At 40.5% G+C, this 72,089-nt stretch overlaps 4 protein-coding genes across 5 annotated transcripts; 2 read left to right on the top strand and 2 right to left on the bottom strand.

The window, feature by feature from the left end:
- Positions 1-25,228: 25,228 nt before the first annotated feature.
- LOC121198716 (dexamethasone-induced Ras-related protein 1-like) lies at positions 25,229-26,629 on the top strand. Its single transcript, XM_041063013.1, has 2 exons — positions 25,229-25,582; positions 25,708-26,629. Exons 1-2 carry the CDS (start codon positions 25,312-25,314, stop codon positions 26,229-26,231), a joined length of 795 nt encoding a protein of 264 aa, XP_040918947.1. The 5' UTR covers positions 25,229-25,311; the 3' UTR covers positions 26,232-26,629.
- A 517-nt stretch (positions 26,630-27,146) lies between these two features.
- Positions 27,147-28,014, bottom strand: med9 (mediator complex subunit 9). Its single transcript, XM_041063029.1, has 2 exons — positions 27,919-28,014; positions 27,147-27,687 (listed from the first exon to the last, which is right to left on the bottom strand). Exons 1-2 carry the CDS (start codon positions 27,996-27,998, stop codon positions 27,468-27,470), a joined length of 300 nt encoding a protein of 99 aa, XP_040918963.1. The 5' UTR covers positions 27,999-28,014; the 3' UTR covers positions 27,147-27,467.
- Positions 28,015-34,856: 6,842 nt separating this feature from the next.
- Positions 34,857-58,788, top strand: LOC121198915 (ubiquitin carboxyl-terminal hydrolase 22-like). 2 transcript variants are annotated; one of them, XM_041063291.1, is made up of 14 exons: positions 34,857-35,312; positions 36,209-36,241; positions 46,970-47,102; positions 48,810-48,923; positions 49,015-49,116; positions 50,148-50,314; positions 51,942-52,101; positions 52,717-52,822; positions 53,967-54,125; positions 55,226-55,352; positions 56,186-56,277; positions 56,771-56,833; positions 57,255-57,404; positions 57,486-58,788. In XM_041063291.1, exons 1-14 carry the CDS (start codon positions 35,193-35,195, stop codon positions 57,526-57,528), a joined length of 1,569 nt encoding a protein of 522 aa, XP_040919225.1. In that variant the 5' UTR covers positions 34,857-35,192; the 3' UTR covers positions 57,529-58,788. The 2 variants fall into 2 exon arrangements, with proteins under 2 accessions (XP_040919225.1, XP_040919226.1); XM_041063292.1 differs by lacking the exon at positions 36,209-36,241.
- A 4,113-nt stretch (positions 58,789-62,901) lies between these two features.
- On the bottom strand, positions 62,902-66,064 carry LOC121198561 (somatostatin receptor type 2-like). The gene is made up of 2 exons (XM_041062802.1): positions 65,993-66,064; positions 62,902-64,062 (listed from the first exon to the last, which is right to left on the bottom strand). Exon 2 carries the CDS (start codon positions 64,012-64,014, stop codon positions 62,902-62,904), a length of 1,113 nt encoding a protein of 370 aa, XP_040918736.1. The 5' UTR covers positions 64,015-64,062; positions 65,993-66,064.
- Between the last annotated feature and the right edge of the window lie 6,025 nt (positions 66,065-72,089).

The raw sequence follows: 72,089 nt of genomic DNA, 5'->3' as shown, positions 1-72,089 counted from the left end.
TTTAACACCTTCCTTGCACGTGCAAATCCCATTAGGACTTGCATTATTTACTCCCATCTCATCATTGATCTTTATTTCTTCTGCTGTCTGGACTGCTGTCAGTCAGGTAACACTGGTACAGGCAGCTTTTCCCAACGTTCTGAAATGCAACAACATTTTCAAATCCCACTGATCTGCAAGTGCCAGCTAAAAGCTTTCCATTGTAAACACCATGTTTACTCATTACATGATTCATTATTTGTTTAATGAGTTTAACCTAATGGCAGAGTTTGTCCCACAGATTTTTTTGATCACATCATTAGCGGTCAGTGTAACAGACAAAGGCACAGGGTACAGAAACATGCAGGTACACTTATGAGTACAACAACCCACTTAACTGTTTCACACTGGACTTGGCAGGTGGTTAGTGTGGCAGGGTTACACACACACTCACAGACTAATTAGATGATATGAGTGTGACAGGGTTGTACACACACATTTAAATATAGTACTGTACACCTCCTAAGGTTCCTCAGTCCTGTGATGAACACCAGCTCTGCACGTGTCCTATCCATTTCTTCATGTGACACAGATGTACTTGTTCTTTAGTGACTGCCTGAGTGACTTGACCCACCTGGATCCACCTACTTGTACTCCTGTGTTTTGTGTGTATGTGTGTGTCAGTGTGTACAGACATTTGTGCATGCATGCATGTGTTAATGTGTTCTGGGTTGGTGTCTTTGGTTTTTGTGTTTAGTTGTATTAGTATGTCACTGAGATCAGCAGACTCACGTGCCTGTGATGAATAGGATGGATCCTACTGCAGCTGTATGGTAACTGAGCACTTAGCCAACAGATATTCAACCAAGGTGATAAAAGGAACCATTTGTGCCAGACTTTTAAGGGCCATTACAACTTACATTTGCCGTGGTAAAGAAAGTAATCAGGTTTTAATGAAACTCAGTGCATCTACAATTGGCTACCATTTATTGTTTTTAACATAATAATACAATACAGTCAGGACTGGTGATGTTAGACACATGTTTTCCAGATTGATAAGTTAAGAGGCCATAAAGTCATATAAACACAGTCTCTAGATGCCTTTAAAAATGACAGAGCATCTTTTCTTTCTCTTTATTAAATCAAATCAGTTCAACCATACATTGCCACACATGGCGGAATGAAAAGATGTTTCTCTAGGGCCAAAGTGTGGGACAGTAAAGTTAAAATCAGGACCATTAACAATAAATACAACACATTAGGTTTCTGAGGACAGAGTTTACTGTAAATAAAGTGCCTTGTTTCAGATGCTACACATGGTAACAGACGTTATGTCAGTGCCATCCTCAGTACAACTGGTCATGTATCTGGTCACAGCCTCAGTAAATTCTTCACTGTGTGGTGGTCATAGGAAACTGTTGCCATGAATATGTTCCAGTCTGTGCGAGTGAAGCAGTCCAACAGTACTGAAGTTGCTCCTTCTGTCCGTTACTTAATCTTTTTGGTTCACTCCAACCGCTCTCATCAGTGTTGTTTCCAGCGGCGACAGACAACTGTTTTCAGCAAGAAAGCTAAAAATACCCACAATCCTCTATCTTCTCAGCACCAAACAGCAGACAAAGTTAGCAGCTAGTCTGAGAACATAGTGGAGCATTTAGCTGCAAAACAAACACTTCCCTCCAGGGTTTATGGAAACCAGACCAGAGCTAAAAGAGGATGGAATATTGGACTTTCATCTCCATTTGGTGGTCAGAAACTCAGCCCCAGATGACTCGTAATGCGCTCCATATCTGCTGCATTGGTGAAGAGGGAACTGTTTGTTAACTCATTCAATATATTAACTTACACAATGGTAATACTTTGTCAGTGTTGTGATCACAATTTGTTTCCACTGTCACAAGTGGTCAAACACTTTTTGCAGGTTTAAACACATCAATAAAATAATAACCAAGGCAATCATTAGTGCTGCAAATAACTGAGCCATGCTTTGTGCTGCATCTCTGTGCAAAGATGAAGCAAAAATGTTGAAAAGCACATGGACAGTTAAGAAAAGTAGTAAAATCTGATGACTCACTGCGTTCCTCATCATGATTCCCAGTGTCCAAGTTTGAGGCCTCATCTGCTTTGAAGTTTCTGATTTAGGGGTCAGTTGTTTCACATCATAAAGATTAAAATGGATGACTATGTAGGGAGCCAGAGAGGAAAACACAGAAGAAACAATATAACTAGGTCTTTGAGTCAGTGCCACGAATTTTCTATGGGACCTCAATCTGCACTTGTTATTGTTATATTCGTATCCTGTTTCTCTCCAGCTAAAAAACTGCCTTAAAGGCATATCTAAATCTATGATTTGCAGTTAAATGGGTGTTAATTGTGCTCAAGGTCTTGCCATCAACTTCTGACATCAGCAACGCCTCAGTGCTCCCTGGTCTCAGCTGGTGATTCAGAGCTGTCGCAGACTGTTACATCACAGGTGGGAAAGTTTCCTCCTCGGCTGTTACCTTTGACATGTGATTGAAAAGTTAATTACCTCGAGAGAGAGAGAGAGAGAGAGAGAGAGAGAGAGAGAGAGAGAGAGAGAGACTTGAGAGAATGGCAACTTCCCATCACAGCTGTAGTGTTGGACATGAAAGGAGGAGAATATTTTTGTTCCACTGGCTGCGTGATTTAAGCCTGCTTGTTTCCCATAGAAGAGATTAAAATGGCTGATCACTGAGGGAGCCAGGGAATTATGATGACAGTAAACTACACTACTTAATTAGGTGTTCAGGTCAACACAAATGCCTGATGGAACTATATATGTTTTTGTTGGGGATTTAGATTAGATGAGGTGAACTGAAATGAGAAGTGGACACTGGTGCTTTGCTCATCAAAAGGAAGAAGTTTTACAAAGAAGGATCTGGGATCCTCTTTCATCAAATGAGCCGAGACAAGATAGCAAGAGAGTAACTGAGATGAAAAAGGATGAGACAAGAAGAGATAAAACAAAATGAGATGAGGTGAGATGAAATGACGAGGTGAGATGAAAAGACGAGATGAGACAAGGGGCGATAAGATGCATTAAGATGAGACAAGTCAAGATAAGGTGAGATGAGACTAAATGAGATGGGATGACATTATGTAAAACAAGATGAGATGAAACAAAACCAAGATAGAAGGGAAGGGAGAGGTTAAGTTCAGATAGGGATGATGTGATGCTGCTGTATAAATAGCCTCAATGTTATCTAATGAACTAAGGTGTGGGTGCGCTGCATGTGTAAGTGTGGCTGAGGTAATTTGTTCATGACAGCAGGTTGGATTTCTTATGTCTTTTTTCCAGGTCCTCATGGTTTCCTCCTAGAGATGTGTAAAAAGATTTAAAAAAGAAAAGAGAATCATCAGGTATCATTTTTGAGAAAAGTTGTTGAGAGAAACCTTGAGAGAAAAAAGTCATCAAGTTAGAGATAACAGTGGAACGCTTTTTTGGAAACCTTCGACAAAATTGAAGGTTCAGTTTTCTGGGCACACTAAATGCCTAAGTCTGTGTCCAAAACAATGTGCATTTTAAAATTGACTGGTTTGCCATGATTCAAAGTTTTCATACATTTCCTTTTTTAGTTTAAGTGCACTAACACTAAATGAGAAGTAGTTAGTTGAGTGTGTGTGTGTGTGTGTGTGTGCGTTTGTCTGCCAGGTCTATTTTCTGTTCTTTATAAATACTGTTGGCACTGATTTTTTTTTTTCAACAATTGAGCTTTTATTCTGCCTTGAAAGCACCAGTCAAATGAATGAGTATGCTCTTTATAAACACCACTGCCTTCAGTGCTGAATGAACAGTCTGTGCTATTACAGATGTGTTTTATGAAGCAGCATGATTTATTTTATCACAGTTGTATAGTCAGACCTGGATGAACATCAAAATGTTTGCAAATCCTTGTTAATGCAGCATTCTGAATATCTTTAGTGTTTTCATTTTCCTTTTTTTGTTTTGTGCAGCTTCAACAATACTTTGTTAACAAAGTTGCTCAGTTGGAACGGAATCAAAGTCATGAACCCTTGAGATGATAATTGCCAGTGACCAGACATCCCCTGATAATGCTGATGTTGTTGGGGGAAGTATTAAGTCTAATTATCATGTCTTATAATGCTGCACACAGAACCCCTGAGGTATAATAAGTAGACAGCAGACCAGGATGACAGTCACCACACCTGTGCTTATTGACTTTGAATCAGATGGCCGGCCAATATTAGAAAATTAAAACCAACATGGTATTTGGTGGGGAGCATAGCTCCTTTTATGTTAGGGGTCTTTGTTTCGGCAGTAACACAATTTATAGTACTGAGAGACTCCAAACAGGTGAATTGAGCATATGGCAAGACTGTGACCAAAAAAAAAAAAAAAAAGCTTCAGTGTACGTATGCCTCCAGGTCCAAATGCCACGTGAGTAGTTGTGGTTTTGCCACGTGGTCTTGGGGTGCATGTTTCTGATCCGTTATCCATTTATGTTATTTCCACCTTGGGTAGATGGACCAGTTAAGACAGCAAGATAAATCAGTTCCAGTTCCCAGTTGTGGAATAATTCAGTCCTCTGAGTCAGGCCCCTGAATTAACAAGGTTCTGTTGTTGCTGTTCTTTTCTTTGTGTTTCTGCAGTTTTAATTTCATCCTACACCACTGCACAAATTTTAGGACAATGCATATGCTGACTGCAGTTTGGTGTACATGCCAACCTAAACTCACTTTATGTAGATGACTGAAAAAACAAGCCTAAATCCAAATACTTACGTTTGTTTATTATAAATAATATCCTGTAGCCATTTTTATCCCTAGCATCAGTCAAAGCATTTTCAGATTTAGATGGTAACTGGCCTCCCATGGGCTCACCACCTGTGGGAGGTGCCGTAGGACTTCAGTGCGTTGTGGGCGGAAGTTGCCCCTGCGACCTGAGACTGGACCCAGATAAGCGGCAGATGATGACATGACATGACATGACATGACATGACATGATTGTAACTTGGAACAGTCCTGATCCACTGTTTCCTTATTCCGTCTCTCTACAAGAAAGAAACCATAGCTGTGAACTGCATATTCATGCATCATAAGAAGAAGCCACACAGTTGTGGTTTGGTACATTTTACTGACTTCATTAGAGACATCTTGTAATAACTGGGTGGATGATTTTACATTTATTCCAGAATTATAATATTAAAAAGCAGGCACTAATGAAGAGACTATGGCTGAATGTGATTTCTTTATTTGATAAAAGGAGCTATTTCTGGATCGCTAAATTATGTTTTCAAATACTTAACGTGGAGAAAATTATAAATCTTAGTAAGCTGCTGTGTTTTCATGTTACTACTGTATGTCAGTGATTGTGTTCATGAATACATGCTTGTGTATGTATCCAAGAAGTGTGTGTCTGTGTGTCAGTGTGTCCAAGTGTATCTCCAAGTGGATGTCTCAGTGTGTACCAGGCACGTGTCCCTGTGTGTGAGCTTGAGAACAGAATCCACGTCAGCAGCTTAGTAGACCAGTCACAACATTGCTTTCATGTGCTTGACAGTATGTTTTACTCTGTGTATGTAATGTGAAGAACCCAAACTGCTACAGGGTTGGTCTGATGATTTCATATTACTCTGCCTTGGGAGGATGATGATTCACAGGCGCTACTACTTTATCCATCTGTTACAAATGCTATAGGGATTGTGCATGAACCTTGGTGTATGTGTAGAGGTCATATTCTATCTAGTCGGTAAATGCTTTTGTCCAGCTTGAATTGTTGAGCCACCCTTTGTGAGAAAGAGCACGCTGGTCTAATTCTAAGTCAATATAGTGATGACATGTACATGCGAACACACAGTACAACAGCATGAACAAAAGTACACACCAAAAAACACCAATAATATGTGACTGTGTTCCATGGGCCCGACACACCGGATGCACCATAAAGTTAGAAAAAGCAGTGAGCGGTATAGTAGTTACTTTTCATGGAGTGTTACATGCATCAAGACACTGCTGGCGTTGGATTTTACAGAAAACAACAGATGCCAATAATTTGATGCGCATTTTTGTTTGTGCATATTTGCTGCACTGATCATAAATAAAAACATCCTGTTCTTGTAGACAGACAGCCTATCCTGAGGAACACCAGCACAAGATGTTTCAAGGCACGCGATAGTAATCATGAAACCTGAGCAATGAATGAGCATGGTGGCTACACTTGTTTGTCAAATCAGCTGACAATATTCAGCTAGCCCATGTTTATGATTAGGACATGAGAAAATTATGTTCCTACCATTGTTTGAACAATCTTGCATTTCACCCCAGTTCTAGGAACCGCTTTATAAAGCATCAGAAGGTTGTTCAGACACTCATGAACACAGCGTGGAAGTAAATCTATATTTCTATAGAGTATGTCAAATCATTTACGACACAGTGAAAATCCATAATCCATAATGGACAAACTTTCCTTGGAACACAGGTTTCTCAGAAATGGTCAGAACTTTGATGAATGTGCACTTACAGGAATGTAAGAATGTTTATAGACTGTCACATCACTTCAAAATACAAAGATGGAGAAATGAGGCTTGCAGGTCAGGGTGAGCCACTGTTGGGGTAACAGATGGGGTAACAGATAACATACTGCAGGTCGCAGCCAAATTAGCTGGAAAACCGACTGAAATAAATCGGAAGGCCAAGCAAGCTGTGTCTTTACATTTCCTGATGAATGCTTAATTGCTGATGATAGTGCAGTGTAACTGCGCAGTCTGGTGTGGGAATGTGTTGCGATATAAATTTTGTAAAAGTTTATTTCATTAGTCAACATTGGCACAGCCAAATCAGCATGCTTGGTCTCTTTAGGAACATAATATTTATCACTGTTTGTTGTCATGTTTGCTAGTTTATAGCAAACAGCACTTGGCGCCTATTAAGGATAATTAGTTACAAATTGAAGGAATATTGAAGCCAAATATTGGTGGTGTTCTCTTCAACTAATCATTTCTCTGTTTTCTTTGTCAGGGGATTTTAGCCAGCAAACATCCACCAGACTTCCACTTAGATTGGGGGCAGTATTGTGCCTCAGCCTCTTGTGGCTGATAAGAGTATTACAACAACAAACACTTCCCCTGCCAAAACTTTTTTTCTTCATCTGTTTTCAGGGGAGAAGACGATTTAAACTTTGGGATTTAATGGCACATTAAAAGCAGATTTTAAAATCAGGGAATTTACCTTTAATTTGACATTTAACGTGAGAGAATGTGGTAAATATGAGTTAAAACTGCCAACTGTTTTATGAAGTAATGAGCTTCTGGGATATTAAAATAATGTTTACATCTTAAAGCACCAATCATCAATCAAGTTGTGTCATGTAACACAACCAGTAAAACCATAGTTCCTGTTATTAAGAGGAAAATTAATTAGATGATGCCTGAAGCCCAGGAGAGACGTTTATTCTGTGTGTAGGAAAATCCGACAATCACTGTAAGATTTAATGAATGAGCCCAAAAAATGATAAATAAATAGATACATACATACATAGCATATATAGCAAATGAAGCCCAGCTGGGAGAGGAACAAAGACTGTGTATTTGCTGAAATGAGCTGTTTCTTTATCCCATGCCACCCACGACTAACTCATCTACACTTCAACAGGATTAGCCAGTGTATCCAGGACTAAAGCAGAGGAATAGCATGTTCTCATACATAGACATAAGGTTTTATCGTCTGCTAAATCAAACTCTCTTGTCCTGCCTAATGGAAATGACAGAAACTACACTGTCCACGATGTTACCTGTCCTTGCATATTGCTGATGTGGATTAAAAGATGCCTGACTGTGCAGTCTGTGGAGGTGGGTGTCCTGAGCACTGAGTGGGAGAGAGATCACAGTATTCCTTTTTGTCTAAATAATGGAAAAAGGGATTTTGCCTGTGCTGAATGCAAACAAGAACAGTATGTGTATGTTGTCTGTGTATGTGTGTGAGTGTATGTGTGTTTGTGGGTGGCTCAGCTGTTCTGATAGGGAGACAAGACGAAAAAAAAAACTGGAAACAGGAATCAGCAAGGTGTAAAGATGTGCACAACACAAGAGTACGCGCACCTACACAGGCTGTGTTTGGCCTGCTGAGTCAGGAGAGAGAACAGCTTGTCCAGTGTGCGTGTGTGTTTGTGTGTGTGTGTGTGTGTGTGTGTGTGCGTGCGTGTGTGTGTGTGCGTGTGTGTTAGTTAGTTATCCAGATCTAGGCGTCCTCTCCTCTTAACCTTTTCCACTACAGGTTCTACTTTTGGTCCAGGCCGTGCTAAGCGCCTGGGATAATGTTCTGCTCTTTTAATTATGCTTGGACTGTGATGGCCTTAGCATGAAGGTCTTGTGATACAGCCACTGAGCTTATGAAAATCAGCACTTATCTCATTTGTCCATGTCTTTCTATGATTTCTTCCACATCCTCTTGAAAGAACAGAGTGTTATGGTCAAGGTGACTGCCATTTGCATTGGATTTTTCTCTCTCTTGCACTCACTTTGAAAAGGGATTCATCATGAGTGTCTGCTTCAAACTGTTTCATTCTTTGAGAGATTTATATACAGTGAATAACCTGTGAAATAATGAGACAAAGAGTGAGAACAATCTGTTCCACCCTGATCTGGATTAACAGATTTTCAGATATGAGTACAAAATGTTATGTTTCATTTTCAGTTTAACCTTGTTACTCACTGTCACAATAAGGTGTATGTTTATTTGATTCTTTTTTTTTTTTTTCTTTAGCTGTTTTCACCATGGTGAAACTAGTAAGTGTTTAATGTGCAACATAGCTGTTCATGCGTAAAGGGAGTTAAAGTTTATCCCCTCACTTCTCCTCAAGTTTGGCAGATGTGTGCAAGCAGTCACACCTCTACACAGTACACTATAATAAACTGCTGCTTCTGCTCTGTTTTTATCAGAATAGAGGGTTCATGTTGTATAATATTGGTAAATCCAGCCTGCTGTTAACAGCTGCGGTAAACATTCTGTATGCATTCTTTTAGCACTTACTAAGCTTTTCTAACAGGGAGGTGACGCATGATGCACATAACATTTCTGGCTTCAATCAAGGATATGCATACAACTACTACTAATCCTCTTACACTTTACTGAACCTTTCTGTTTGGCGTTGTAATGGGTCACTGGGTCCAACAACAACAAACACACCACTGGAGGTCTGCATGAGGGCAGGTGTGTCCTTGCCTCTTGCTGTACTGAGGGAGTACATGTCTTGGATAACGTCCCTCCCTCCCAGCTGCTGCTACCGTTGTGGCAGAAACTCTGTGTTCAGGGCTGTCTGCTTCCTGCGAATGTTCCAGCGACTGCATTGTCCTATTTAGTCCTTGTTAATGTTAATGACAGCACCAAAATATTGTGTTCTTGTTCATATAAATAGTTGGGACAGTGATCACTGTTTCACAATGTAAAGGGGACAAAATGAGAACCTGCGACAGAAATAAATAAATCAGAAAAGAGATGCCAGGAGTACCAAGGCTGATACTGATTGCTTTTCTTTTCTAATATGGACTGATGATACATGAATGATCTGAGTTGTTATCACACATCAAGCTTTTCTTTGTTTCTTCATTGAATTTTTTCACAAATATATTATGAAGCTAAACCTCTATATTTCAAGAAAACTAGCTAATATTTAAAAGTTCATAGAAATGATAAAACATAGTGTACTGACATATCCATCTTTTCTTTGCCTCTGAAAGTTTGTCCAACATGGTCCAGTTTACACTGTTATTGTCATTATACCGCGCAATTAAAACACATTTGAGAAGGATACATTTTGGTATGTATTCTGGTGGCAGGTTAATCAATGCCTCTTAAGATTTAAATGCTCACATGATCAGCAGATGTGCTAAAAACACAGTTTGGGGTTGGAGAGTGATAATGCATGTCATTACAATGATTAACTCAAGAGCTCGTTGCATGTATGGTGCATAATCATAGCTCATTATAAACCCAGGCTGCTAATTGTCATGGTACATCTTGTACGTACAGAAAAGAGCACATTTTAGGTTTGTCACATGCATCTCATACAGAGGGAGGTAGATGGATGACTGTTACAAGTGTATGTGTGTCATAAGTGTCTGTGCTAATGCTTGTTTCGCTTTTTAAATGAATACTCTTAATGTTATACCATGAATGCTGAGGGAAGAAAGTTAATCTTTTTTTTCAACCGGAGCATTTTATTCAGCCGAACACTGGGGAAGGCCCAGAGTTCACATTGTTATTAAGAGTCTTTACAGCCATAAGCTAAATTGTATTGGTGTCTTGCAACATCATCTGCAGGTCAAAACTGCAACTACCATTAATTTTTCTAATAGGCACCATGCGTTGTCATGTACAGAACTGGTACAACAATGTACAGCCTGCCAGCGGAGAAACAGTAATAAGTGAGCGAGTTTGAGAATTAAAAGCCAGTTCCAGATGATTTTCATATTGGAAAATCTGTTCCATTTTCATTTCCAGTCCCTGTCGCTGTCCCTGCCTAGCAGTGTACAGACAATCCCTGGACTGCAACAAACTGTTATCACTTTGGGAGCTAAGCTACCAAGGACACGTACAGTAATATGCAGTCCTGTATGTGTTGATACATTGTGCTTACAACACTGTGAATGTATGGGTACAGTACGTACACGAGTGTGCATACGCTCATCACACTCCCAAGAGATACATTGGTCTCTCACACACTAATAGAGAGTACTGACTCGTGCAGCAAACACTCAAAAATGTTTTTATTATATTCTTGCTGGGAGCGCTGTTTATTTTTGCTGTATAATATAGCATTAGGGACTGATCTTCAATCGAGCAGTTATATAATCTTCTTTTCACCGTGTCATAATCTAATAAGCAGACAAACAAAATGTCAGACTCTGCTCATCTTTGATCTTCAAAGGCTTCAAGAAAATACATGAAAAATGAAAGCGGGTGAAGGTGTGACACCTGTAGTTTTAATTACCCATTACATGATACACACACTAGTTACATTTAAGTGTATCATCAAACACACTGTCTCTGCCACCTTCTCTATATCGCTTCATCCCTTCATCCACAAATGTGTTTTTATCGCCGTTACCTAGCAACACAAACCAACTGTTGCCACTGTGACTCAAAAACACTGAATGTAGCCCCTGCCACCACTTCTCCAGTAAGATTACATAACATCCATTACAAATGGAGTAACAAATGTCATTAAGCCATTAAATTTGTGTCTGCGGCAGGCTCATTCTTTGTTTCCAGGTAATTTCTGCTGTACATACTCAGTGCTCTTGGTCATAAATGTACAGTGAAAGATAGTTTTGCTCACAACAAGGTCACCTTAGTGCTAATTACCAACATACACCAAGCATTTTGATTCTGTCTGTTATATAACTTCTATCACACAAGTGAAATGTCAAATGAAAATTGTGAAAGTAGCAAGAATACTTGTATGTTGAGAGAAACACAAGACTACTATGAGATGTAAAATTATTAGAGCTACCACTGCCGACTCTACGGTTCTTTACAGTGCTGCTGAAAATGTGATTCAATATTCAAGGAAATTTTCATATATTCTCTTTGTAGTTCAGCATTCAAGACACTGTGTCTGTTGACCTGAGCACTCAAAGTGATATTGACTTTGGGAAATCTGCTCAGTGAAATAAGTGGCCACTTTAAAGTTAGTTAAAATATATGTATAAAAGGGAAGACAACACCAGAGGGATTATCAAGAGTGCAAGAAGTGGCCCTTACTGCCACAGTGGTTTTCAGCTCCTTCTCTTCTTCTTTTTTGAGGCTGCAGCACATATGAAATGAATACTCCATGAGACCATAAGAATCATGACTAGACTGTACTCTTTGCCTGTTTGTCCCTGTCTGCTTCTCAGAGAACAGACAGAGAATGATGAGGATCAAAATAAGATCTACTCACCGCACAAACTCAGGGTCAGAGCAAACAGCTTGTTGTACTCCTATAAGTTTACTTTTTGCTATGTTCTTACTACATTTCTTTAAGTTGTTGTAATGTATTCTTTTTATCCCTACAGGATCTTTGGAAACTACAGCTGTTGAGGCACTCGGGTTTAGTCGATCCCTGCAACTCTTCACAGCCAAGAATTTAATTTTTATCATTCTAAACAACGCAAATAAATCCTCCATTTGGCAGCAACGATGAGGTACTCCCAGGCAATGCACAGTGTAGTCAGATACACACCAGTACACTTTGTACTTGGTAAGGCTTAAGTAGCCAGGTTCCCTGAGGTCAGAGATACACTTGATGCACAGCTTTGCTCATCAGGGATGTTGATCACTATCATTCTCCATAAACATCGGTGGTCAAATTAAGATATGAAGGATAGTCTGAACACAAAAGCTGCCATGACGCAGAGCAAACTGAGATGGCTCATGGGTTCAGGTGAGCACTCAGGTAAGAGAGTGCACTGAAGTTCAGCATTTGCATGTGTATATGAGTTCATACAGATCCGTACGTGCATGTGTATGTGTGTTATGTACATCGGCCGTGTATGTTTGCACCTGTTCACCCCAGTGTCCAGTCTCACATTACCGAACATCAGTTCCTCCGTGAGATTCATCCCTGTAGTTATGGTGGACCCTGAGCCACTAATGCACTCAGAGCAGCTAGGACCAATTATACATAATTAGCTTGGTGCAGTGGCTAGGCTAACGGGCAGTCAGTATTGACCCAATCTGTCATTTAGTCAGCACACTGTGTGCTCCCGCTGTTGGTAATGGCTGTTTGGGACCCAAGAGTTCCAGTTAGGCAGTGACACAGATTGTAGAACGTGGCCTTGTGTCCCTTCTCTTTGTCACATGGTCCAAGAATCTACAGACATTACCACCTGCCACTTTTAGCAGCAGGAACATGAGAGGAAATTCTATTTTGGTCATTTCCATGTGGAATGTAGGATAGTTCTGTTTCTCCACACCTCCTAACCTATCTGAGCATCCTTGCCCTCACTGCAGTCCTTCCCTCTTCCTCCCTAAATATGCCCTGGTGTGTGCATTTGTGCACTCGTTTCTGTTTACATTGAGTTGTCCTTGCATTTATCAGCAGATTGAGGTGCTGGGAGCAGAGTAGAGAGGCTGACAGGCAGAGATGACCTTGTCTTATCTCTTAGCTAACTCTCACCATTACTTTCACCCACTGGTATTTTAGGAAAAATATGAGTAGGAGAAAAAAAAACAGCAGCTTTTATTTTAATAGTCTAGAAGCTCATTGTGCCAAACTGGATGAAATCCTCAAATGCAGTGCAACCTCTAACTTATCAGTAGAAACAGTTAGAAGCACCTGTGTCTCCAGGAAACATTGTTCAAAGTTTTCATTCATAATTGCAGTGTATTTATGTACAATCACAACCATTAAGATTTTTATCTGAATTCACCCAGATAGACTATTTCGTGGAACAGTAACCTGTGTCATGTTTGTACTCTATGAACTACTCTATGAACTATGAACATCATGTCATCATGTCCATGAACAGCTTGTCTTTCTTTTTTCTACATGATACTCAGGGCACTTGAAGAACACTCCAATCAACCTTCTTCTGATGGATATTTTCTGTTCCTGGCTTCTTTGCACACAAGCTTCAATTCAGTCACTGAACATTGTGGAATCAGGGTTGCAGACATGGTACGACTTTACATAGAACCCTTTTTTCGGGATAATTGTTTTTGGTTGGAAAATTAATCATCTGGATAAACAGTGGAAGAATCGTTTTGATAAGAAGAAAAATCAGGGATAATTAATTTTGGGTAACAAAAGAGAAGATAAATTTCAAACATTTCAAAAAAATCCATTTCCAAACTTTTTTTTTCTAATTATTTTTACTTTAGTGTTTGCGTAACCATGTTCTGGTCTGAATCCTCTACCTTTGTCTGCCTGTTTCAAACAGTTTCAAGCCTCCATGTGTCAAGACCCTGTGTTCTGTCAGCCCATCTATTCAGAGCAACCTCTTTCCAATGTTGATTTAGTTGCTCTTCATAAAATATCACCTAAATTTCTCTTTTGTTCCTGTAATAATTACCACAGCTGCCAAAAGTACCCAATGATAAAACTTTGAGTGGTTATAAGCTGCTTCCACAGATGACCTACAAGGTTGTTTAGGGGACGACAGTCTCTGAAAAGAGCAAGTTCCATTTAACTGCTTTGGTTTCAGGGACCTTGTATTGTGCATGTTGACTCACTCTGGCACTGTCATGACTCACTGGGATGATCAAATAAAACAGAGTTATCATTAAAGTTTTTAGTAACATTAAAGATGCACTTTTCCAACTAAGAGACTATAAGACCTATTGCACATCATTGGCAAGCAAGTGTGGAGTGCCAACCAAAAAGCAGTTAACTGCTCCAGGATACTTGGTTCTCAGAGTCCTCAAAGGTCAAGTTCATTGTGTGGCCTTGTGTGTGTTGCTGTTGGCTCTTTGTTTGGACATATAGTATCCACACTAAATTACAATATCAACCAAAAGAGAAACAGTGGTGACTAAGTCCTGTCTTCCTAGGGGAACCCGAGTCAAAATCTATTTTTAGACCTCAATTTTTTTTTTGTTTAAACTGTGTGTGCATGGTTAATGTTCCAAAGTAAATTTTATCTTAATCTGATTAGAAAATCTGTTGTGGTTACACCTGCACTGCCTCCTCCCCCCACAGGTATCTGCCATTACTCACCTGACCATTAGCCATCTTTCTGCACAGCTGTTCTATAGTTAGTCATTGGCTCCATACTATAAATAGAAGACTGTTCCCCCTCCCTGTTGTCCAGATTGTTAATGTTGCTGGTGCAGGCTTGCCCTTTATGTTCCAGAACAGTGTGTCATCGCACCGTCCCTTCTTTGTGACATGAAAAAGCTTTCTTATTCCTGTGTGTCTGCATTTGAGTAATAACATTACTCAACAGTGACATTACCACAGTCTAACTGACATCACAAAATTGGGGCCAGGTTGTAATCAAGAATATTAGCACTGGTTGGCGTCTGGGGCTTCAGGCAAACTATAATTACGCTGCCATGTGCAGTCCACTATGTGCACTGTGTTTGACCAGTACTCGAAAGCTAGAGGGTACTTACGCAATGCAGTGTTATTATAAGTGTTAAGTGTAAGTATAAGTATAAGTGTTATTATTACTTATTATTAGTTTTTATATTTCTATCATTTATGTTTTGATTATAATTTTCTTTTATAAAATGACATCAATATCTTGTAGACATGTTGTACATGATAGTTGTAAAAAACAAGAAAGAGATGTAAGAGTAGTGTTCTGTTTTTTGTTTTTTTGTTTTTAAACAGAAGGCCGAGGCAGCACCAAGGATTAACTGTTGCTCTAGCTGAGGAGTTTGAATATTTTTGGGACACTGTGAATGAGGGGGGGCATGGCAGCCCAAATCACACAAAATGAATGAACATGAAATGATTTATTGAATGACATTTGGCAGGAACCCAGTGGTGGATGGGGAAAAGACTGAATCAGATAAAGATGCAATACTGTCTCACCGGAGGCCTGCCACTGCTGGTGGGAGGCAAAGGGAGATACAAAGGTGAAGAGTCTGGCTGTGAACAGCAGGAGACGAGCTTTCCTCACTGTGGACTAATTAGCTGGCTAGCAACTGAGAGCTACTGAAGGCCAAGTCTTCCTGTAAGCATTTACTTTCCCATTCACCTTCTGTCAGAAGCCAGTGAACTGATATTTTTTAAAGGATTCTTTCCTTCTGCTATACGATGTAGGCGACGATACATTTCTTGAGAAAATTAAACTTGATGACTCTGAACTCTCAGCAATTCAAAATACACATTTTGCCCCTGAAACAGCTTTCATTTCTTTTGACCCTGTAAAAGAGACATCAGTCAAAAACTTCTCTTCAATAGAACATTTCTAGCTAGATTCCTTTGATTCCAGCTGCTATTGAATTACATCGAATGTGAAAGATCATATGTTAAACGTTTTTATTACACAATTAGCTTCAAGGTACTGAAATGTTTAATAATAAACACTGAGGGATCATTTCATTCAAATGTGCACTTGCATGCTGACTAAAACTAACATGTGGTCTCAAGCAGTCTTTAGTATGACACCTGCGATCCATTCATGACTAGCTATATACAAAACAAATTTTCACCACATAAGCCTCTTGTAATAAAGCTGAGTAACCTGAATAATGTACAATTTTAAATAATTTTAATTAGGATATTCCATCATTAGAGAGTCTTGTCATCACAGTGACTGGGATTCATTTGTTGTGCTGATCACATAAACACTGGAGCATGCAGTAAGGGGCTGAGGCTGTGTATCCACTTGCCTTACATTTGCCCGCTTGGGTCAAAACCTCCTAAAAGGGCTTAAGAAATCAAGCTAATACATCGTAGCTTTTGTAATCCACTAAAGATTATTTATAGACCAGGAGCAGCTTTTCAAGCAGTTTCCATGACGCAAGCTTTTTACAAATTGGTCATTTAACCAAAATAAGTCAGTCATAATAGAATGAAAACACCGGTCACATGCGCTTTCATAATATTTTGTAAAAGTCAGGATGTTATTTTTTCTTATGACTCCGAGACTGTTGCTTTAGAGTTAAGCCCTCCCCAGGCAATTTCTCTGAATGTTGTCTAATTTATAAATGTATGCTGTGCTTCTACCTCTCATTTATTTAAAGGATTTTTTTAAGGAGCATCTGTGTACTGTGAGCTTTTTCGTCACTGGCACATCTTTGGTGGATATGTAATTTTTCTGTTGTTATTATTATTTTTATTATTGTTATTTGGGAAATGAATCAGGTTTATTTATGTCTTCCGAAGATTGCTACATGTACAGTTGATGTCAGTTAGCAATTCAGGCAGCATAATATGAAGTAACAATCAATAATCAGAGAAGAAATGTCTGCTGAAAATTTCAGTCTACCAACTAACATTTCTGAGAAAATAATGTTCACTGTTTTTTAAATTAGCATGTGCATGGTGTATGTGTGTGTTTCTAACTATGCTTGTGAGTGCTTTATGATTCATGTGATAGCTTCCTGTTTACACATCAGATCAAACTCAAAAAGAGGACAAAAACTGTCACAACGGACCAACACAGAGACACAGACACACACATACAGAGATATCAGAGCTTATTAAGAGGGCTAAATCATGTGTTCAACTCAAAGCCCACTGTACTGGTGTAGTGAGCATGCCTGTGCATGCTCCCTATGTAATTATTTGAAAGGAACGTGCATATATGCCTTATTAGCCAAACAGTAGGAATGTCCGTTCTGGCCACGGAGCAGTAACCCTCTCAGCAGTTGATGAGATTGGCTTCACACTGAGTCAGAGTGGGCGCCGGTTACACAGCGTCAATGTAAACAAAAACAGAGAAAATGGGCAGTACAGGCCATGTGCTCATCTTGTGTTATGAAATCCGGCTTTGTTGCGTTGAGTTGCGGCACTGGAGACATGTTCTCTCTTACAAGGACTGAATGGGAATCTTTATGTTATTTTTCCAAAAATTGGTGATTGTGAATTTTTCTGATGAACTGAAAGACTGTTCTGTTCTTTTATTTTATTTTTCTTCCAAGCTAAAGAAACCCTGAACAAACCCACTGAAAGAGGACAGTCTTTCTTAGCTCTTAGCTGTTTTTCACAGGAAAGCAACTACTTGACGACAATCAGAAAGGGCAGATGTGGTTGATGCCACATGATGTCTGAATCCTCTGAATGTCGGGCATGTTTTAAAGCCATATAAAGAATGATTACTATTATAGGACTTTGAGGGATTCATCAAGCACAACAATAAATGAGAAAACAATGACATACAAAGCTTATTCTTGATATATATTGTGTCGTCTCAACACCGTTGTTATCATGGGCGACTGTGTCTCATGATGATGTTTCTTCTTGCGTGCTTTGGTATATTAATACAAATGAAATGTTGGATGCAGTGAGCAGTGAGTAGGCTTACTGGGATTAATCACTACAAGGTGTGCATTAAACCGTGATGAACTGTGTCATACAGCCCTGACACACAACCTTTGGAGAGCTGCTGTCAGCTGATTCAGCATAAGAGGGAGAGCATTTTGGGTGTCAGTTAGGCGTCATCACAGTTAGTACTTGGGAACTATGCTTAGACTTTTCTGAAATGTAGATTTGTTCAAAGATTTCTTCATGCAGAGCACACAGGAGCTACTTTTTTCCCTGAAAATATCAGAGTGAGAGAATAGTTTAATACAATATTGCACAGTTTTTCTCACTTGTTTCATACACCAGCTCAGGTACCCGATGGGGAGTTTATGTAATATTTGCTGGGGGGAGGGAAGGGGGTTGGTGGGGGAGAGGTAAAATGTTGACATAACAGCCTGGAGGGCGGTTCAGCTGATGTTATTAATATGTGGTGTTAAAGGTGTGAGCGTGTGTGTGTGTGAGAGGTTAAATTTAATATATCAGTCCTTGCCAAAGACTTGCTACCTTTCTCTCTTTCCTTTCTTCTCCCCGTTTCTCTTTTTTGTCTCTGTGTGAAGCTATTAGAGTTACGTAAAACCGCGTTGCAAAGGGCAGCAGCTCACTGACGTCTAAGGTTAAGCATTTATAAGATCACTCAGTGGAAGTCACATTTACCAACTACACTGCTCTGTGAAATAACACAGGTTTCTGCACAATGCCTCATGGAAAAAGTAAAGTACCTAAGGCCAATTTTCCAAAAGTGCTTTTCACTGTGCTCTTTTGTCTGCAGACTCTCAAGGAAACAAATGATCTTATGTTTATGACATACAAGTCTGAATACCAGGTTGGATATCCACCTTAAAACAGAATTTACTTTTTACTACTAAACTTGTCTTATTTGACCCTTTCGTTGGTATTTGCTATCACACCACTCTCACGGATACAGGATGGAAGAAATTTGAGGCCCAATTTAGAGAGAAACTCAAGTTCAAAGGTCACACGGTGATAAACCTCGGTATTTTTTAAACAACATTACTTTCTGTATTTTCACCATATAGCCATGTTTTGAGAACTGTTAACTGTTTTGTTTTTGTTTTTGTTTTTCTAAAAATTGATTTAATGCTTTCATACATTGTCTACTCTTGGGGCTGAAACAGGAGAATTTATAATTATAACTTGTAAATTCACAAGATTTGGTTTCTCCCAGCTCACTGTTGCTGTTCTGAAACTCAACACAAGTCATCGGTAGGTGCCATAGCTACAATGACATTTTATCCCATTATAGAGTTGATACAGCTAACACGTTTGCAAACAGTTGCCTTTTTACACATCCAGCAGATACGGAGATATTATTGTTCATCTGGAGTTGTGTTTGTGTACACCTGACAAATGTAAGTCCAATGTTCATTCCTCTTTTAGCTCTTGTTTTGTCTCCTGAGAAAAATATCTGGCTTTTTAGCTGCTAAATACAACACTATGTTCACCAGCTTGTTACTAATTTTAAACAGTTTATTTTGTGTGTACAGTGGGTTTTTTAGAGCTTTTTTTCTCAGCTGTCTGCTGTGACTGGAAACAAAGTCGAGGTTCAACAAGACTGATCCCAAACATCCTTGACATCCCTCCAGCACTGTTAGGTGAACTCAGGTCAACCAAGTCCACATAAGCAGATGCATTTATCTGCACATTCACTTCTCTTCCGTCCATTAGCGAAATAACCTCATGGCCTGAATTCCAGGTCAGTCAAGGTGAGCCCTGTGAACCACATACATGCTTAGTGTTATGTGAGTTTATCAGCCAATGTCAAATCATTTCTGATAACAGAGAGAAGCTGAAACTCTGAAAATATACCAGTGATAGTTCTTACAACGTGTTCTGTTGTCGTAAGAATTCCACCATCATCATCCTTCAAAAGATGGGTCTGGTGAGATGAAATTGTAGCGCAATATATTCACTAAAGCAGGTCAGGGACATAAAATACTAAAAACATGGTCATTCAAAGTGATGTTTTCTGTCACATATTTACAACCTTGTGTTGTACGTCATGCAGGGTCTCCGACATCAGGTTGCATGTCACAGATAATAACACAGTTGACAGATTGTCGGTTTATCAAAACATACAGGTGGTTGGCAAACTAAACCTGGACAGAAGCCAGGACTCTGATTGGCTCTGAAACCTGAAGTCTTTGTATTGGAAACCGCAGACTCATGCTTCATTCAACAGTTTCCCTGCAAGATGGCCCTGGCTGACACGCAATGGCCCCAAGTCTCACGCCATGTAAACACAGCATGACCCCACCTTCCCTCAGTATACGAGATCAGGTGGCCTCTTTTACACCAGGAGGACCAAATTCACTGAGATTTATCTGTCCACACTGGAAGATCTTATCTCATTGATATTCAACTGCACAACAGTGATTCTGCAAAGGGAAAAATAGTAGTTTAAACAAATTGTCCATCTTTGGAACATAGAGAAACAAATTTTCTTTTCCTGGTTCTTCCAGTAAACAAAGTCAACTAGACTTGCAGGCCAGATACTGCACTATTACACATATAGTCCATTATCATTGGTTTGAACCAGGGTGGTAAAGTTAGTTTTACTGCATCTTAGTATTTAGCTAGTGTAAGCAAAGTGGGACATGTAAACAAGTTACATGGACACAAAGAGTTTTGAAACCTGTCATTCTGTGAGATCAGAGATTTTGAATGCAAAGGCGGGACAAAACAAACCCCTTACTCCTTGTCAGTTTTTATTATCTGGAGTCCATATCAATAAAGTACACATACAGTACAGTGAATGTAACTAAGTCATGAGGAAGTAAAACCTTAAAATTGCATATTTTAAAAATAGCATCATGAAAATGCACCTGCATACTGAATCTAAGTTGCAGAACGAGTCGTTGCATCAATTATCTCAGTACACACACATTTGACGTAGTTCTGGAGTCACTCTGGGACCCACACCTGTGTTGAATCAGGTGAGGTCTGTGTATAGTTGTAAATTGCTGATGTGCATAAATTACTTTGTGGCCATATTTTTTTTAACTAGTGTTGTTGTGCATCTGCATCTGGGTCTCAATCTACATCACAAGTCACGCAGTGATAGACAGGAATGTCACAATGATGTTTTCAAGAAATCCTTTCCGGGAATTTTCAGACTGTGCAAAATTCAAATATATAACAAATAACAAAAAGTTACGGCAATTTCAGTGTCATCAGGTGATGCAGGACTGCTTGTGCATGTGTCACATATGGATATGGAAGTCCTTGTAGGCCATGTCTACAAGGATTGTATTGAAGTACGATTCAAGTATATATTTCAAATGTATTGAGCAAGAGTTGTAGACACTGCAAAGCATAAAAATGGCAGTAAATGTGCATAGTACCTGAGGAAAATTATAGGAGAGTGTCTGGGAAAACTTTTGGGAGCATCTAGAATTTTCACTGTCTCACTGTCACATGGCTTGTTCATGTGTTCTCAAAAATTTTCAGGAAAACAACTAAACCCACCAGATTTTCTTGGCCATGCTGTATGGACACATTTCTGCAGATACACTGACATTCTGGTCCACATTGCCTCTGTGACGTCTGCCAGAAAGAACCCCAGAAGCCTAAAGCCATGCAAGTCAATGTGAGTCGGCTCTACGTTTCCCCACCAACACACTCCACTCACACACACACTCTGATCACTCAGACACAGATGCATAACACAATTATACACATACACACACACATATGTTCTTGCTGACTGTTAATTAGTCTTCTCACTAACTGATTTTGTGTCAAGCATGTTATGCACACGTGGCTGTTCATGTGTGAGCTGCCATCACAAGGGATGGGGGTGTTGACACGAAGCCAGAAATGTTACTGTTCTGTCTGCCATCAGATTTCAAGCATATGCGCTTTAATGCCAAATACGTCACCGCTGTTTGTGAAGTCAGTCAGTCAGTGTGTTTCGTCAGCTGGTTTTCGCACTTTAGCCGCATAATGTTTCATCCATAAAATTGCAAATGAAGCCAAAACACAAAACATTATAAAAATCTCCATTGATCTTCTCTGCTCACAGACTCTCAGAGGGCTTCTCCACAGTCTGACACACCTGCGTCATCAGAGTTTATGATATTTTCAGGGGCAAAAATAAGGATTGTACCTATTTCATTGCTTTTTACAGGTTTGGTTTTGTCAAAACATGGTCTTGGTGCGCCTTTACTGAAACATCTAAAATGTAGCTTTCTTGCCACTGGTTCAGTCACTTCACCAGATCGGAAAAAAAAACCAAAACACAGTTTTGTTTTGATATCAGCTGTGAAGCATTATGTTCTCACTGAGGACCACAGCATCTTTTTTTCTCCAGCCTTTTTTGTCCTCTTTACTAATTGATGAAGGCAAACATGGCTGAGAAGGAAATGAGTCTAATGTGTATGATTGGCCATGGCCTGAGTGGGCTGCAGCTGGTGTGTTTACTCTGCTTGAGGGCCACGTTGCCAGGACAGTGTATGTGTCGAGGTCCAGCTATGTAACAGAACAGGCTGGGACACAAACATGAGCAAGACTAAAGACAGACAAAGACCAATTATACTGTACTGTATGTGTGTGTTTGCTAAGACTGACCCCGAGCTGGTTCTCGGATGAGCAACCAGGGATTGTGGATTTGTCCTCGAGTTTCAAGAGAATTAGTAGTTAAAATGTTGATGTTTCTCTTCCTCTGACCAAACAAATAAAGAAACTCTGCCAGCTAAGTTCTGGCCATGACCTGTCCTACATCAGCTGTTACTAAGAAGTGGAGCAATTTGTCAAAAATCCATTTTAACCTCAAATGAGCAGAATAAAAAAGTACTTTTGAGCAATTATTTAAGCTAAACGCTTGACAAAAATGATCTAAAATGCACAGAGATAAGTGAGGATGTGTTTTCCCTATAGGAGAGAATATTTATGATCTTTTCTCCATCATGTTTTCATGCAAGCAGTGTTATAGCAGAGCCTCGCTGGACGAGCCATTCTGCACGTGTCCTGTTCTACGCATCCTGGGAACACACTGGCTTAATTACTGACCAATAGTCAAGGGTGTAGCACCGGTTCACTCCACCCTGGTTACACAAACCCAACGCTCAAGACTTGAACAACCAGGCTTAAGTACACCTATCTGATTTCATCCTGGATGCCCCACAGAGGGCTTGAAAAGGTCATCCTTGCTGGCAAGTTTTAGGTTTCACATGAAATTAAGTTAAATACCAAGACATATGACATCTAAGTTTTTTTTTTTTTTTTAGATCTTTTGTAGATGTTGTGTAAAATAGGATTTTTTTTTAATTGTTTCAAACATAGAGCATAGAGGGAGGGGGAAAAATAGAGAAAGAGGGAGCAATGAATGATTTAGATGTCAACTGTCTGAACCTTGCTGACAGCTGTCAACCTGGTCCAGCTGAATCCAGTGATGACGCAGATTTGTAAACTTGGGGAATCTTGACAAAAATTATCACTAAATAGCACAGGGCATCTTAAACGGAAAAAAAGTGGACGTTTCCAAAATACTATCCATTGTTATGTGGCTTGGTCTTTTCAAAAGACAGCTTGATCGGTATTACGTTTCTACTGCATTAAATTGTCTTTGTCTTTGCCTTGTTTTAACTATTATTTGCATATACTATAAAAAAAGCAGGCTCGGGGGAGTCAGGTCAAGTGGCTGTGACAAATCTGAAAAAGAAAAACAGAGAACTAATAAATACTAAAATGTTGATATTTTACACAGTAAAGAGACACAACACATGAATGATACACAAAAATGTATCTTTAAGAGTGACTTCTCTATCTACACCGATTCACAGGTGAGAAGAAAAATGAAAGGTGATAAGTAGTTAAGGTGGCAAAGTGGATGAGCAGAGTTTGAGTCACAAGCAGGGAGCTCTATCTTTAGACCGTCTGTGGGGTTCTTCGATTAACACATATGAGAAAGTCAATACAAATTGGATTGGATAGGTTCCAGGCACCATGTTACCCACAACTGCAGTTGTAGTTTCATTATGACGTTTGTACATCGTTGCTTACATTCATGATGACCTGACATTTTGACCAACTTTATATTTTTGGAAGGTAAATGGAGAAAAAGTAAAGTGGATGAATCCATTAAATATCTTCTTAAACCTTAAAGCTTCTAAAGGACACTGCTGATACAACTGCTTCAATTTTTTTCTAAACTCATTGATCTGAACTGCATAATGTTTTCCTTCATGTGACAGTTTTCACAGACTGTTTCTAACAATGATCTTATGTTGCCACTTTAAGCGATCGCTCTTAAAAATAGATTTTAATCCCAATTGAACTTTTACCTTGAATTAAAGAAAATGTCATTTATCTGCTGATAAGGACTGTGACATATAATGGTCAGAGTACCAATATAACGGCATAAGACTTCAAATCGGATCCAACTTTATGTGTGTAGCACCTTTCATACAGGTTTAGTTATTTTAACGTGCTTCACAAATGACCGAGAAGCTGATAGTAAGACATGAGAAACAGCAAAGGTAAAAATAAAAATAACGATATCAAATAGCATATATAGGAGCAACTTAAAAGTTTAAAACATTAGCCTAATGCATGTACACGATGAAACTGCTACAACATAATACATGTAATAACATATCGACCTTAAAATCATGCATAGTGGAAAACATACTGGCAGTGTGAGGATCCCACGAGCAAAAGAAACACGTTTCCCCCCTCTAACATGCCTGATATGCTTGTGTGTAGCGCTGCGCCCCCCTCCGTTCTGCTTACATATTCCAGCTGCTGTCTCCTGAGGGAAAGTCTGTTTACTAATTACTAATGATTGAGGAAACAAATTAAGTTTGTGTTTGCAAGAAATTCTACAGAAACAATTGTTTGGGTTCATGAACGTAAGAGGTTCATGTGAGATGCATGCATGGTTTTGTTTACTGTCTTTAAAACTATTTGGTTTAATATAATGGGCACACTCCAAGAAACTGTGTGCATACTGATTTAATCTATGGCCAGTTTAAATAAGGATTTAAATTTTTCAAATGACATTATCTCCATCTTATAGGCAGGTAAATCTAATTACGCACGAAAATGTGATGCTCAAATAATTAAACAGTTAAGCATTATATTTGAAAACAAGCCCGCATCTTTCCCGTTTTTCTGTTGTTGAGGGGTGGACAGGGCTGACGCACAAAAACAGCCATAGTAACATTATAATTTCGGGTCTTGCTCCAGCTCCCCAAGCTGGAGCTTGACGCATGACGCATTGGGGAGGCGCGGCAAATCCCCCCCATAAATTGCCAGCCTGCTCTCCTCCAGCCTCGGAGAGAGAAAGCGAGGTTACACCCCTCACATCACTGAAAGGATTTAAAAACCATCTCTTGCCACAGCACCACCGACCACCGGGTGCAACTGCTGCAAGTATGATTAAGAAAATGTCACCATCCGAGAATGAGTTCGACATACCGGCCAAGAATTGCCACAGGATGGTAATTCTGGGCTCCACTAAAGTTGGGAAGACAGCCATCATCTCTCGGTTTCTCAGCGAGAGATTTGACGACCAGTACACACCGACTATTGAGGACTTTCACAGGAAATTCTACAGCATCAGGGGCGACGTTTACCAGCTGGACATTTTGGACACATCTGGAAATCATCCTTTCCCTGCAATGAGGAGACTTTCAATTCTTACTGGTAAGTTAAGCTGTAAAAAAAAAACAAAAGCACTTCAAGCCTATATCATGCAGCTCTCTGCAGAGTTCATTTGTTACAATTAAAATGTTATTATTTGGTATTAAATTTGTTTTCTTATTTTACAGGTGATGTGTTCATCTTGGTATTCAGTCTCGATAACAGGGACTCCTTCCAAGAGGTCCAGCGCCTGAAGCGCCAGATTTATGAGACCAAGTCCTGCTTACGAAACAAAACCAAGGAAAACATAGACGTCCCGCTGGTCATCTGCGGCAACAAGTGTGACAGGGATTTCCATCGTGAGGTGCAGGAGGACGAGATCGAGCAGTTAGTTGGTGGAGAGGAGCACTGCGCCTACTTTGAAATCTCAGCAAAGAAGAACACCAACGTAGACCAGATGTTTCAGACTCTTTTTACCATGGCCAAGTTGCCCAACGAAATGAGTCCCGACCGGCACTGCAAAGTTTCTCTGCAGTACTGCGAGGTTCTCCACAGAAAGTCCTTCAGAAACAAGAAGTGCAAAGATGGGAACGCATATGGGATTGTGGCACCGTTTGCACGGAGACCCAGCGTGCACAGTGACTTGATGTACATAAAGGAGAAAGCTGTAGGAGGCAGCCAGGCCAAAGAGAAAGGCTGCATCATATGCTGACAGTTTTTTTTTTTTGTTTTTTTGCCAGTGTGCAAGAGACTTTCTGAGAGACTTTCCAGAGTTGAAACAGAGGCCAGTCGTCCTGCTTACAGGGCTCATAAGCCACTAAACAGTAGATTTCAGCGCCTGAAGAGACAGTGTGATCCAAACTAGTCTGAGACACACAGGGCAAGTGGCTCAGCTCATAGGCCTTTCCCTATGTAGTGATGCAGTAGATTTTCTGAAAATGCTATAAAATCTGCCTCTACAATAGCTTGCCAAGAGCAGCACTTGAGAAAAAAAAATGTTTACATTTTGCTATTTTTTTTTCCAAACTTGGTGGAACTTGAATGTCTGTTGCATTATGAACAAATTTGACTCTGAATGTGTATTTATGATGTCCATGTCAACTTTTGCATAAAAAAGAAAATAAAAACACTTGTTACTTTCATAGTCTATCTTCCTCTTCTATTTCCTGTCAAGCAAAACACTATGATGTTACATTAAACCATGCACAGGTTAAAATGTACTTTTATGCAGTTTTCCTTTATCGGAAAATGGCCTCTTTTTTAAAAATTCTTATGTTGTCTCATCCTGTCACTTCATGCATATGCGGCTGTTATAACTGGAACATACTGAACTGAGAGTCCATTAGGGACCCTGAACACACTACCCACATTATTTCAAGCACTTTCACTCAGATTTAACTGTTACCCGTTCCTACCTCCCCACTACCAGCTGTTTAATGTGGATTCATATTTCAGCATTGAATCACTGGAATCTTAATAACTCTGAATCCCCTCCCCAGAACAACTGATTACTGTGAATACTGATAGCTTAATTGTGTCAAAGACATGCTTAATTAATGATGAAGACCATAGGCTTAAATGAATGTGTATGTCTAACAGCTTAGTCAAAACGCCTTAAACCAATTAGTTAATCAACTCATTTTTACTTACAAAATAGTGTTACAAGATGAAAAAAATGACACACTGTGAAACTATATTTAATACAAATGCCACATAACCAACTCTGCATTCTGGAAATGCAAAAAAATAAGGACAGAAAGAGGACATAATCTGACTTTCAAAACATCATTCACAGCAATGCAACTGAGAAAAGTCTGTCCTTGTTCATTTAAACGTCCATCCCGTCTTCTTGGCCCCAAATTTATCTGCTCCGTGGGTGAGGGCGTAGCTAAACAAATAGTCCTTCCTGCACCTCGACTCTGTCCGAGCAGTAATCCAGACTTCGGTCTCACGATGCTTTTGGTACGTCAAACATGCACAGACTTTTGTATTTCTGCAGCAGCTGGTTTTTGGTGCGAACCTGCTCCCGCAGCGTGGCCAGCTGCTGCTGCTGCTCCACGGGACTGCTGTCTATGCCGGGCATGTTGGAGATCTGTTCCCGAGCCTCATGGATCTTTCCCTTGAGTTTAGCCAGTTCTTGGTGGACATCTGGGCTGTCCTTGTCCATGCTTTATAACATAAAGACAAAGATGATTCACAGAGAACATGTCCTTATACATTGTTATTTTCGGACATTTATATTCTCAAATGATCCTAACAGAAACAGCTAACGTTAGCTTTAGCTAACACCAACAAGCTCAGCAACTCCGTCACTCGTCACGACTGAACGAAGACAGGTAAACAAGATGCCACCGAGCAGTTAATTAACATTTAATATTAACACACGTCAGACACCTTACCATTTGATAATATCATGAACTAAAGGAAGCAAAGAGTAATCCTCGCTTCCTTTCTCTAGCGTCGGCTGAGCCACCGCCATCACGATCCTGTTCCGCGGCGCAGATAGTTTACGTCATACAGCAGATGATGCCGTCACTACACAAGAACATAGAGAACGTCACTCAACAAACAAATCTTTATTCATAAATATTTTGCAAATAAAGCAAAAGTATATAAGAAACCAGCATAAAACATTTTTAATTAGGTGCTGAATTATTAAAAAAATGAGTAGATTGAAGTGCTAGATTCTTTTTGGATTTTATTTTATCACATTGTAAACCAAGTGTAGTAGCTCCAAGCAAGCTAAAATGAGAGGAAGATTTTTTTTTTGTTTTTTAAGGGGTCCATTGTGTCATGAAAATATATTTTAGGATAGCCTAATATGACTTTTTATCTCATAAAGCCCTAGTTTAAGGGGTTTCATATAGCCTACCTTTTATGTAAGACTTTTTTTTGTAAGTCTTCCAAATGTATTCTCTTTTGACTGAAATGATAACCTATATTTCCCCAGAAATAGGCCACAGACCATCTGTTAATACACAGAACAAACAAACGTGACCTGCAATGGGCAGGAATAAATGCTTCACATCCCACTACTTAGCAACCATAAGCATCTATACCTAAGTTATGCCTCCTATGTCTACAAGTGTGACACAATACCTTGACGTGCATGTAGAGTGAAACATGGCAACCTGTGTAAATATTAGTGAGCATAATGGTGCAAATATGGTCAAATGGACCTCAATAAGTCACACTAAATGTCTATTCTATAGATCAGTCAAGAGTTGTATTCAGGTCATGCTTTTTTATCTGGGTATCCCTCTTCTTGGTCTGCACACATGGCTGACCCATGTTGAAATTAGATTAATGGTACATGATAAAAGGCAAAACCTAACAAGCTGTGGACAGAGGAAGGCATCAGTACAGCTTCCACTATGCTGAACTACAGCCTACTGCTGTTGCCTACAGCCTACTCTATTTGGGTATCAACATAATTGAAAATGCAAATGGAGGGACACCAACAATGAACAGCATCACAGATTACACAGTGTGTTTATGATGTAGTTAATTAATCTTTATTAGTATCAGAGGTTAATTGTCTTTTAGAAACACAAAACCACATAGCAGGGTTGCTGGTCACTTTTGGTTGTTAAAGTGTTATGGTCTTTTCCTTTGATGGATTTGATTTTATCTCTTGATCAAAACTTCACTGACCTATATATTTCCACAGCTATATGTTCTAATCAAGGGATAGATTCAATAGTTTATCCCCTATGCCTTCCACACACACATTACTCACATCTGGTAAACACTGTAGGGACAAATTCTCATTAGCCACCACGGCAGAGAGACCACCGTCGTGACACAGCCAGTGATGACCTAATTAAGAGTGGCTTTAGTGAGCCTTAACCACACATTTAGATGTGGAGCTTAGTGAATATCTTCTCTGATTACGCCTCCAATTGAGTGGTATGACTGATGGTCTTACCAGACAAACAGTCATTCAGTGCTCACAGTAATTAAGCATTACATATGGCTGAAACTTACAGAGTTAGTTTACACGACCCAGATCTGTGTTTGTGGGACATTATGCAGCTCAAGTGTTTTACCATTTGGGTCATGAGGAAAGCTCTGACACCTCACATTTATGAGTCCTGAAAAGTGGGTCATTTCATGACCCAACAATATCACCCCTAAACATATTTGACTGGAATAACATTCACATTGTTACAGTAATTGGAATTATATTAGAACATAACAGGTGTGTCACAGAGTAAAATGATATTTGTGGCAATAGTAAAGGTAGTAAAATTTCCTGTTCAGGTCAAAGGTATCAGATTAGCATGTGCACATGAGAGTTTGTTTCACTGAATGTTTTTCATTGTGACTTTTGTTTCATCCTGATGCATTCTGAGCTCCTTTGACCCACTTACAGCCAGGGAATTGGCCACATGACAGGAAGAAGCTTGTTAACTCACTGTCATGTTGGTTAGAATCACTAATATCTCTTTGACAGATATACTTTATGTTTCCCTTTGACAGAAAAGCTAATAGAAAAGCTAATAAAGCTTATTATCTTATTGCTGAAATAAGAAAGTAAATATGATGCTGTTAATCTTGATATGTACCCACATTAATATTTTGCTTTTAGAGCCATGTAGTTCCTTTAATGACTATATGTTTTAAATATGAATGTGGATTTAAATGAATCTTTTGTTTAATATCTACCCTTTGCAGTGGATTTCTAAACATAGCAAATTTTGCTTAAATCACATTTAGGCCTAAAATACACAGTTATAGTTTCATTGGCATCACCAACTTTTTTTTTTTACAATGATGTAAAACGAAATTGTGATCTGTTGACCACAGTGACCATATGAGGATAACAATATGAAAAGTATGAATGAGACTTTTATTTAGATTATGTCCTCTCTTAAATGTATCTTCAAAACATCAAACAAATTTGTCGTCTTCATGACATTTAAATTACAAGAAAATGTTAAACCTATGTTTATGTTAGCATTTTCACAGGCAAATAAATAGGAAATTCTCTTTTTGGCAATAACTGATTTTTGTCACATACTGTATGTAAAATGATCATTGACTCTGCTTAAGAAGCTACTTGTACTGTTGGTTAACATCTTTTCAAATGTTAACATGTAAATATAATTGCCATCCTATGTGTTATATGTGCTCTAAACGTGACCTTTCCTCAGTCTAGTTCATCAAACATACATCATGAGACCTGTACAGTTCCTGCACACAGTCTGAAGACTTACAACTGAAGGATTACAACTGAATATTATAACTATTAAAGAAGAAGTTATTCCACCATAGAGATTCATGGCTGAACTAGCTTCAGGAAAGTTTTATTAATTTACATTCAGTCAACACACACTGTTTTGACTCTTCTGCAGTTCTCATAGCGTTTCCTCATCACAAAAACAATAGGTCGAGGATGGCAGACACCTATTTTTGGCTCAAGTTTAATGTTTACCATAATGCTTGGTGCAATATGCAGTATTTATTGTCCCCATCTTGTTTTTATATTGATATGTAAAAGCTAAAAATTCATTACACATATTATATCCTCCTTAGACACAGTGTTATGGTAAGCCATTCACAGACATGTGCAAAGTAGATTAGTATCCTTCCTTTGAAGTAGCTGCATGGATTTGTTCTTCAGTTTTCAAGGAAGTTTTCAAGAAAAGCCTGCATGTCATTATTTGTCCTGAAAAATATCCTTATAAAGAAATTATTCTAATGTGAAAAACTACAAACAAAAATCTCTGTAAATATGTTTTCTCTCTAAATTTCAGTCAGGAGTAAAGTCAGTGAGAAAGGTCAGAAGTTCAGTGGTTTGTACAAATGCTGGCTCCTAACAAAAATTCCCATGTATGAACTTCAGAGATGAATTCTAGCATCTTTTTGGAAAAGATCTCATGTGGAACACAGAATAAATTTGTGCTTGATGACTGACTAGGGAGTTCTTGGTTAACTTATGGGCTTGGGTGACTTTAGGGCACTTCCATTGAACTCTTTCACAACACTCCCCAAGTGGCTGACCTTGCCCCACCCAGCCTCTGTGATGACGTGAAAGGGCTGCTGACAGCTTCCAGCAGATGTGTCACCTCCCAGCATCTCTGGCAGAGAGCTGGCAGGATGCAGATGTCCTGCCTGACAATCTGCGGCCTAATCTTAGCACGCGTCTCCATGTGAAAAATAACACAGTCACTGAAGCTGCATGTTAAAATTGAGAGTTTTCCAACAAGACAAAGCTTTATTATTTAAATACTGTGCGTCTATTAAATCTAATAAATACTAAGAATTAAGAACAGTTACCATCAGACTGCCAGTGCCAAACAAAAGATTCATTTAACAGGGAATGTTTTCCTTAATGTTTCCAGAGAAGATTCTTGGAAAGAACCTTTCATTAACAGTTCTCATCCGTACAAAAAAGGAAGTAGCCAGTCAGCTGCTGATCATAGTTCATTCCGAAAGTCATATTTGATTTTATAAACAGTGCTCCCTTGTCATGCATATTTGGGGTCATTCAGTCATGAACTCCTCTGTGGTGGGAAAACAGACCAAGAGTCAACAGTCACAGCGGGGTCCTCTGTCCTGAACAGCCAGCCTCTATGTACAGTGTGTCTACACTTCACCTGCACTTTGCACAGATAGTGTAGGAGGAGAATGTTTGCTATAACTAACATCCTTTTCCTTGCTTTTACCAGATATCTGGTCAGCTGAGGCACAATTTGACATTGAATTTTGGTTTGTTTTTTTCATATTTTTATTTAAAAAAAAACAACAAAAAAAAAACATTAGATACATTAGAATAACTCACTGTGAAACTGAATGATTACATGTAATTCATTTAATTCTAGTTTGCTAGATTTTTCCCATAGAACTAGCTCTTACTCAGCGTCTGTTAGGGCACTCAAATTTCCTAGAAGGCTGAGGCTCAGTTCCATGGAGCCTTGATTATCTCCTGGTTTTTAACAGGCCTCTTTGGTGCCATAATTGCATTACAGCTGGTGTTATTGCTGCAAAGGAGTCACGCATGCTTTGAACAAACAGTGTAGTTACAGTCTGTTCAAATCAATCAATTAAACACTGCAGGCAAAAGGCTACGACTGTTTGAAGGATAAGCACTTAATTTGTTTATGTGAATCTGTGTGTGCTTGAGTATGAAAAGAAAAAAAAACTTCCATTCCAGATGAGGGGACACTGGCATGATTGTTAAATGCCGTAAATCATAAAAAAGTAATAAAACTCTAATAAAACTGTAAAACTCTGGTAGTCATGAAAATGTGACATTTAGCATTGTAATTTATACTGTTAATCTTAAATCTACATACAACTGAAAAATAATTCACTACTCTTTTTGTTAAGATTTCCCTAAACACCATAGTTTTGATTAATACCCAGCTGATTCCCTGGAAATGGACAATGAAATGTGAACATGCTGTCTAAGACAAAAACAAGCTTTTTTTCCTCCATTCAGTCAATGATAAACAGAACAATCTGAGAGACATTAATTCTCATGTTCAGACAGCAGCTGACTGAAGCTTAAAAAAGACATGTTGTGTCAGTCTGTCAGGCATACATGGAGAGGTAACCTTACTGATTAAAATGCATGCCCTATAGCAAAGCTTAAAAGTGTGTTATGGTAAAAAAAAAAAAATGGAGATGTATTATGTTCTCCAACAACCACTTTCTAATCCACTAAATACTAGAAGCAAAACGGTCAGCTATCATTTATTTGTACAGAAAGAAAAATGTAAGAGATCAGACAAAACAGAGCAATTAAGAAACAAATGTGAGACCATGGGAGACTAAATGGTTCTTCTTCATCTTGTTCTTATTATTATTACAGCAATAAACACGGGGAAAGTTTCCTCCAGAGAGATCAAAATTTAAGCTGTTCAGTTGAGTAGACTTACACTGCCCCCAAGTGAAAAATCAAGGAAATAACACTTTGAATTTATTCCATGCACATGGAAAAAAAAAAAGCAAAATTAGGGCTGTACATCATGCTAGCCAGACCCAGATTCAGAATATGTAATCATGGTAATTAGTATTAAATTGTGATGAAGCAGGGATCCACTTGGGAAGAAAAAGAAGAATATACTCATGCCAGCTACTTGCTCTGGGTAATCCTCCTCTCAGGTGCAGAATTAAACCATTACATCTATCTCCACCACTTTACCCACTACCAGCCAAAGGTGTGTAGAGGACCTGTTATGTATTACAACAAGTTAAAATCCATCCAAAGCCAAAAAATTTGACATCCCCACTTGTGCATAATTTTACACATCTATGCATCCAAATTGGGAAAGTGTTTATTGTGTTTATCTGCACTCCAGTGTGACCCTTATTGTTAAGCGTGAACACTCTGCAGACAGAAAATCCATCAAAAACATAGCAGAACAGTTCTTTTTTTTTCAAGTGCAAGTTACAAAACTCATTAGCTGATGAGAGTTCTAGCCAAATCTGAACTTCAGGAGGGCTTGGGATCTTTTTCCGTTCAAACTATTGATATGAGCTTGTCAGGGTTTGTCATATCACTCCTCACTTAAATCCCATTGTGCTATAATTTATTAATTCAGACTGAACTGCTACATTTAGTCATGCAGATTAAGATTTGTAATAGTCAGACCTGTCTTAACACGAAGGGTCTTGCCTGCATGTCAATCAATCCTGGGGCCCCTATGGTCAGAAAAGCCTGTCCCATTGCAAATCTTCCTATCCATCCATGCTATCATATATTCCTGAAGCACAAGCTGACTTTGAAGTAGAGTCCTGTATACCTTTTCAGTGACTACATACATGCACCATGTAACCACTAGGTGGTAGACTTTCATTAATGATACAAAGAACTTAAACTTTTAACCGATAATGCCTTCAAATAAGAACCGGACATTCTTCAGATTTTCAAATTAAATTTTTTTATACTTTTTACACGTCACATACTCAACTAAACTGCAATAATAAAGTTCTGCACACTTGATGACTGATACGAGATATACAGAAAAACATCTCTCTAAAATAGCTATCAACAATGACTGACATAAAGTAAAAGCAATAACGGCTGGGTTCCTGTCGACAATACGCCTATTTCAGGAAAAATAAAAGAACACAGCTTTGCACCGTTCAAATAACACTGTTTTTGGATCTATCATTTATTCCAGATTAGCCTGAACGGAAGGTGTTTTTGTCAAGGTAACGTCATCGATGCATCCCGTGGTTAAAATCCAAAATTCACCCATGCGGAAGTTTGGTCCCAAACCAAGCGCACCCAACGTGCTCCAAAACTAACGTAGTGACGTAACCTCTTTGTGTTGGCAAATCACGGTGTACGCTGGGCGGGCATTGTGAAGCTGTAGTTGAGTGTTAGCAGGCTAACTAGAGAAAGAAAGCTAACTAATCGTGAGAGTGGAAGTAGAGCTAACGTTAAAGGAAGAGGCAACTGTCAAAACAGCAAAGAGAACAGAAATTTTTGTGAAGTGATATTTCTGTTAGATGACTACATGAACAGATTTGCAGCTAATTAATCAAATACCGTGTTTGTCAGATGCCCGAGGAGCATTTTGGATACTACATCGATTGTCCCATTTCCAAACGGAAACCATTTCTGGACAGACAGTTCGTGCTAGCTAGCTAGTTAAGTGAATCATCCAGGAGACTTTTCATTGTCACCTAAAAATCCAAACTGAATGTTTTGTCTGTCATGAGTCCGGCCGGGTGCTCCCATGTGAACGGTTATAAGGTGGACAATTGGAAACAAAATCTTCGAGTCATATACCAATGCTTTGTTTGGAGTGGTACTGCTGAGACCAGGAGACGCAAGGTAAAAACACAGGAACTGCAACGTTAGCTTTAGAAACAAAAGTGGAATAATTTTAATGTGGCACATACAGACACAGAACTGGAGTGCAAATGATGTCCCACATGAAGCACAGTCACTGCACGGGGTTGAACAAAACTACGGACTTACTGAAACTACTCTTGCAGCAGTAATGTTGCTAGTACTGGGGTTAGCCAGCTAGGTTATCACCGGTAAGTTAGCTAGCAAGACTCTGCTTGTCGAACTGCGGAGACTTCTTTGCAATTTTAAGTGCAACCCTTAATTTGTCTTTAGTAGCTAAAGCGATCATTATTCAAGCTTTTTGTCGTGAGCCAATCGGCTTGGTTAGCCGTGCGGCTCTGTTTGGTAGATGCTAAATAGTTAGCTGGATGGCTAAAGTTGGGTTTGAGGAGAGTTGTGGCCATGGGCTAACATTACCACACCAAATGGACCTATTGTGTCTCTCCACACGCACACACTGTGCCCACAGATTAGCGGTTCGCTCCTGGGCATCCCAGGTCAGTGTTGTTTGTGTACTGGTCATTCACTCAGGAGTTTGGATGCTGGGACATCAGCTCATTACTTTATTGCCAATTTCTTTTTTAGCTCATCCCACACCTGCTCGGCCTACACAGCAGCTTCGAATAGCGCTTTCCAGTGTGAGGTCATCACTGAACTGTATTGCAGTTTATCTCACTTTACCACCCTTTCGCTTTCTTTTTTTTTTTTTTTTAACTTGTCTTTTTTTCGTGCCATAGTGTTCATGTTGGGAAAACAAACTAGAAGCTGCATTTTCACTGTGGATTAGCAACAATTTGTAGGTTGCTTGATTGTTGTAACAAGAAATCCATGCTTCTCTTATATATGTCACACGTTTTTATGTCGTTGTGCTAAAATAGGTGCGTCAGAGTGATGCAGGATGGACAGAGCTGGTGAGTTGATGCTTATTCCCTCCTCATCTTCACTGACATACTGTAGGTAGTTCAAATGAATAAGAGCTGGCTTGCTTTCTCTCCTCTTGCTCACCTACCTGTGTGCCTCAGTGCCTTTTCATTTAATGGACTGAATTTTAGATGTAAACCTATGTAGCGGAATAATTCACTCCCATCCTTGTATCTGCTGTTATTTACTGTTACAGCCAGTAAGTCCTCCTGGTGGGAGGGTGGACTGTGACCAGAACAGCAAAAAATCAAAATTCATTTACATTGCGGTCATGTCACAGCAAATAGCTAGTACAAAATGGTCAATGACCTTTTTGTTTTTGCAGTGCTGTAGTGACGTGCTTTGGTTTGAGCACTGTTCTCACATTGTTCTTTTTTGATGCTTTTTACACCCTGAAGTGCAACAGAGTTCATCTGAAAATGTATGCAACAGTCCTGAAAGGTTATCACACAACGTAGTGGGTGACAGTGCAGCATGAATGAATATTAATTTCGACTGTTTAGTTTTTTTCTCACACTCCCAACTCACAGGAATGTAATCACCAGGAGCTCAGGCAGTCTGTCATGGAAATAAGACTGGTCAGGGTTGCTTTCTAATTCTTACTTGATAGTGATTCAAAGTCTCCTAGGTGTATTAAGCTATGCAAACCTGGCTGGTATGACCAGCAGCTGCCATTTTTGACCTTTCACCCCTGACAAAAATCTTTAATCTTTCTGCCATGTCAAGAGAAACACAGTGACAATATCCGAAGGGTATGGTGACTTTTCCCTCCCCTGTTTCACTACCATGCACTGTATTTGGTGGCACACCGCATCAGTCCTCCAGGTTTGAAGCCCACTAGTAGTCATAGTCCCCAAGGTTAAATGGCATTCAAGGACAGTTTTAGATGGAAACCGTTTAGGCTATGCTGTCGTGAGAAGGTTTCTGTACAATTTAAACCTGTCATTTGAAGTTTCAGACTGGATTGTATTGTGTTTTTGTACTCTGTCCTCCATCAGTCCGTGTCATCATTCAGTGCAGTTTTTTCCTTACAAATGAACACTATCTAGTACCTCTCACATGCCACTGTGCAATAGACCTGTGGCCTTGGAATCTTAAGATAAATATATGCAACTGACAATAGGCTTTTCTAAGGTTTTAGTCATTGAAAAAGTGCTTTGTAATGAATAGCAACATTTTAGATATATAATTAGGTTTATAGACATTTTTGGCTGTAATACAAGTGAAAAAATAGGGGCTACCCTCTGTTTTTATTTGCTTGTATTAGAAATGTGCTATGAATGTTTTTCTCCTTTTATCTGTGCTTTTAAAGATTGTGCTTAGTAGTCCTCATGCTGTCGTGTTTCTAAGTGCACTCGTTGATACACTCAGTTGTTCGACAATTAGCATTTAAAGTCAATTTTTCTTATGAGAGTCCTTGTTGTAGTTTGATTTTGTTGTGTAATAGCTGTCTAACATCTATTAACATGTGTACCTGGTGGTTCTGCTCTGCCGATCTGGGCCCAGACACTAATAGTCCATGTGACTGATACAGAGAAAAAAGAGGTAAAGGTGTCTCCACTGTCTAATTGCCCTCCAGGATGCCTGTATGGGAGTATGAATATTGTGCTTCACACTCCCTTAATCGAGCTTCTTTACCACCTAACATGACTTGCAGAACAGGTGAAGTGCTGCTCCTGTAGTACAGAGACAGTGTATTGTCATGAGGTGAGGCAATCTTGGTTTTTGTTCATGACTTTGGTGGCTAACATCACGTCCTGGTATCTTAACATTGTGGAACAGATGTACAAATACAAATCCTGCATTTGTCCTTGCTATGTTGAAATGGATATTTGAATAGATGACCACGACATAGAGGGATACTCTGAGGGTCAGCATGGTTGATAACAAGAGCTTATCACTGCACTGTTTACCGCATATTTGTCTTTCAATAGTGCAGTGGTGGCAAAATCTAGGACTAGGATGTAGTCTGTAGAAAAGAGGCACCTTCTGCATAGAGGGAAGTTGAAAGACATCGCCATTCAATGACTGAGGGATAGTAGAGATGCATTTTGGCATTACATTTAGACTTGGTTTCATTAACCAGAGGCTTTTATCCTGAATTGCTTTTTTTTCATCTCCCCTTTTTTCCTCATTTCTTTCTTTCCTTTTGTGTTGTCTGTCCTCAGCAGCCTCCCTGCAAGCTGTCATCCTCTCTACCTCAAGCTAAAATCAATTCCTAGGCGATGTGCAGGAACATTGGTGGAAAATCTGTCACCTGCTCTGCATGCACAATATAAAACCCACATGGGTAACAAATGGCTGAATGAATGCCATAGTTACAGATTTCCAGAGATGACACTGTGGCCCAGTCTGGCTTGGGATCTCTTATCTTTTATTTGAAGACATTAGGATAGTAATTCGTTTGACAGATTAGTCCTTGATAAAACACACACAAGTGTCAGCCATAAATTATGAGTCTAACTTGGTGACAAATTAGTCAGGTCTTTCGCATATACATGTCTTAATTGTCACATCTGTGCACAAACACTAACTGTACCTAAATTATTCTATAACTGTATGTGACAGAAATGCTCTGTGGAGAAAACAATTAAGTGCAAATTGAGCAGTGTATTAAAGACGGCCCACTAAGGGAGATGGCAAGCATAAACAAGTGTGCAATATTGTCTTCCCTGTGGTGTTAATGGGCTTTAAATCCAATATTTTTTTGCACTTCTGTGCTTCATTATATGCAATGAGTGGTTAAGGTATTCTACATGCCAAGAGCTGTCAGTTAGTAGAAAGCTTCTGACTGGCCATGCCTCATAGCCAGAGGGGCAACACCCAATATAAACTGTCAGTTTGTGTCATGTCACAAAAATCAGTTCCATTTCAGAGGAGGAACTCATGTTTTCATCTACTTCCCCTTCTAGCTTCCTGACTCCTTACTTTGACTCCTCTCTATTAATCTTAATATTGTTTTGCGGTATTATATTTAGTGTGAGTTTAGTGAATCATTGTTTGAGTATGTCATGTGAGCTTTAGTTTGCTTTTGTCTGAACACATTTCTGATGTTTCCTCTTTTAATTGAGATTCATGTCATACCAGATTGCGAGTTGCCATTTAAGGAGATTTGCACAGAAGGATGTCAGCACATTTAGTAGTTCACACAAACCTACCCTTGCTTTTAACAGTTGAATTCCTTCCTCTTTAGGCCCCAACTCCAATCATATTCATAATTTATATTTTGTGAATGGCTGTTGTGGTGGAGGGATGATGTGAATATTCATGAAGTTTGTGGTTATTTATTTTGCATGCTGCTCCATCCCCTAGGATGGACTCGATTTACTATCCGTAAGAGAAGGTTCTGTGTCTAGTAAAACACTGCCAGCATGAAGGAATTTGCCGTGCTGTTAAACCAGAGCTATTATCTTAGGATGAGTGGAAATTGGATGAGACGAAAGCAGGGTGGGTGGGGTTGGCAGAATTTTTACAGCCATAACTGCTTTGAAGAATCTGCTGTCACTTTGATTAAAGGGGTAAGGATCATGATTAGAGAGATGACTGAACTCAACTTTTTATTTTTTATCTTCTAGTTTTGATAAATCATATATGATCAGAGGAACCACCACCCCCCTCTTTTCCCACAAGTTGAAACCCACTCTCTGCTTGTGATGAGAGAGGATGAGAGAGAGAAATCATTTGCTAGATACTGCTAAGAAATACAGAAGTAGGAAAATGGATATGTTTTCAAGGATGACACACATACTTCCTTCTGTCACTGCTTTCTCCCACTTCACACACACACAATGCACAGAGGCACAGCCCATCCCAGAGAGCGGCTGATTCCTGTGCTGCGAGCAGATCTCTTTGTCAGATCACTCTCCATCACATCACAGGCCTGCTCCCTGACTCATCAGCATACGTTTGTAGCATCAGGATCTATTCCTCCAGCCTCTTCATAGCCCTCCTCTTCTGCGCTCACTCCCACGCTTCTTCTTCCTCCTTTTGCTTGCTTTCGCTTTTTTTTCTATTTGCAAACATAGTTCAGCCCACAATTCTTGTTTGCCTTTTGATTATCCCATTAAATGTGTGCAAAAATAATTGCTTGTATCGTTTATCTTTTTGTAATTATAGTGCTGTAGTTGTTACAGTTTTTAAATTGCACAAAATATTCACTGCATTGTTAAACTGGCATGCTAAAATATCATTTTCTGTTCGCAGAGGTTTGCATCTGAATTCTTGGTTCCTGTGAAATGTACAGCCAAGCCTCTAATCCTCTGGTTTTCCCCTCTTCTTTTTCCTCATACCACCACCTCATAGACAACACTCAGTTGGTTTGGAGATGTCTGATGTTGGTCCATGGCCCTCAGCCAGGCCTACTTCTTCTATGTCTGTGCACTTTGTGTCACTCCCAGGTCTTTTCTAATGTGGCCTTTGGTCTGTCCGTCACTGTAGCTGTGGCTCAGTGACTCAGACTAAACAAATGGCACAAGGTCTGCAACCTCCTCCCAGAGTAATCGTGGGCTTGGTGTGTCACCTTGTGGTGTCCCTTTCACATGCTTTTTGCCTCTATACTGGGTGTGTTATGCCTTCCATCCGTGCTGTTTATTTTTGATCAAAGACGCTAGAATAGAGCACAAGCTTTGGTACAGCAGTTTTTTTTGCCATTGGCTGAGAGCTTGGTTTCAGACTGTGTTAGCAGTCTTCCACCAGGGAGATGGGATGCTGCATGAGGATGTTAATTGGCAGTGTTAAACTTTGCCTTCAGAACAGCAATGGAGTAAAAAAGACTCGTGAAAAATAGGTTGACTAAACAAATTTTATTTTTGAGGGCTTATTAAATGCAGTAAATGCAATGACCATGGAAGCTTGTAAGGCCTGGTACCAGTCTTAAATCTGAAAATGTGTGAGTGAGGACGAGTATGACTTGACGTTTTGAATATGCTCGTCTCTGTGTAAACTGCGTCCAGCTCTAATCTCAACCCCTCTTTCTCAGCCAAGCTCCAACTTCCATCCCTCCCTCCCTCCCACTGATCATTTCCCTTCTTTGCCATCCTTTCATCCATAGACCGCACTTCTCATTTGACTGTCCAAATGAGTCTGGAAAGACACCACTGCTACAAAGCATGCTGGTCATGGCCTGAGCCAGCCAATGAGGCTGCTGTCCAGCCCTCCCTTAGTACCACCATCTGGCTAATGAGCTGTCAATCACTCTCCAGGGGCCGACCAAGCCCAAAACCAAGAGGCAATCAATCTCTTCTAGTGTGGACACTCAATTATTCCCTATTGTTAAAACCTTGAATCTAAGTGACCGCTTTTCTTAGGGACTTGGCATTTTGTCTGGAAATGGATCTCTGTCCTTGTGAAAAAGGTGAAGATTGTGGCGTAGGCCCTTGCACGATAATTTATTACTTAGGTCTACTTGCTTTTAAAGACTCTGTAGTGCACTAATAGCCCCACTGTGCCTCTATTCTGTAGGTAATGCTTATAGGTTTTTTCCTGGGGGTAATGTGCAAGGCTTTGTGGACCCTGATTGGTGCCACAGGGAAAAAGAAGTAATCAACATGTCATCTGATGAGGTTTGAGTCCAAGGGGACCAGTAAGAGGCTCTGTGCAGTAGGTGTCAGTCTCTCTTCAGTGTGCTTGTGTGTTCTTTCGGTAGAGGAGCATGGTTTTGGGCATCTGGTATCTGCAAGGTTTGACAAATGATCACACAGCCTTTTGTTAAGCTGGAGCTTGACTGTTAACCATCTGTGCACACAAACACAAACAGCCTTGGTCAGTCTACATCCTGGTTCATTGGCTGGATGTGGTGCTGTTATGGCGCTTTCTTCAGAGATTTTTTTTTTTTTTTGAGACAGTACAGCTAGTTTCTAAGCATATGTGTTTGATTTGTATTCTATTAGAGCCTCTCTGAACATGTGTAAATAGACTCAGGTAGCCAGTCTAGGACCAAATTATTCTGTCACACCTAAGTACTTGCTAACTGTAGCATACAGCAGCCCTTTTCCTTGTACTTTTGTAAGCTGAAACCCTTCTGCTGCCTCTTCTTTTTTCCCCTACACCCTCTAATAGCTGGAAATAAAGAAACAAACACAGCCTACCTCTCGCTAATCGAGTGATCTTAATCTCATTTACACATGCACGCCTTTGTAGATCCATCATATGGACTGCAAACTCTGCTCTATCACAGCAGACTACACAACTTGCACAAACCCCCTGACAAGAAGATATACTCCATTGGCTGGGGTGCCGGGTTTAGCTGTAATGTCTTTACAGCACTGTGTGACAGTATAAGGCCAAACTACACGTGACTCAAATTCATTTGGATGAGGTGGGAATACATTCTCACAAACAGACCACACACAATGTTATTTTCAACAGAGGTTGCAATGAGCTAATGGAGTACGAAAGTGAGAAGAGAATAGAGGAAGATTTATATTATGCATGTGTGTGTCTCTAGGGCTGTTTATTGAGACTGCATATTGCAGGGCAGGCATTGTCATGTGGAGATAGTGGGGATGTGGGTGAGGAAGGAGGGGGGGGTGGGGGGGGTAACAACATCATCCTGCCAAGGCACTGACAGGCTGCAGCCCCACGGGGTCAGTCAGCAGCACAGTTCTGGAGCATCACCATCAGTCTCCTTCCCCAGCCTCCCTCTGCTTGTTCATATTAAATATAGAATCAGAAAGGACTGTATGTATGTGTGTCTGAGTACTCATAGCAAATGTCTGACAATGTCAGTGTGTGTATATATTCTTATGGAGAGTTTATTTGTGTCTTTCTATGCTTATTTATAGTTTCCAGTGTGCATATCAGCCATTGTTAATTTTGTTGCTATATGGGCACATGTGTGTTTAGATGCATACACAGGCTTATGAGTGTGAGGCAGCGTGGTGAGTCACTGCTCTCATATAGCCATGCTCTCTACTCTGTATTGTCTCTCTCTCCCCTCCCCGCTCTGTTCTTTGCAGCAGCAGGAGCGTGCTCAGTAGAGCCAGACCTTTGTCCACATCATAATCGTCGTCGTCATTCTCTCTCCTCCTCAGTTACAGCTCATCACATTACTGGCTCCGTTTGAATATATGAATGCATTAACCTAAATGCTGAGGGAGGAATAATTCAGGCAGATTGAAAGAATGCAGGGGGAGAAGCTGAGTGTGAGGCATGGCTGTTGCTTTATTTAGATTTATCTTAATGCTGCTAGATCTAAAACACTCGAGGATAGTTCATAGTTGTTCCCCCTTGTTCGTTGTTATTCGACGGCCACTCAGAGTTTCAGTGCACCCGTATTGCATGTGATGCCATCTTATATTCACATCAAAGATGTATTAGAGATCTATTCATCCAGCTGATGCCTTTCTGCATCTGTTCTTCCATCAATCAACAGCTTTGTACATTAGTGGGTTATTACCCTGGACATGGGGCCCAGCCTCAGAGAGCGCATCCCAGATGGGAGATGCAGCCTAGCGCAGCGCAGCACAAGCATGAGCTTGCTACCTGTCCGACACTTGTTCCAGTCATCTAAGCCAGTGACTGATCAATAGCTGATGTAATAGAACATTAAAAGCCCTGAGCGCACAGATGCAGGACTGCTGACACTGAGGAACAGACAGTCTGTGAACTGTGGGTGCTGGAGCAGAGATGGATTTTCTGCCCTCTAAAGAGGTGTTGAGGCAGGGGAGGGTGAGGAGGACGGTAAGGCGTGGCATTGGCAGGGCTTCTTGTTTTTGACTTGTAGTCCTGGTGCAATGAAGGGGGAATGTGGGATTAATAGCATCCCTTTTTAGGTAGGACAAGCTTAGAGAGGCAACTAAAACATACATTTAGGATTACAGATGAACTTAGCTGTGTTTCCACACAACATGTGGTCTCTCATTTTGCCTCCTGCTAGTGCATTTAGGGTTTCATTTAGACTCCAAAAAACACAAGTCCTGCTTCACTCTGTCCCTTTTTAACTTGTCTGTGCTCTTCTTTTCTCTTTGGATGCCAGTGACATAAAGTCTCTGTCTTAAAACTTTAAAGAGTCTGCTGTAGATGTCAGTCCAGATCTTGGTTTTAGAGTCAGTCAACACTTTGTTTCTTCCCTCTGTCCATCACTCACCATCCATCACTCTTGGAAAAGGTCCCCTCCCTGTTTTGGTGCTGCCCCTTCTCTTATTCAAAGTTGGCTGCCAAATAGACCAATTTAAATAAAAACAGAGCTTAGTGTCTGCGACCGTGTATATCCCTACTACTGCAATGTCATCACAATGTAGCCCACGCCTTCTAATGCTCAGCCAAAACGCAGGCCTGTCTGTGAGTTTTACGGCCTATGTGTGGCAGTGCACAGTGGCATATGTCTGGGGTTTCATGTAAAACTCATCCCTAGCATACCGTGATGTCAGTGAATGAACAAGTAAACATTAAATCACCTCTGTCTGGGACTGTTATTTCAATCTTGCACCTACCTGCTTGTGCAGAATTTTGGATCATTTCCGTCCACTCCCACAGATGAGCCATCCCAGATCTGCACAGACTCAGGTCTCAACACAACCTTTTTTCGGCTAAAAATCAGTTTGACCTCTCCCATAAGGAGAATAAGACACATTTTCAGGAAGTGCGGGTACAGTTGCTGATCTGTTTATTAAACCACCTTTAGAAGGCATGTGTTTAAAATGGAGCCTGATTTTATATTGTTTTTAGAAGCCCATATTGGCTAAAAACATCTTGAATTACTTAGAGAGTGAGTGATAGAAACAGTACTTTATTTGGTGATGTATTTGGATGCTCACTTCCAACTAAACTGCTACAAATCCTTTATTAGCAAGATTTGAGCTAGTTCTTGAGAGCTAGTTCCCAAACAGAGCTTCATAATAAAATTGACCCAGAATGTTTTAGCCTTTGATGTTGAAGTTTTTGAGTCATCCTGTGGGTTGTTAAGTGTGATACACTTTATCCATCCACATAAGCAGTATCAGTTTTAGTTGTGTAGTCATCCCATTACACAGACTGTTTTGTGTTATGTGTCATCCAGGGAGGGAAGTGAAACTGACTGGCACTGTCTCTTTTATTTCTCTGCTACAATAAGCTTAAATTTTGTTCAGATGGTGTCAGGTTATACTTTTGTAAAAGAAAGGAATAGGCAGACAATACAGTACAAGGCTGTTGAGTTCATGTCCAGTAACTTTAGTTATGTAGGAGTGCGTGAACCTGTCCTACAAGCTAGTTTCACACAGTGACACTGAAAACTAGTAAATCTCTCCAGCCCAATACTTACTTTCTCATTTTGCGCCTCTTCACCTTTGCTTCACACCTCCTTTCCTTCTGTCTTCTCTCTATGAGTGGGCGACTCATTGCAGCAGGTCTGCACCCTGAAAGGCTTTGATTAGATCTCTGTTTCCTCTCCCCTCGTCCCTTCTGTTATTCAGTTTCTCTCTCTCAAAGCAACTCTACGCTGGCAACTCTCTGCTGCACTTTCACTCATATTACCAGCAGAACTGTTCAGGCAAGTCAGTGACTGTATTCACTGGTAAGAGTTTTTTAATGACCCAAGTCAATTCATTTTGAAATACAGTCTGCATTCTGTACATTTTGTAGAGCTTCAGAAATAAAGCAGAATCAGGTGTATTCCTCATATTACCTCAGGACATCTTCAGATGCTTGTGCCGTGTATCACAGCCACATGTAATCCATACAGAATTAGAGACGTGATTCACACAGAGCAGCGATTAAAGCTCTCTACTATTGCATTGTCTACCATATTGTGCCACATTCACCGTGATTAAGGCTCCAGCTCCAGCAGCCAGCTATACATTTTCTGTCATAAACGCAGACAGCCTGTATGTATGTCCCACCATTGTGTTCATTAGCTCGAATGTTATTGGATGCTTTTATACTGAAACCTGTTAGATTGATTGGGGTTGTGCGTTAGATGTAAGAGCTCTTAGACAGCTGCGGTCTTGAGGCCTTCACAATGCAGTTATCATGACTCAAACTCATACATGTGCATGGGCTCTCACACAGCAAATGTATAACGTTTCTTCCCAGAATTTGTGACAATGTTCACCATCCACACACTTGTCTACACCAATTTGTTCCGTCCTCTTTCCTCCTTTATCTTTCTACATTTCCCTACTCAAAGTTGGGCACTCGTAGACCAATCCCTCTCAGGACTACCCTTTCCCACAGTTGTATAACTTTTTGTGCATTAGATGAGGACCTGTACTCTTGTGCAGCCCCCATAGGGCTCATTTTTGCAGATTTGCTGAAGATTTCAGGCATTCTAATACGCAATTTTTCCAGTCACCTCTGAGTGCTGTAGTCAAACCGGTCTCACACACACGCTCCAGCCGCTGCCAGTGTGTGCTGCAGACAGATCTTGCTTGCCTTCTCCAGTGTGCCTGCCAAGCATAAAATCCCATCATGCCCTGCATGTGTTAAAGAGTGAAAGATTCAGTGTGGAAATATGTTGTTATTCAGCTGCACTGGATTTGTCAACAGGCCCAGAAATCTTTGGTCTGTCTTCATATCAGGTCTTTTCAAACACTGTTTCCTCCAAAGAGTGACTGACTAGAAGATACAAATCTAACTCAGCTGGCAGAAACTTCCACTCTGTCTGCCTGTGCCACTCTACATTACAGCTCAGAGCTCTGTCCTGCGGCAGAGGATTTTCTTACCATACTGACCTGTCTTTCCTTTTCCCCTTTGCACCCCACTCCAATCCCCGGTCTTCCCATGGGTCTCTCTCTCTCCAGGCCAAGTCGTGTATCTGTCACATGTGTGGCGCCCACCTGAACCGACTCCACTCTTGTCTCTACTGTGTCTTTTTCGGCTGTTTTACGAAGAAACACATCCACGAGCACGCAAAAAACAAGAGACACAATCTAGGTAAGCCACACACGTATTCCTTCATTGCACTCTAAACTGTCACAGATATCGATCTGAAGCAAATCTTAATTAAATAATTGCTTTATAGTATTAAGACAATTATGTATCTATATATTTAACAAAAGATCTCACAATAGACCTAGCTATATATTTGTCCTTCCTTATGTCCAAGGCTCACTTGCATCACGTCAGTCTTCACATTCACATTCACATGCACTCCTGTGGTCCACTGCAGCATCAGCTATTATCAGAGGAGGATTACAGCATTACTTTGGGCAACTTCCTCCACTGAGCAGACAGGGAGCTGAACCTCTCTCTAACTGCAGCACATTACCATTCTGGTGGGAGCTCCTTAGCCAGTCAAATGTCATGGGTTTAAGCTGCGACATTCGCCTTCATACAGCAGCAAGGGAGGGGTAGACATTGCTAATCCGCAGCTTCTAGAGAGCCTATCTTCACACTCACATGCCCATTAAGCTAAATAAGACAATGGCACTAACGAGCAAAGATTTTGATATTTCCCTGACGACGACAGCTATATGTGGAAACAGAATGAAAGACAGTGGGGTTGGTTGGTGCTTGTCTGAATAGCTTTAATTGATTTAATGCATTTCAACAGTTTGGTTACACACACATACCCCAAGTGCACGGCTACAATGTTAATTAGCTTTGAGCATTCCACAGGAGCCTCTCTGACATTGGCACTCTGTTCTTCTCCACCTCTAATCAAATTAATCCAAAGTCCCCTGTCTGCTAGACTGCTAGACAGCAAGCTCCCTTCTCAGGGCGCCTTCTACATCTTTTTCACCTCCTTTTCCTAACAACCTCACTCCTCGGGATTCCTGTCCTTTCTTCAAGCTACCTCATTCTCTGGACCCCTTTCACATCATCTTCTTTTCTTACACTTTTTCATCCTCCCATTATTTGCTGTCGTCCTTCACTCAACTGAGCAAGATTTATGAATTCCTGCTCGTCTTGTGCAGTACTTATTGTCCATATCTTTTCCCTCTCGCTGCCTCTTGTATTGCTCTCATTTTTCTCTCTGAACCGGGTTGCTGTTGTCCAGAGAGTAGCATCCTATTCAGTGCACAGTTACCAAATGTAGCTGTGCTTCACTAGAGAAAAGAATGATGACATGAAAATGTGATCATGTTTTGCAAAGTAATTCCTAATTTTTTTCCGCATTATTTATTTGTGTATTTCCACACACGCAAACATGCAGAAACACATACACACACAAAAATATCTCTGTGACGACAACATAACACAGGCTTGTCAGATTTTCTATGTGATGTGTTAGCTCACTTTCTCAGTATAGGTAGCACCAAAAACAGAAAAAATGTCCAGTTAAACTAAAAATAGGTTGTCACGGCAACACAGCTGAAGTATTGTTGCCGTGGAGTTTGAGAATGGAAGAGGGTGATGTGTTAGTCTAAAGCACGGGTGGGGATGGGAGACAGATACACCTATTCCATCATTTGTTTCCCTCACATCTCGTATTACTGTTCAGTGCAGGCGATGAGATTCAAAAATACTGTGGTGAGTGAAAAATGCAGGTGGAGAAAGCACTTGCCTTGAGGCTGGCTGTGCCAGCGGGGTTGAACAGTAAAGTAAAACCCAATGTGTAAGACTCTGCTGAAAAAAATCTCTTTGTAATTATGGCACAATCTCTCTTTCTCCCTCTCTTTTCTTCCTTCCTGCTTCCAGCGATAGACTTATTATACGGTGGAATATATTGTTTTGTGTGTCAAGACTACATATACGACAAAGACATGGAGCAAATTGCCAAAGAGGAACAGAGGAAAGCCTGGAAAATGCAAGGTAATGTATTTTGTTTTACTTAAAGCAGCTTTTGAAACAAGACCATCTGATATCTCAGTGCCATCACATTTGTCTTCCTTTGTATCCACAGGCATTGGGGAGAAATACACAACATGGGAGCCGACTAAGAGGGAACTAGAGTTATTACGACACAATCCAAAGCGGAGGAAAATCACTACGAACTGTACCATAGGTGGGCAATAGTCTGCACATCTTAATCAGCAGTTTTTCATCCCTAGACAGTGTGTGTGTGTGTGTGTGTGTATATAGATGTGCCTATGGCACAAATACAGTAGGGTTCACTCATGCATTTAAGTGTGATAACCAGGGTCAACAGGACCAGGCAGCACCACAGGCAGTGCATTTGGTGGGGGTGGGGGGGTGCAGAACACAGCGTTCCCTTTCTGGTAGATGCACACACCACAGAAGGCCTGAATCGGTCTGTGTCTCCCCAGAACTTGTTTTCTCTCTGTTGTATTTTCTCAGTTGTCTGTTTCTTTGATTTCCTCTTGGTATCTCCATTGTTGTCTCTAATTTTGTACATGATTGATTTTACCCTTCCCTCTGCCCACTGTGTCCTGCTATCCTTCATCCTTTTATATCTTCAAACAGCGTGGTTGTTAGTGATGATTGGGCACTAGACCGAGGACTGCTCTAAAGTGTTTAAGCTCTCACTGAGCGCTCTCTTCCAGAACCAAACCTTGCTCACTTGGATTAAACCCAAGACCTCGCTGTGTCTCACCTGTTCTGCTGGCCATCACTGGAGGACTGTAGCTTTACCTTCTCTCTCTAAATGAATCCATTCACAGCTTTGGGGTCTGCTCCAGGATACACACAGTTTTGCTGGCAGACGTGACCCAACACCATATTGTTGACTTTCCAGTTACACAAAAAATAAATCTGAAAGTAACAGTGGCTTTTAAGTTGATGTTTTTGGATTAACTAATTCATATTTGTTTTAATTCTAAATCTAATTAAGGATGTATTACTTTATAAAAGACTTAAATGATTAATTGATCATCAAAATAGTTGCTGATTTCTGCCCATTTTGCTCATTACAAGCAAGCTGACGAGAGCTAAAACTCAGTCCAGAGAAAGAACGATCAGGTCTTTGGTTGTGATTCAGATTGCCTACATTTCCAGCTGTATGAATCAGAATCGCTGTCAGGTTTAATCGTTGCCATGTTGTTCTCACTTTTAACTTCCTTTCTTTTTGTCCCGCAGGTTTACGAGGGTTAATAAACCTGGGCAACACATGTTTCATGAACTGTATTGTCCAGGCCCTAACACACACACCACTGCTGCGAGACTTCTTTCTCTCCGACAGACACAAGTGCGAGATGCAATCAAACTCCTGTCTGGTGTGTGAGATGTCGCAGCTCTTTCAGGAGGTATGATGCACAGTTTGCATGTGTGAACTTGTTGTATAGGTTTGTTTAACCCCACAAAGAAAAGAAAAGCATATGATTTTGAGCCAAACTGAGCCATAATTTGAGAGATTTTTTTCAACAACCATATAATACAGAATGTTCTCTCAAACTGTAACCCTCTGCAGAAGGCTGAGTCACTGTTGCGCTCTTTTGTTGAGTCCAAAGAGGGAGGCAGAGAGGAAGGAAAAAAAATCCTGCCTGAAAGGAATGTACAGAGCCACATACAATGAATGAATGAATGAGCAGAATGCAGTAATTACACCTTTATTGAACCTGGTCAGTCAGTGCGAGTTATATCGCATAGCCATTTATAGCCTTTTAATCTTAGCTCTTTAATACAAAAGTTTGGCAGTTTACATCGTTAAGAAACTCGTTGGCCCTGAATCTTACGTAATGGCTGCCTGGTCTGCTCCCACACTGCCTCGCTTTTTTCATACACCCTCTCACTTCCCAATATATATGGGCCCACAGATGGCAAGTGGTGCTATAATGAGTTGAGTCATAACCAGTCCCCCCCAACTCCACCCTCCACAGCACACACACACAGAGCCCTGCCCTGTCGCAGCTGCTGCAACTGTTCAGCTACATAACAAATGATGGAAGTAATCACTGACCTCTATCACCCAGAGAGGTGGTCATTGATTGAGTACTGAGACACAAAATACAGGTTCAGTCATGCAAAAAAGGAAACAATAATTAAACACTCACCAGCATGCACTCTTTTCTACCTCATTACCTTGTCCCAAACTCTTTACTTTCATTGCTTCTTTCAAACCCACCTCCATAGTGTCATCAAAAGCTGTCCTCTGACTCTGCAGACACACATGCGCGCAGCTTTTTTTAGTTTTGAAGGTGAGAGCTGCAGCCTGCTTTGATCAGACACTCTATCCCCCTCACTCTCTCTCTCCCGTTTCCTCCTCGTCTTGTAGCGTCTTTCGTTTGTCAGCCACCTTCAAACTGCCGAAAAGGAGCACAGTCTGTAAGATTCAGGAGAGACGTCGGCGTGGCATGTTTTCCCCTCTCACAGCTCAATCAGACTTCAGAGAGAACTGTGGAGAATTAAGCGAGGTGTGCGCCACAGCTAGGTAGTGAAAAATGAGAGCCCTCTATGGCATTAATGAGCTCTGGTTGGAACTTCATTGTAGCATTTGCACACCGCCAACTCATGCGCTCTGTTCAGTTCTGTTACTTTCTTATCCACATCTCATGACCCTGACCTGGATTGTCACTCATTCTAATTCCCATAGCAACCCAAAAGCTATGCAGCGATTTTGCACATGGATCTTTTTTCACCTCACATCCCCTCTCTCTGAGGATGTGCTGTCATTAGCTGGTGCTGTTCACCGATATGTGCTGAAATTCATTCACATGTCATTAGGCCTATAGAAACGAACATTTAAAAGAATCAGCGTGACTGACAGAACATTTGTGCTCTGGTTCAGCAATGAATTATAGATAACCCCTTGTGGCTATAATGTTGATAAAGAGGTGATGAAGTATAATGCACCCAGTAACAGCTGGAAAAATAGGCTAACCACCTCTCCTTCTCACCGCCACCACCTCTTCCATCTTTCTTCCCTGCTTTCAGTTCTACTCGGGCCACCGTTCGCCCCACATTCCCTTCCGGCTGCTGCACCTGGTGTGGACTCACGCACGTCACCTCGCAGGCTACGAGCAGCAAGATGCCCACGAGTTCCTCATTGCGGCTCTGGACGTACTACACAGACACTGCAAAGGGGACACCATCAGTAAGCTTCCCTTAATTCTCTGTAACCAAGAACAATATTGTCCTCATCGTTGATACTACTTTAAGGATCAGAATCATACCAAATTGTCCTTAAATGCATTGAGTTTGAGTTTTTTTTTTTTGTTTTTTTTTTTTTTTGTTTGGCATGTTTATATTCTTAAACATTTTTGTCAAGCCAGGATTACAGCTTGTTCAACACTGGGAAACGCATAAAAAAGACAGTTGTCAGTGGAGAGATTGAGAGGATTATGTCTGGGACTGTGCCATCTACTGTCTCGTCTGAAGCGGCACAGAGAGTTATACCTTAGATCTACCCACAGTGTCTTACTTCACTGGAAACATGCTCAAGGAGACTGATGGTGTGTACCAAGGGGACATCAAGCAAGCAGTGTGAGTGTGATGTCAATAGGCCCTGCTGCAGTGCAATGACAGGCTGACTCACCGGCAGACCCTGCAGTAAGGCTTGCTCTGATTGGCTATAGAGGACTCAGAGAGTTGTGAAGTGGCAGAGGATGTGCTACAGGGGAATGGTAAAGTGAGAAAGAGGGCCTGACAGAGGTGCTAAAGAGGCTGTTGGTGTTGCCCATGTGTTTATTTTCTGCTCTGTTGTCCGCAGGAGACGACAATGGGAAGAAGGCCAACAATCCAAACCACTGTAACTGCATCATTGACCAAATCTTCACTGGTGGCCTGCAATCAGATGTTACCTGTCAAGTTTGCCAGTAAGTTTGTGCGTCGATGTTTGCTTTCCATTCATTGTAATGGAGCGTCACGTCACCACCTGTACTCCTCCTCCTTCTTTTCCTACATTTACTCATTCATTCATCATGCATCTGTCCTCGTGTTCCTCTGATGCCGTAGTCACCTCTCGCCGCTGGGCTGACCGTGGACACGCCTGTTCTCCCAGATTGGGTGAACTACTGGTTGTGTCCTCTTCACTGCTCTTATTTAAACGCCCAGTCCCTGGGGTGATGCTGTAAGGGGGTCGTCTAGACAGCAGCACAACCCAGGCACTGCCTGCCTGCCCCCTAGAGCTGTCCTGTCACATTAGCACTTGCATGCTGCACTGAACTGCAAAGCACCTTGCCCAGACTAGCAGGCAAGCCAAGCCCAACTCAGTGTGACGTTACCTGCCTCTATAGTGAAAACAGGGAGTGTTGATATAGAGCTAGTGATGGCGTCTTGTGTATCATTCAGCTGTAAATCGGACCCCCTCAGAGTCATTAAACAAATGTCATGCTGACTACCTATTACAAATGGGTAAGGCCTTAAGCAACAGAAAATGCACCCCCCCCCCCCCCCCCCCCCCAGAGTGAAAAAACAAAAATGGTACCATATTGGTGCCATATTACTGCAGGGATGCTCTCTCACCATCACAAATCTGTGACCAGTTGCTGTAACAGCCACCTGCTGGTACTACTGGGTATTACAGCACTATGACTCATCTGATTAACAGTAATAATGTGCGACAGTCCATCCCCTGTGCACATATATTTATCCTGCATGCATTCTACTCTGGAAGCATCCATTTTGCTCGGGCTGCAGTCCATCACAGTCATTGGACTGCAATAATATAAATTCCTTATGTAAAGCCAATTTTCTTTGATGTAACACTTCATTGAATTGCAAATGGGCCTGGAAGAGCAGTGTGGATATTATGCACATGCACACACTCAATCTCCCAGCTGGCTTAGACAAAAACATGATCAGAATCTACACAGCCTGTGTGAATTTAAGCGTATCTGTTACCATCTATGTCATCATCCTTTCATCATGACCTGTAATAAGTGACACACGAACCTACGCACAACCACACACTATTAATTAAATGTGATAATTGGATGCCCATCTCTTTTTTTCCTCTAGTGGTGTTTCCACGACGATAGATCCATTCTGGGACATCAGTCTGGACCTGCCCGGCTCATCCACGCCTTTCTGGCCCCTTAGTCCAGGAGGGGATGGCAGCACAGTCAATGGAGAGAGCCACCTGTCAGGGTCCACCACGCTCACAGACTGCCTACGCAGGTACGCCTTGAGTCTCAGCTGACACCAGACAAGTCATCTTTTTTTCTCCCCATCAGGATTTTTTATCCCTTATATCTGCTGTATCTAAACTAACTAAACTGAATTCTCTAGAATTTGGAATATTTAATTGTGCTAAATCAAAGGCAAAAAACTCACAGGTCAGATGCCCTTTGATGTACAGTACAACTTCTAGCTATGATCCTTTGTGCTGATGCACAATAACACTGATATTGTTAAAACTTTATTAGAAATAAAAAAAATGTTCATAACATTTTGAAAAGAAAGGTGGTATTTCCACTCTCTACCTATTTTTTATTCAGTAGGCTTATTTCCCTGCATCCCTTCCTCCACTTCTCCAAATTCATTGGTATCAAATGTCTCCACTTGTAATCAAATAAATTTCATTCATCCCTCCACTTGTGCGAGGGGACACACGGCGTGTGCTCAGCCACAACAACCCTGTTATCCCTGGATCTCATCTTCTCCCATCACCAGCTTGGCAGAGCAGGTGTGACCTCTCATATCTCCTCTTCTACCTCTTCTTTCTTGTAATTTCTTTTCCTCCTCTCCTTATCTTATTTCATTCCCTCCCCTCTCCACCTAATTCCTTTTCCCCTGTGCCCTCTCTACCTCTCGCATTTGTCTCATCCTCCCCCTCTCTCTCTCGCCTCCTTTCCTTCTGACTTTTTTTTTTTTTTTTTTTACTGCAGCTCCTTACACACCCCTAGTCGCTGCAGCAAGTCTCTTAAAGGTACAGAACTGGTTGGTGCTGTTGCCTTGGTGATAGAGGCGTTGGCAGTACCAACAGGGTTTTGGGTTGGGTGTACTGACTGCACCAAACCTCTCCAAGCAGACTTCATGGCTCGGACTGGATATCTTCAGATTAACTTCAAGCCAGAGCTCTATAACTAGGCAGGTGTGGCGGCATATTTAAAGGACATGCGTGACATAACCAAAAGAAATATACCACACAGAACCCATAACAGCTTTCTTCCTCTTTTTCCCAGATTTCACTTCCTGTCTTTTTTTTTTTGCCCACGTTCTCTGCTCTTACACACTGTCTCTCCTCTTCTCTTTTTATTCCAATCCTCTCTCTGCAGGTTTACACGACCCGAGCATCTAGGAAGCAGTGCCAAAATCAAGTGTGGTGGTTGCCATAGTTACCAGGAATCCACCAAACAGCTGACAATGAAGAAGCTCCCCATCGTAGCGTGTTTCCATCTCAAAGTGAGTCAGCCGGTGACAACGTGCTGCCAATTTGTTACATTATCTGTCACTATCTGACAATTTGATTATTTAAGGGTTTGTCAAGCTTTTATCGTTCACGCATCTAATTTTGTCATCACTTTAAAAATAGCAGATGCATTGGGGTTTTTTAATGGGGCTGTGTGTTGTGGCATAGACCTCTTTTTTTTAACCTTCATTCTATTTAATTCTGATGTTATTTTTATAACTTTACCCTTATGCTCATATTGCAATATGTGCATATGTTTATATGCAGTAACTTACATTTTTCCCCGTGTGGATGCATCCTTGCATCTTATGGAGGCAAAGTTCAGAGTTTGCAGGGACTTAGCTATCTCGTACATTGCTTGTGCGTAGGTGTGTTCATAATGTGATTCAGTTGTTGGTGCATTACCTCCTACTTTGTAGCCCTTTCACACAGTGTCCCAGGACACCTATGATTTTAATGACTCGTACAGTCCGCCACTGTCCATGTTTTATTTATCATACTGTATTGGAGGCCTATAATGTATTTATGATATTCATAGCAGCAGCCTACAAGAAGAGAGTCTTACATCAATCCAAGCCTGTTATAATGTTGTTATGAAGGTGTAAGTATGTGACAGCCAGGGTGGGAAACATGCATTTCCATTTTTACCCAGATGTGTTGTATTTTGTATGTTGTAATGATGATGCCTGTTATTTCTAAATATGTTCCTTCTCCCCTCCCCCCACTCCCACTCCCACTCCCACTCTCTCTCTCTCTCTCCTGCCATGTTTCTGCCCCTTCCCCCCTCTCCTCTCTCCTCTCATCTTCCGTCTCTGGCCATCTCCAGCGGTTTGAGCACTCTGCTAAACTGCGGAGGAAGATCACTACATACGTTTCCTTCCCTCTAGAGTTGGATATGACGCCTTTCATGGCATCCAGGTGAAGTTTTTTTTCAGTTTTGTTTTTTGAGCAGCCCCCTCAGCTTCTCCAACCATATATTAAGCACTGTAATGCCAGTGTGACCACCAGCCAGGAAAACACTGATTTTTTTTGCTATATATCTATTGGCAGCTTCCCCATTTGCTTATTAACATTTTAATGTTTCTAAATGTACATATGATATACTATACATGCTGTATACTCGCAGTGGTTGCGCACATCTGCATGTATGCCTAAACAGCTTTATTAAATGCATCCTATAAATATATATTGGTGTCAGTAGAGCATGCAGCAGCAGTCTTGCCCCACCCCTGGCTGTAGCATACATTCACTTCTGTTCAGAGTCAGAAAGATCATTAGTGAAACAGGCAGGGAAGATATCTGCTTTCATAGGATAATCCTGCCACCTAGTGGACTTATGTGTCAGTGTAGCAGGTTTACACATGTATGTGTTAAAAGTGTCTTTTTTTATTCTCTGTCCTGTGACTTGCAGTAAAGAGAGCAGAATGAATGGGCAGTATCAACAGACGGTTGATGTATTAAACAACGACAATAAGTGAGTACCTTGGGAAACGTATTACAGCAAGCTGGGTTGTTAACACTCCATCGTCAGCATTTACTCTGCAGCACTGTCATCGCAGGAGAAATTTCTACTCTTGCACAGCAGCACATGCTAATGACCTGAGGCATCTGGCTGTGACTCCCCCAAATTAAATCAATTTGAAGCCTATTAAAAGCTGCTTAGTTTTCTTCATCCATGGCAGTTACAATAGCTTTCATTTTCCGCGACATTTGCTAGGAATTTACTGTCTTAATACCGCTGATGTGTTACTACTTTACAGGGTTTTAGACAAATTAATACACCCATAAACGAGGACTTTGTTCAATGCTTGTGTCAAGGTAAAGCAAGAAAACAAAATAAGAGCAAATTCAAAGGAGGATGTTTATCCAGCTCATCAGGGCTCTTTTATTTTCAGGTATTCCTTGTTTGCGGTGGTCAACCACCAAGGCACATTAGAGAGTGGCCACTACACCAGCTTCATCCGCCAGCACAAAGACCAGTGGTTCAAATGTGATGATGCCATAATCACCAAGGCCAGCATTAAGGATGTACTCGATAGTGAAGGGTAAGAAAGGAGACAGACATTAGCAGTACCACGAGAATACAATGTGGAACCTGAATCCAATGTTTCTCTTTTGCTCTTTAGGTATCTCTTATTCTACCATAAACAGTTCCTTGAGTACGAGTAGTCTTTGTGACCACTGACCATGAAGAACCACTGCTTCTAATGAGAGAGAGCCAAGGGACTGGGCACAGGATGAAACACAAACACACAAACCTACCTGAAACTCTTTGACTACCAGTGTGCTCCTCCAGCTCTGGAGGACAAAAGTAAAAAGACGTGTGAAATCATGCAACCTTTCAAAAGAAAAAAAAAAAACAAGCACTGAGCTACTTCTTGGCATCTACTTGACAAAACTGAATGAAGAGGAGAGAAGGAGGAAGAGTCGGGCGTCGTCAGTTCCAGGCTTAGGCAGAGGGAAAGGGCCCCACACCCCTCACTCTCTCTCCCTTTCCCTTCCTGCTGCACGGGCAGAGTCTGAACGTGACTGACTGTCATGTTGATTGGGCACATCTGGATTTTTTTTTTTAACAGTATTCTGACACCCCCCCCCCCCGCACACACCGACACACCCAGACACACCCTCCATTTCTCTCCCATGGTGCTCTCATTTCAACTGACCAAGCATTTAACTTTGTCATGATGGAAGTCATATGCACTTGGGACTGAACGCAAAAAAAAAACAAAATAAACTCAACGTATTATGAACTTTGCAAGAACATTTTTAAAGGTATGATTATGATTCTTATCATTTGTGAATTTAGTTATAAAATACTGTATGAATCTAGTATACATCTATTTTTAAGAGCAAAGAAAACATGGGAGAGAGATGCTGCCTTTGCCAGTTGCTGGGGAAGCGCTGCCATGGAAACTAAAAAAGATTTGGACCTGAGTGTGCTCATGTTCCATTATTTACTGTGTTGATTGTTTTATTTTTAAGTCTGGTTGAGGGCAGGGAATATCTATTTTTTTTAGCAACTCATTGAATTTTGAGTTTTTGTTTACTGTTCTTTTCAGTGTCTTTTTTTTTTCTATTTTCAGTACAGTTGTATGTCCCTCGCTGTCCTGGTACTGGAAATGTTTTTGGACGTATTATACTTTCATTCTTGTGGAATTGTTGGTATAATGATGGTGATGATTAAATTGGCTCACCTTTGCTGTTTATGAATTGTATGTTGAATGTGAGCTTTGGGTTTCGTATGGCACTCTGAAGAGAAGACATACATACAACACATGAACTCCAGACGAGGTCTTATATTATGTGAGAATGTGGTCTCTCCTCATTCAACACCTTGAATGCTCTGTGCAAAAAAAAAAAAAAAAAGCCCATGTAACAACACTGCATGCAAGTGGGCTCTCATGATCTTATAATATGTGAAAAATTGCCCTCAGTAATGCCGCAAGGCCTGCTGCCCATCAAGATATTCTGTTCTGTAGTTTGATGATGGGACAGCAAACATACAAGCTATGTAGAGGGTAAAACACATTGCACGTATATGGGCACTGTGCGACCACCGCCTGGCTCTGAATCCATCAGTGTTAATCTTCTCCATGGCAACCGTGCGGCTGGTGTAGACCGGTGTGGTTCGTGGTGTGTCTTGCCTCTGCAGTGCAGTAAACCCAGTGCTCTATTCAATCAGTATGCTGTCAAGTCAAACTTTAGATAATGCACATACACATCAGGGTGTTGTGGTATGTTTTGTTTGAATATCACTGATTGTGTATGTATAAAAAGAAAAATACAGATTAAAAAAATATACACTCATGTATAAGATGAGGGCCCTAACCTATCATAAAGTAATGCCACATAAAAACCACAACCCCCGGGTGTTTAGCTGCTCTGTAATTGAAAACAAACATGCATATCCTTTGGTCTGCTGCAGAACCTCAGCTAGAGGACAACAGTGGGTTTCTGACCAGTAAAATCAAAGACTCGTGAAATGGTCGCACTATGGTTTCGATGTATCGTGGAGCAGTTAAGGCCACCCAAGGACATTCAGGGACAGCTGAAACGAAAAGGAAGAGGAGAGCTTCATTATCCGTTTCAGTGATTAAACTCACAACAAAACTGGAATGTGTATGTCCTGTTTTTTTGTTTCGTTCTTCCATTCTTGTTTCCCTTCATTCGGACAGTATAGTCCCTGGAAGTGAAGGACTTTAGTGCATCTGAGGTGTGCTGACTCCACTGATGCTGTTTAAAGCTGTCTGCTGTGCAGGCCATGTGTTACTGCTGCCAAAGTATTCTATGGTAGAACAAACAAGGACAGTAAAGGGAATAGAACCTCTGTTCATCCGGAGCTGATTGTCTGAACACAATGAAATACTTGCAAACAGTAAAACTGTTGATGTGTTTCTGAACTTACAGCAGATTTGTAGCTGTGCATTTGACTATGGCGCCACTCTGTGGTCAGATCGAGAAACAGTCACAGTGGAAAAAAATCAAGCCTGATTAATATTACCTTAAAGATTCCGTGACAAGCTTAAATGTTTACATTTCTAATTTGAATTGATTATTTTTTAAATAACTGTGATGTGGAAAATCAAAACTTTAATTAGTCTTAGCTTTAATGTAAACATATCTTAAAAATGTTTTAATTAATTTGTTTTTAATTTTAATATTTGCTACCTTTTAAAATATTTTTTTTTCCGGACAGACTAGCATTCCACAATAATGCACCAACAGAAAATGCACTGTATGCTTCTTATTCTTTATTTAGTTTCAACACAACTATACACAATCTTTGTTCCATCAAACTTTTGTGTTTCAGTTTTATTTAACAGAACAGAAACTGGAAGAACATACATAATGCAAACTTTCTACAGAAACAGTGAAGGTTTTAACAATGGTTGTAAAATTTCCCAAAGCACAAGAGTAATAGCGTTTTAACGTAAAAAAATAAATAAATAAATAAATAATAATAATAATAAAAACCACACTGAACTATTACACCAATACCAAGTAGAAATGTGACATATAGTCTTTAAAAAAGGCTGAAAAATAAACTGTAAGCATTGCTGTAAAAGAAGTCTTTGCCAGAATTACAATTACTTGAAACCACTCTAAGACAGCTGGATGAAATTGTACAACTTGTGCAGTAAACAATGACACTGTCCTGTTTTCCGTAATAGCTCCTACCATGACACATAAAGCGAGATGTCTGGTTTGCTCTGGTTTACATTTCCTACCACACACTGACACAGACTGTACACTTTATTCTGGTTTAATGTGACTGATGTGTTTGGTTTCACAGCTTGATGGCGGGTGGTCTTGATGCGGCCAGTATGATCATCTGAGCAATGTCTACATTCATAATTCATGTCCAGAGGCTTCTCTCTATTATTATTATGCTAATGAATTTAACCATGGGACCAGCACTCTTAGTCACTGTTGCTATGGAAATATAGGACACTAGGGGTGTGTCATGTCTTTCAGTGGCAATAAGATGTTACAGACCAGGTAACAAATTCAACAGTACTACAGAGACAGAAACTGGATATGGACTTGTGTTAGTTTTGGCTGGGGGCTGTGTGTGTGTGCACTTTTATTTTTTATTTAACTTTTTTGTGCACGTTCAAAACAACATACTTTGAGTGGTTTTAATGTGTTGAATATATTTATATGTATATATATTCTAATATCAACAATTACACAAATTCTACCTTACATTTTTGCTTTGGAGTGGCTAAGCTGGGGGGCTGAAATCAATGTAAAACACACTCACACTCAGAATACTTTGCACATCAATCATAATCTGTCACTGACTCTGCTGTATATGAGGAATACTGCACATGTAGGCCAAAGGTTTGAAAACTCATACACACAGTAATATGACCATAGCAACAGACAGGGAGTCACAGGATGACAGGATAAACTGTGCACAGTGATGATGTGGATGATAAAGGAACACCAGAGCCTCTCGAGGATAAGTGTTCTAGCCCTTCACAAATTCACGTCTCTCAGACACCAAACCATCGTGTCGCAAACCACACTTGAAATGTGGCCTCCCAAATGCCACGGTTTATAAGAGGAGGATGGGTCAGTGTTTACTAGTAGCCTGCTGTGGGAAGCAGTAGGGGACAAGCTAAGTCCCTCATATCCTCTAGTAGAGTAACCAGTCTGTGTTTTTCTGTAATACAGCAGAGTGAAACAACAACAAGTTAAGTTAATCGTCTCCCAGTTCACCAGGTGCCCTGTGGCCTCTGGCACACACTATAACCCTGGGGAGATTGGCGAACAGGAAATGGGAGAAAAACAATTATTCACAAAATGTTATCTGAGCAGGTGGTATGTTCTCAGATGATGTAAAAACATGAAACTGAGCCACTGTTCAGCATTTACACTGAATAATTTTGAATCATACAGTGTGGCGTTTTTGATAAAAGCAGTTACTGTGACAAATGAAAACAATGACTGAAATATTAGTACATGACATATATAAACAGTGGTAAATGAGTCATGATGAAGAACAGTTTCCAACAGAAATTCAATCGAGCAGAAATGGGCATACAGAGACATTATTTTATGTAATACTATGCAACATTGTTGTAGCGTTTCTATACATCTTAGCAGCACTTTGGTTAGAGGCCAGCTTGGTATATTGACCAAGCCAGTACCATTAAGGTTATATAAATTATGCACATTTGTATAATGAAATGATACAGGGCTTAATATTTGACCATTGTCTGAACATTGCTATTCACATTTACATTTAATACATTTGTATGACAAGAAAAACTGCTTGCGCAAATTAGAAAAAAAAAGACTGAACACAAGAATCAATGGCACTGACATTCATTATACTCCCTGTATGAAAAAGTCATTACTTATTTACAATTTCAAAACTAAATGACACTAAATATAAAATCCTCTGACTTTGTATACAGTCTCTTTGCCTAATTTCTGTATAGTTATTTACAGTCACACCACTCTCTGGAGAAAATAACCTGTAGACAAGATAGGAAAATAAATAGTGAAATAATAAGTTTGCCAAATTTATCAACAGTATGTTGTTTTACAGCACACTGTTATGCTGTTATGTATTTTTACACAAAACACAAAACAGCTGAATCTTGGCACAGGCCCTCTGCTGTAAACTATGTAAATACACCTGCATCTCCAGGGAACATTCATGTCACCCTGCAAGTGGGTGTTAGTGTCTGTTCTACCTTACCACAAAGTCAATACACTGCAGACAAACAGTCAAACACATTTCATTTACAGCACAGAGCAAACATTTGTATAAACTTGTGATTAAGTCATAATGGATTTGTGTACAGCCAGGGAAACCTAATAATGCTCAGATAGAGAAACAGTCTGGTTTGAGAGCTTTTTGATTTTTCATTTCTGTTGGTGGTTTGCCCTCCTTAATGAAGTGAAATGTTCCTTTCTGAACTCCTTGTGTAATATTTAATAATGTTCCCTTCATGAGATTCATAATGCCTGACTGTTTGCAGTTTCACTGCGTGTGTGTGTGTGTTTGCAAGCCCTATCACCTTCCACTCAGATGCTGGTTTGCAGGTCGCCATTCAGCAGAGTACTTTGGGTCTCCGTCGGATCATTCATCATGCGAGATTTATCCTGCCGGCTATCGCTGCGTTCAACCTCATCCAGCCCTCCCACCTTCTTAAGACAGAGAACATTCTGGAAGCTCTTCTTGAAGTTCTCTGACAAGAAAGCATAGAGGATGGGGTTGGCGCAGCTGTTAGCGTATCCTAGTACCACCACAAAAGCAAAAGTGCTCCTCAGGATGGGAGTGGTGCTGATGGTGCCTGTTACTGAGGTGACGTTGAAGATGTAGAAAGGCAGCCAGCAGAAGACAAACACTGCCACCACAATGGACACCATCCGAGTCACCTTCCTCTCCGAGCGCTTCCTCTTGGAGGAGCCCACACGGATGCCTGAGGACTTCACTTTGATGATGATGAACAAGTAGCAAAGGCAGATAACCATGAGGGGCAGAAAGAAGCCCAGGATGAAGGTGTAGAACATGAACGCGGTGTAGTAGGCTTCTTGAGGCTCAGGCCACACGATGGTGCAAAAACAGCCGTCATGTTTTGTGATGATGCCGCTGTAGATAACAATGGGCAGGTTAACCATCAGCGACACCCCCCACACTGCTAAATTGATAGTCTTGGCCATGCGAGGCTTGCGCCACTTTGTGGACTTGATTGGATGCACCACAGCCAGGTAGCGGTCGATGCTCATGACCATCAGGCAGAAGATGGAAGTGAACTGGTTCAGAGAGTCGACGGTCATCACCACCCTGCAGAGTACGGGACCAAAGGGCCAGTGGACCAGCGCCAACTGGATGGCAATGAATGGCAGGCCCAGCATGAACAGCACGTCAGCCACCGCCAGGTTGAGGATGTAGATGTTGGTGACTGTCTTCATTTTGGCGTAGCGCAGGATGACGTAGATGACGAGGGCATTTCCACACAGCCCCACAGTGCAAACCAGAAAGTACATGCAGGTGATGACCACTGTACTGATTCTGTTGAAGCTGTGGTCTGTGTAATTCCCGTGGAGGTCAGACTCATTCCCCTGCATGAAGCTGTCATACATGAGGTGGTCCGACAGGTTCGGAGGGGATGATGGGAAGATCCACGAGTCCATGATAACCTCAGTCTCTCTCTTTGTCTCACACTGGTTATTGCATCCCACCTGCAAACAGGAAGAAAAACGTCAGTAAGGGTGTAAAAAACATTAAAATGACTTCTCTATTATAAATTACTTTTACAATCCTGACAGTTATGGTCTAGAAGACGGATAATAAAATAACTATTCCTCTTAAATGATTGATTTTTATATTGATTTTATGCTTTCCAGAAGAAGAAAAGTGAAATCCATAGTTATCAGGGGATATTGACAACGATCTCTCTTCTTTCTATTCAGACGACTTGCAAACGGATGTTAGTGTGTTGAACCAGCTGACCTGAATGTCATGAGGGGCTATCACATGGCATTTTGCAATAACACGGTGCACATGAGCGAGGAGACACAATACAATAATCTCTGTGACATCATAAATCCACATTACCAACCAGAACAATAGCTTTTTTTTTCAGTGCTTTTAAATGTTACAGTTACTTGGTTTCGCTTTCTGCTCACTCTCATTGCAAGCAGCTCCTTTGTGGAATTTGTAGAATTTACATCTTGATCCTTGCTCTTGAGAACAGGCCTGATTGATAGCATGAGTGAACAGAGCAACTCAGGATCTAAGGCAGTCGTCTCTACCTGAGGCCAGACCTTGCTTGTGTGCATATTTGGTCAGGCATTGCTACCGAGGGAAATCACTCTACACGCCCCACAGTCATAAGCTCTCCCTGGGGAAATGCTTGCCCTTCACATGCTGCTAAATGATCAGCTGTGACTGGTTACACTGAATTCTTTGCTGACACATTTTTTTAAAATTTATTAGGGGGTGGGCATGGATGTAAATTAATCCCAGCCTAAGTAATTGAATGAGGGGAATCACTGTGCTGCCAATAGCCTCACTGCAGTCAGATTGAAGTGCCTGTCACTGCCAATGCACAGGAGGCAAACACGGTCTGACAACTTAGTTTGGTGCCAGTAACATAAGACGTTTTATTTTGCAAGTTTATCATCTTTCACCATGGCAGCAGCGATGAACACACACTGCCTGAAGTCTTGTTTTTGTTGAATAGGCGACTAAATGTTGTTAAAGGTTTGAGCTCGGTGACAACATAGCCTGTTTGTGTAATCTAAATGTGCATTGTCTGTGTCAGGTGGATGGACAGAATATTGCATAATGTAACAGTTGGAAACACATTGGGAGAAACATGTTTTGCTTGCCTTGCATAAGATAAACAAGCATATAATTAATTATTCCCACAGAAATAGAGCACAGAAACAACAACAACAACAAAAGAAAAGAAAAGGAAAAAAATATGTAAAGCCCATTACTGTTGGTATAATATGAAATATTATTTTGTGACTGGTTAAAATATTGTAGTTGAGGCACTGTGAACACTGTGCAACAGGTATTCTTACTATATACTAAACACCACACAGCCAGCAGGATCAAAAGAAAACCAACTGGTGAAATACTAAAGTAGCTCCTTTAACTTTTTTTTTTTTTGTGTGTGTGTTTGTATGTAGTATTTTTCTCCTCTGCTGAGAGCTCAAGGCCGTGAATTCTGCTTTAACTTTTGCTTTTAGCGGCTAAAAGGTAGAAGATGGATATTCACCTGAATAAATTATTACATGCTCATAGTTATATCATGCAAATCCACCTCATGGAAAATGAAGTGAGAATGAGGTCAAGTCTGGGATGTAATTAACAATGTTAGCAAACTCTGCAAAAACCCAACTGAGGATTTTGTTTGGTTTTATGAAATCACGTCTTTCACGCAAGAACACCATCATTTTAACTGTAAAACTGCATACTGGAAAAGAAGGAGACACCGCAGTGGCGAGTGCTTACAATTTGGAACATGCTGAGTTGTGCAAATGTTATAAAACTAATTTACATTGAATTTCGCATTAACCTGGCAATGCATTACATTGCACACTTACCAGTCTGTTACAATTCACCATTCACTCTAACAAAAATAAAAAAGTATTGTCTTACCTGTAACTACTGATCTCACTATTTGTAAAATACGCCACTTCTGTACGGATGAAAGTATTTCAGGGTTTATGGGAGATTCGTCTCCATCATCTTCAAATATTCCTCAAGTTTGTCTCGGCGGCATCGAAGTGGAAAAGCTCTCTGCAATGTGAATGTTCCCTTTAATAATCCCACAATGTAGTCTGCGTTAAATACAAGAAGGAAAAGGACAAAAAGGTCGGACAAGTATATAAAATTCGAACGCCCCTTGCTGGGCTCCGAATAAAGCTGCAACAACGCGCCCGCGATGTGATGCGCACTGTGACTGTCTCCAGCTGGAGAGCGCGGAGATGTTAAAGTGCGCACATAAACTGCGCTGAGGAGGTGCTGCAGACTCACCTCTGAACGTAAGAGAGGCTGTCTTCTGTGAAACAGCTATCCAGCCCTGCACACAGTTGGAGCTGATTTACACGGAGCATACATTTAAATGGCACCTTACAATTCACTGACGCACGCAGTGAAAGCCGTGATGCGAAGGTATCAGAACATTTTGATGAGGTGACAGTTAAGTCGACACCAAATGTTAGAAAGAGGCGAATTCAAACAGACACTTCAAATCAGCCAATTAACTTCATGAAAACAGTGCAGGTCTTTGGAACATTCCCGTGATTTGGGCGCAATGTTTGTTCCTTTAGGTCTCCTTTAGGTCCGAACCCTGGCCCACCTCTGCCGCGGGTGGCGAGAACCTGTATTTGTCAAATATCACCTTTGATTTGCCTCCAGCCACCAGAGGCAGCGTTGCGCGCAAAGATCCAAAGATCCACAGTGGTATTCGAATTTCTCGCCGAAGAAGTTACACACCCTCCAGCGGGGAACGCCATGTTTTAAATCATTGTTTCACAAACAACTTAAAAGTATAAAAATAATTTGTGGATTGTTCTTGCCTCGACTCTGTTCACATCAGCTCCACACATGAGTTGGATTTTACGGATTTTCTCTGAACTTTTGGTTCATGATAGCCCTTGATCGCAGAGGCCATGTCCATTCCCCCCCCCCCAACACTACAACATTTCAGCTTCTGAGCAAGATCCTCTCCAGGATACTTAAGGTGAGTGTGCCATCAGCTAAGTTAAATTCACCATCTCTCATGCTGCTATATTGATATTATTTTTATGCAGTGTCTGGTTGGTGAAATTGATGGGTTGTAGTGTTGCAGGTGTCATTTCCTCTTGTGAGGACTGCCATGCTGTGCTGTGCTGTGTGACTGTGTCTGTTCTTCAGCTGGAAATGTTTGTCAAAATGTTTTTGTATGGAGAGGTTTTTGGAAACTATATTGTCAAACCCTTGGCACCACCTGTCTACTCAACAAGTGGTACTCTACAAGTGGTTATAAGAAAACCATATGCCTGCAAGTTGGCTGACAGGGAAATTGTATGGAGCACTAGTTGATTTGGTAGCATGAGGGTTTCTTTACAAATGCATAAAGGTGGATGTGTACTGAGCTGACTGCCTTCAGAGGCCTGATGTCCTCCTGCTGTTGTGGACTAGACATGTTGGGTATGATCTTCTTTAAAATTAAAGCGTGGCTTCAAGTTTGCAATTAATGTGTTTGCTATTGGTTTATTTAATTAGCATTGATATCCTGCAACCCGTGACCACAGACCTGTTTTGCAGTGTGAGAATGAGGACATGGCCCTCATCTAAGTTGAGCTAAACACTGTTAAAAGAAACAGTGCAGACCTGCTTGTATGTGAGCATTTGTTCTCTCTGAGTTCACTGGTCCAGAACATTTCAGGTCACATCAGCTGCAGTGACTTTTTCATGCCATCTGATGACTAAATGTCAAATCATTCAAGCTTTAAATCTCAATCTATGGAATCCGCTTCTTAGCTGTCGTTGCAAACTCCAGAGCAACATCTGTCTTTCGCACAGCTCGTCACATCAGTAGGGATGTTGAAATCATCAAATTTGGAGGCAAAGCGCGGTTTGCAATGCCTCCAACAAACCTCCATAACTCCAATAAGCACAGGCGGGGAGTGGGTTAAGTTATTCAAAGTCAGGAAGCGAAGCCTTGATAAAAATCAACAGACAGAGGTGTCAGTCCCTTATGAAATGTGTCCAGGTTTTTTGACGAGCAGAAACTGTTTTATTCCTGACCTGTCAATCCTTATCAAGTTGCTTCAAGTGATGAGATATGCCAGATAACTTGTCATTTCTGTTCCTGAAGATTACCAGGTGCTTGTTTTAGATGAGAGTTAAAAAGCAGTGGCAGTGGTAATGACATATGTGTCAAATTATCACAGTATTGGATTGACTGTCCAGCCCTGCGGTGACTCCATGACAGTGATGTGGAAAAGAAAATTACATTAAAACCATATTTTTGATGTGGTACATTTGCAGTTTCTGTTAAAACACTATTTAGCTATTTAGGCTGTGAAATAGCAAAACCATAAATAGTGATACAGGGAAAACAAGGTATTTGAGCCCTGTCTTATCAATATATATTGGTTGCTTGCCTGTGCCTTTAAAATGCACCACTAAAGCCCCCTAAACACAGTGACTCCACATTATTGTTTGCCCCGAAAGTACATCTTAACTGTCAAGCAGAAACAGTTGTACAAAACAATGGGAGTCAGTGGTAGTTTCCCTCACTCTCTCTGTGGAGATTTTGTGTTTATACAAACCCTGTATGGAGCAGGTGAAAGGTTCACGAGGGGAATTAAACAGATTAAGTAGGGAAAGCAGTAATTCATTAGTTATCTTGCCACGAGGAGCAATCAATGACCCATTAACTTGATTTTGTGTTAAATAAAAAATGGGTAATCTAAAGCGGTATAATAACTTTGACTTGGCATTTTAACATTGACATTTTTGCTAGGCTTGAGTTTTCATTTACCTTCATGGTACTTTAAGGCAGTTTAATAAATAAAAAAGTCCTAACCAAAAGGGCCCTTCAGGTACTAGTTGTGTATATCAGTATTCTCCCAAAGCGAAACAAGCATGCCAATACATATTGGCATTGAATGATGTCTGGAGTGAAATCTTGATGGCTCCCTGGGTTGATTAGTTCTGTGTTACTTGAACTGATAGTGGTGATATAATGCAGGAGAGAGCTTGAAGCTCAAGTCTGTATTTGCTTTCTAATTACTGAGGCATGATCAAGCACCTATCTGGTTCAGGACCCTAATTGAAAGCATTGATTATACATCCTGCCAGGGTATACTGACAAACAATTAGTAGCTTGAGGCAGCTGCAAAATATTCAATGCATATTACTGATGTTTTTGGCATTTTTGTAATGATTCTTCTGTGAGAGGAATAAATTAACCAGGTGTACTGGGGGATATTGCTGCGATATGTAAGCACTGAACAAAGGTAATATGTTCTTCAGTGGCTTCAAGCTAACTTTTTCTCATTTTCAGATTTATTAAGAGAGAAATGAGACGTGAAGTTGGTGGATTTTGCTTTGATGGATAAAAGCAATATTCTTTCTTTATTTTTTTACTGTCTTGGGTGTTTGGCCAGATAGGTGCTGTAAATTTCACAGTGTCTGCTTCATGCCACCATAGATGTAGCAATTGTCCTTCCTTTTGGAGATGTTATATGTTCATGTTTCTCTGGAGGGACTGTTAGATGGTGCCTTCTCATATTTGAGAAGCTGGAACCAATTATTCATCTCAACCCCCCACCAAGGCTGTTTTTGCATAGCAGGGTACCTCAGAGTTTAAAATTATTATATAATTTTTTTTAAGTACTTAAGCATTGCATGTATTAAACTGCAGTGTTTTCCTGCTGTTTAAGACATTTGGCACAGTGATTTAGAGAATTATAACTCATATAAGTTTAACTATTAACCAGAAATATGTTTCAGGCATTCAAATATTCCATTTGAATATGTCATCCAGTCAGAAACAAGCATTTCCCATGACCACGGTACAAACAACCTACAATCTTGCAACTTCTTTGAGACTCTTATCATAAAAAACATTCTCTGTCAGAAGCCTCTGCCAACTTGTACAGTCCGCTCTATGGTTACTCTCTACACGTCGCTCTTTGTTTACATAAAATGAGTCTGGCTGCTGTGATAAAGCCTGCTGAGGCTAACTGTAGCTCTGAGGAGACACAGTTATGCTGACTGGGTGATTCTGGAGGATGTTGATCAGGCCCATTGTTTGTAGCGCTGTACAAAAAAGCGAGTACCAAGGGAGATAGACATGTTCATCACTCTAGTCTTATTTTAAATGAATTTGTTCCTTTTGCAACATGCCCTTGAAACACTGTCCTATGTGCCATGTGTCTTTCTATGGCCTTGTCAATCTCCATAAGCACAAGTGCTGAGGAGTTCATGATGTACAGTTTCCCTCAAGGCTGTTACAGTGTTTTTTTATTAACCGTTTACTGAGTCATAATGAATATTCTGCATTACTACAATTTTTTTCTGCTTTATTGGGAATTTACAACTATTCTACTTTACAATGGCTTTGCTTCTCGCACAGACTGCCAATTGCTATTTGTTGACAGACTGTCAAAGTTGTTATTTTTTCTTGTGCCTGTTACTTTGACAGCCCCTGCAGATGTGATGAGCTGGGAACGTAAGCTGTGGTGATTCCTGAAGGAATTGGAGTTCAAATTAAAAGTTTCCTGTCTATCAGTGTAGCAGATTTAGGGCACGTCCCTAAGCTTTCATGAACCACAGTTATGTTATCGCTGTGCCTGTTGTGGTTTCAGGTACAGATGTGAAACTGCAGGTGATAACCAACCTGAGACCAAACAATCTGAGTGTTGTGCACCCTACAGAAATGTCTGTGTGATGAGGAATCTCTTTGGATTCAGTGGAAATAAGAGTATTTGACACAGAGTATAAATACGAACTAATTCCCCATTTCCCATAATAGATACACCAATGACATTTGATAAATTGGCATGTTAAATCCAAATTGATTACACATTAATCTGTGGGGTTGTATGTCTTCAACTGAAATTGGATTATAAATGAGATTGTAATTGAATAAATGAGTAAATGTTGAAGAAGTGCAACCTAGTACCTTTGTCTTTTCAGTGTGGTTAAAACTTAAAAATGGCTAATCATCCATAGTGGTGTTTGTGTCACAGCTACAGCTTGGATGTAACTGAACACGTTTTGTAATTGATCATGCTATGTGATAACACAAAAACCTAAAAGCAAACAGAGGTGAATTTTGTGGCATGTCCACACAGCCGCTGTTCTACCTCTTGTCACCTGATTGTGTATAATAGCTGACAGCTGGTCAGTTCCTGGTGTTACTGTAACCGTGCTCTCAGAGCCTCAGGGGCTTGTCACAACCTGTTATCTGGCATGCAAAGCAGTCGCTGCTCACTTTCTTGTTGTGTATGGTGCAGGGGAGCTAAAACAACTGCTTGTTTCAAGGCAGTTAAGTGTGATTGATTGTGTTTTGCTGTAGATCGGGCCACCAGACTTTTTAAGGCGATCCAGAACTCTCTTTAGTTCCCTTTTTGTAACAGTCGCATGCAGAAAATCTTTTTCATGACAGCATTAAAGATCAAACAAAAAAAAATCTTTATGAGTGAGACAACACACACATTAGAGACCAGAACATCTAAAGACATGACTTGAAATCAATGTTTATTGTGTTGCTTGGTGCCTTGTGGACTATGTTAATTTCATTTTCCTTTTGGTTATGCAAACACATGTTTTATTTCCAGTATAACATACTAATTAAAATGTAAATGAAGCCTTTGAATACTCAGTACTATTTTCAGACTTCAAGATCAGTGCCATGTCTTAGCTTGGCAGCCAGCTCACAACCTTTTAGATGTATGTGGGTTGGCATCCGAAAGTCTTTACTGCAGTATGTCTTCAGGGTTAGTGACAGTATAGAGTGCTGAACTGGATTTTCTTTCCATGTTCTCAACATTTTCTTCTCTTCTGAATATAGATTTAAACGGCCTTGAAATTGTTTTCATCCACCTTTCATGCCTGTTTTTTGAGAGAGTTTTATGAACTTCTTAGTCACAGCTTTGACATTGTCCGACTCACATTCCCTTTCAAGGACTAATGGCTGGTTGTTGTAGAGACACGACAGTGACGGTTTATATTTCAAATGGCAATTTTATAATGG

This window comes from Toxotes jaculatrix, chromosome 18, assembly GCF_017976425.1.
Source record: "Toxotes jaculatrix isolate fToxJac2 chromosome 18, fToxJac2.pri, whole genome shotgun sequence".
NCBI lineage: Eukaryota > Metazoa > Chordata > Actinopteri > Toxotidae > Toxotes > Toxotes jaculatrix.
This window is presented reverse-complemented; position numbering and strand designations above follow the sequence as displayed.

Bases quoted from the DNA above. Each gene is read 5' to 3' on its own strand.
- LOC121198716 (XM_041063013.1), top strand. From the start codon at position 25,312: ATGATTAAGAAAATGTCACCATCCGAGAATGAGTTCGACATACCGGCC. The intron at 25,583-25,707 runs GTAAGTTAAGCT...CTTATTTTACAG, and splicing joins GAGACTTTCAATTCTTACTG to GTGATGTGTTCATCTTGGTA.
- med9 (XM_041063029.1), bottom strand. From the start codon at position 27,998: ATGGCGGTGGCTCAGCCGACGCTAGAGAAAGGAAGCGAGGATTACTCT. The intron at 27,688-27,918 runs GTAAGGTGTCTG...TATGTTATAAAG, and splicing joins GTTCATGATATTATCAAATG to CATGGACAAGGACAGCCCAG.
- LOC121198915 (XM_041063291.1), top strand. From the start codon at position 35,193: ATGAGTCCGGCCGGGTGCTCCCATGTGAACGGTTATAAGGTGGACAAT. The intron at 52,102-52,716 runs GTAAGCTTCCCT...TGTTGTCCGCAG, and splicing joins CTGCAAAGGGGACACCATCA to GAGACGACAATGGGAAGAAG. The intron at 54,126-55,225 runs GTACGCCTTGAG...CTCTCTCTGCAG, and splicing joins CTCACAGACTGCCTACGCAG to GTTTACACGACCCGAGCATC.
- LOC121198561 (XM_041062802.1), bottom strand. From the start codon at position 64,014: ATGGACTCGTGGATCTTCCCATCATCCCCTCCGAACCTGTCGGACCAC.